A 71,329-nucleotide genomic window follows, 5' to 3' on the forward strand; every position below is an offset into this window, starting at 1 on the left:
AAAATTGAAATGTATTGTCTCTCAATTCTGGAGGCTAGAAGACCAAGATCAAGGTGTCAGTAGGGATGGTCCCTTCTGAAGGTCATAAGGGAAGGATCTGTTCCAGGCCTATCTTCTTGGCTTATATATGGCCCTGTGTCTTCACATGGTCTTCCTTCTGTGTATTTCTGTGTCCTAATCTCTTCTTCTTGTAAGGACTCAAGTCAGATTGCATCATGACCCACCCTAACAACCCCATTTTAATTTAATCACCTCTTGTAAGACTGTATCTCTAAATACAGTCACATTCTGAGGTACCAGGGGTAGGGACCTCAACGTATGAATATTAGGGGGATATGCTTCAGCATATTACAGAAGCATTGGTTGAAAATATGATTCCTTGGGCACCTGGGTGGCTTGTCGGTTAAGCACTGACTTCAGATCAGGTCATGATCTCAGGGTTCACGAGTTCAAGCCCCGTGTCAGGCTCTGTGCTGACAGCTCAGAGCCTGGAGCCTGCTTCAGATTCTGTGTCTCCCTCTCTCTCTGCCACTTTCCCACTCCCTCTCTCTCTCTCTGTGTCAATAAAAAATTTTTTTTAAACTTAAAAAAAAGAAAATAAGATTCCTATGCTTCATCCCTAGTGGAAGACAAGTCATTTCTCTTTCTCTCCCCCTTCCTCCCATGTCCCACACCTCTAAAAACAACACTGGCTTCAGGAATCCCTGCTTCTTGTTCTCATATCTCCCAGCTCAACTGAGGCCTTTGAGGACCCTCAGGAAGCTAGGGTCATCCCACCCTTCCTTGATGGTGGGTGCACACTTGGGTGATGTGTGGCATGTGGCATAGTGGCTTGTGAAGACAGGCTTCTACCCTCAGGTGTTAAAGTTGGCCCAGTCTGTGTGTTTCTGAGGGCTGTAATTATCCCAAAACCAAGTGTAAGGCATACTTCCAGCAGCAGAAAACACACCCATGATTCTGGCTCAGCAGCAACACAGTAAATATACATTGTCTATCATGCCCTGAAGTTGACAAGCTCATGTAACTCACACAAAACAATCAGGATTCATTGTTCACAGCAATAAGCATGCCAGCCAAAAATAGCAGAGAATGAGGACAATGTCCAGGGGCATGCATAAGGATGGCGTTTCTTCTGCCACACTGTGCATCCTTGAGCCACAGTTACTGGTGGGGTGGTGCCATATGGAACACCCCAGCTTTACCAACAAGATCCAGCATGGAGACTGCAAATCTCAATCCAATGGGACCCAAGATATTCTGTGCCCTTGTAGTGCTCCTCTTATACCACATTTAGCATTAGATGCACTGGGGCTCTTGTTCCCAGAGACATTTGGTCACATGACCCCTTTATACTCTCTGAAAAACCTAGGAGCTTTCCAAAGGCCAGCTCCAATCTTTTCTCCCCCATAAAGCTTTGGGCAAAATCCAATGCCATCTCCTCTGAACTCCCCAGACCTTGGCATAGAGATTCCTGGTTTTCACCACTCTCTTTGATCACTTAGTACAGAATTTATTCACACTAGGAAATTCCATTTGTTCTGAGAAATGGCCCCCTGGGCTGAGGCAGTTCTAACAGCCCAGGAAATTAGATTGCATCCACTCTCCCTTTAGCTCTACTTCCTGGTTTCCCAGAGCTGCTGTCCTGGTAGTCCTACTTTCCAAATCCTACTTTCTCCTGTACTGGAAAGCATATGTGTGCACCTCCTCCGCCACCCAGCCACCAGGCTGCTAAAGGGCTTCACCCCTGGGGTATGAAGAGAAAGGAGACAGGGCTATAAGAGCCTCTCTGGCAACAAGAGAAGAGAATAAGGAAGGAAAAACATGTGAACACAGCTTTGTGACAGCCATACACATAAGCAGAGAACTGGAGGAGGAGTGGGCATACTGGGAGAGAAGGAGACAATCACAAAAGTGAAAGCAGGGCAAAGGCCCACTGTGATGGAACCCATCATGCTGCTGAAGGCTACTCAGCTATTTACTTGGACTTTTTACATAGAAGCTGTGTTCACAGAACTCTTGCCTGATCCTGGCATGGGTCTTCTTCATCCCTCATTATTCAGGTAGAAATTTGGGGAGATGATATCTCAGTCTCAGAGTGCAGGCCTCTTCTGAAAAAGGGCTAAATATCCCTGTAGGACCCACCCTGGCCACACCAGTCTCAATAAGCAGGAGTTGAGCTCTTTCTAGTAGCCATGAAAGCAGCTGCTATGATGCTGTCCCATTCAAACAGCTGTTTCACAGACGGGCTTGATGTTATCCCCCAGCAGCCTGGGGTGGGATTGCAGAGCTCCCCTGATCCTTCTTTTGCCTTATTTATATGCACATTTGTCTCCTTCACTTAACTGACAGTGCCTCTATGCCAGCAATGGCCTCTGGTTCCTGTTTCTATCAAATTCACCCCACAGTCCACACCCTAGAACCTGACACTGAGTAGCTGATGGCTTAGTGTTTGCAAGGGAGCTTAGTAACCCAAGAAACCTATAAATATGAAGTATGAAGTCACAGCTGCAAATATGGGTCAAGAGGTCAGTAATTCTGGGACAAGCAGCCTCGCCCCTGGGACACATCTAGGGCTGTAGCTATGGCTGGGACTGATGTGAAACTGTATGTTTCTTAATATAAAGTAAAGAAGGCTTGTTTCCTCCACCCATGAGGGATGTGCAGCACCTGGTAAGAAAGCACTGGACTCTCCAAAATGCTCCAACACTGACACTGACTTTGCAAGGCCTTTATTTTCTCCATCTTCCTTACCCCTCCTCCATCTTTGCATATTTTGATTTTCGTGGTTTTACCAGCAATTTATGTTCATAAAAGAATATGTGAAACATTCCAAATAAGAGAAAGAAGTAGAAAATGTCATCCACATTCCACCCACCCAAAGATAGCCACAGTTAAGATTTTGAAGTGTTTTCTTCCAATATTTCCTCTAATCTTTCTAAGCAGTGAAGGCTTCTGTGTGTTTGCCTTATTTCTACTGCTTAGTGACAACTGACAACCAGGTGAGTAAGAGGGAGCAGAATGAGGAAATGTAAATGTTAGGAGAGTGGCATTTGAGCCCCCACTAAGCTACTAACACGCTCTATGGTATTGCACATGTCTTGACCTTCCCTGGGCTTCAGTTTTCCCATCTTTATAATGGAAAATTGGATTAGGTGAGTTCAGAAGTTTCTTCCAACTTAAAATTCTTTGAATCCATTAAGGAGTAGGTAAGCCTTCAGGGAGAAATTATTGTTTGAGCTGTGATTTGAAAATGGAAACTTCTGTTAGTACATTTAGAAGACAGAAGTCTAGGTGGAAGAAAATGCAGTTGCAAAAACAGAAAGGTTGGAGAACAAAAGTTGCACTTGGGAGATAGCTCCCAGATGGTTGAGTATGTGAGAAGTGTAGTGGTAGATACAACTGAGGCCAGACACTAAATACCTAGAATTCCTTCAGTAGAAGGCTGAGTCCAAGATGGGTTCCAAGCACTGGGTGTCTATAAGCCTGCAGAGTGGACAATGGCTATAGGGAGATGAGCAGGGTACAAAGTCAGCTTTTGCCTGTCCAGGTGTGAGATCTCAGGGTAGGTCTGGTCTTGCTAGCCAAGCTGAGATGGAGACCAATGGAATCAAGGAGGTCTGAGGCCAGGAGACTAAGAACTCCATCAGCTGCAAGCATGGCACAAATCCGAGGGTAAAGGACTCAAAGAAGCTATAATGAAAAAGAAAGAGCAGAAATCCCAACAAGAAAACAACTCAAAAGCAAAAGTAAAAACTATAAAATGAGTGAAATGATGACCCAAACACAGAGTTGATATTATCCTGCCATCTCCACCAGACTTATTCTCCCAAGTCACACATTAATTTGGGATAAGCTGGCAGATGGGGGTGAAGATGTTGAGTGAAACAGTCAAACTTCCTAGGAAATAAGATGTTTGGAGACAAGGGCCTGGGTGTTCATTCACCGGGTAACAAGCATCCCCAAGAGTCTGCTTAGCAGCCAGTCTTTTCCAAAGGGCACCAACCAAAATGCTGACCCTCTCTATCAAGACTTAAATGTACAAGATGGGCATATCAGAAACAGCTGACCATTGTCCGGGACTTTGTCCCAGTTTAAGTATACTTTGAGGGAATAGCTGTGCTTAGGACCTCATGGTCCATACACTTTGGCTTTGCACAAACGTCATTAACTGGAGATATATAATTGTGTATACACACACACACACACACACACACACACACACAGCCTTTGTTTCCATTTACCCATAGTACTTCATTATCACAAAATATAATAAGAGAATTTCAGGGTTGGAATGGAATTTGAAAATCACTTAGTCCAGAAACATTATAACTTACTTAAACAGGCAAATATAAATATTATTAGACTTGAAGTTTCTAAAAAGAGACACACGTTTCTAAATGCAAGTGGGCAAAGAAAGCTAGGTCCCCACTCACCAACCTCCCACTATTATCCACCAAACGAATGATATAGCCAGGCTTGAAGAGAGCATCCCACAGGGTTGCCTCTGGTAGGCTAGAGGCCTTCCAGAAGTTTTTCATCAATTTATATACCCAAGAAACCAGCTAACATGTGGTCTCAGTTTAGCTGAACAAGCATTCGATGGTTGGTCCAATAACTTGGGGGATAACTTTGGCAATCCCAAGAGCCCTTTTCACCTAGTAGGTGTTAGCCATTGTTCCCTGCTTCCTTGCCTTTCCTCTTGTCTAATGGTCATAGAAAAGAAGAAGAAACACTGTAGCTCATCATAAATCTGTCATGTAATTTTCTTTTAAAGGCCATCTCCCCTCTCAGCTAGCTTCTGAAACTTTAAACATGTCTCCTATTTAAGGAGAACTTTGGTCTTCCAGAACCAGCTGTGTCTATTTCCCATGCCTGTGAAAGGCAGAACCTGATTGAACCCATGACCCATCCACTGCCCAGTTTGTTTTGCCTCAACTAATCCCAAGAAATACGTTACATCCTCTGAACCTTTATTGGCCATTCTCTCTTCCTTTTTCAACAGGAGATTTGGGGTCTTTTAGGAAAATCCTGCAAACCCCAGCATGAACTGGTGTACATAAGGAGCCCAGAGTAGGCCCTGGTGTTGGTGGTATAGTAAGAATGGAGGGCTGGGTGTGGCCCTGCTTACTGTGTTCAGTACGGGGATCCTGCTAGTTCTGGAAGGTACTCAACCCTGTCCTTAGCTCAACACCCTGCCCAGCCCCTTTGTCTGCTTGTGTGTTCTTTTCCTTCTTTTTAAATGCTCACAGAATGCTGCAGAACTATGGAATAGCATGAGCTTTTCATGGTGATCATAAAGGCACCTCCTTTATCACCACTCTTCATTATCTTTCTGGCCACTATAAAGCCAGCCCTGTCAATGTGGACTACGAGTCTCCCCTTGCCTCTATCGAGAACTCTCACCATGCTTGCAGCTTGGCTGCAGATTAAATATCTATCATGCTGATAAATGGCTTCTGCAGCAGGAGCAGAAATGCCAAGTCACCTTAGAGCAGTCAGTGGCTGGTGATCCAACCAGAGCAACCCTGTACAGGAAGCACAGAACCTGAGAAATCAGTTTTATATTTGTGGCATTGTGCCCAATCTCACCTGTAGCTTATCAGTCCTACAGGTCAGCTCATATGGAAGGATGCCAGGGAAGTTGTTGATGCCCTGGCTAGCAAGTGACTCTAGGAAAGCAAACATGCACAATTCCTCCTTTGTTATTCCAAGACAAAATTGGAGTCCCTGACCCAAAGGCACAGACTGGGCTTGCAGCCTGGGCTTGCAAGGCATTGGGTTATGGATGCAAAGCATGAGGTAATGAGCTTTGGCTGCCTCTACCCCAGACCATTGGAAGGAAGCATCTGGGATCCCTGCAGGGAGGGAGACTGATGAGCAGGTTCCACATTTGTGCATTCCTACAGTGTCCCTGGTAACCAAATCCACTTGTACATCACAGTAGATGAATTTGTCAGTTACATTCTGAGGAGTACAGAAGCTCATGCTGCAGCTCGACAGCTCTGTCCCCGGGGGCCCACCATGACTCTCCTGCTTCATAAGGGGCTCCAGGCTGTCTCCAAAATTCTTGCTGCTAGGAAAGAGAAGGGATAAATTCAAAGTTCTGAAGTCCCTGGGGTCTCATTCTTTTCCATACTAATTGGCAAGTTCATCTCCAAGGCTTTTGCGTCATTGCTAGCTGGACATTCTCATCCTTGGTGAGTCACACCTCCTCAAAGGAGGGTTCCCTGATGTCTCTGCTGCCTGTGGTGGCAACAAATTCTTCTGAGGTTCCGGCAACAAGCAAGAGGAAAATGTTACAAACATCAGTGCCAGTGATGCTAAGGTCACGGCTCAATCCCAGGAAAAGTGTTGTGCATGGCTCCTGTGGGGCTTTATGCACCATATCAGGGTGGGCCTGCCCTCCTGCCAACAAGTGGCCTCCATCTCCACAGGGGGCTGATAGTAGAGGGACAGTGTGAAGGCTTCTCTGCCCCCAGCACAGTTCTCACTGATACGTGACTCAGGGGTTTTCTTGCTAGCCTAGAATCCCTTTGTTGACAGGGTCTAAATCTTCTTTGGTTCTCAGGAAAGAGTTGCTAAATGAATGAATGATGAACAAATGAATGACTTAGAGTGTAAGAAAAAGATTTCTCAGGCTTTGAGTCTTTTGGTAGCCAACTACTTCCTCTAATTTGCAGCCTAATGGTTTATGTTAGGATTTCCTTCTAGGGCTTACAGGGGGCAAGCCTGCACTCTACTCCACAGGATAGACTTTTTTTTTTTTTAATTTTTTTTTTCAACGTTTATTTACTTTTGGGACAGAGAGAGACAGAGCATGAATGGGGGAGGGGCAGAGAGAGAGGGAGACACAGAATCGGAAACAGGCTCCAGGCTCTGAACCATCAGCCCAGAACCTGACGCGGGGCTCGAACTCACGGACCGCGAGATCGTGACCTGGCTGAAGTCGGACGCTTAACCGACTGCGCCACCCAGGCGCCCCCAGGATAGACTTTTAAATACCTTAAGGGGATGGCTATGTTCTCCCAGGAATCTGCTCCTCCCCATCCTGAATAGTTCTTCTACTTTTTTCTACTCTTTGTCTTAGTAGTTTTCTTTTTCACACCAGATTGTCCCCAACTCCATTCTATTCTGGGGCCCAGAAGTATGCTCAAAAGTCTGGACATAGTCTGCTCAACAAGGAGTCACTACTTCCCCTTCCTTAAACAGTGCAACAAACTACTATGGCAGCTTTTTCTCCAGCCACATCACACTCTGAACCCCTGTCGAGCTTTGTGGTCAACCAAACTAATTATTTTTCCTCTGAATTCCTTGAGAGCCTGAGATCTTTTTTTTTTTTTTTAATTTTTTTTTCAACGTTTATTTATTTTTTTTGGGACAGAGAGAGACAGAGCATGAACGGGGTAGGGGCAGAGAGAGAGGGAGACACAGAATCGGAAACAGGCTCCAGGCTCTGAGCCATCAGCCCAGAGCCCGATGCGGGGCTCGAACTCACGGACCGCGAGATCGTGACCTGGCTGAAGTTGGACGCTTAACCGACTGCGCCACCCAGGCGCCCCATAGAGCCTGAGATCTTTAATCAAGGTTACAAAATTTATTTTTTAAAATATGATGGCTTTCTATGTGACTCTTTAAAACATCATCTTGTTGAGTTGGGCCAAGATGCTACAACAATGACTACTTTTTTTCTCTCCAAGCCTTATATAAATCTGGTAAATTTGGCAAATGAGCCTTTTATGTCTTTAGATTTTGGACTGACCAAGGTTAAGAACAGAGTTCTGGGACATGTCACATTTGACCTGTGTTCAGTGTTAAACCCCAGCTCTCAATGAACACTCCTATGGTGCATTTGTTCAGGTGGTTACAAATCAACTTATTGGCATTAACATTCAAATCATATTTCTGAGAAAGTCATGAGAATCTTGATTGGGTGGTTTAAAACACTGATATTCCTAGAATGTCACAAGTGAATCACAACTGGGACACTGGGTGATCACTTGTCCCTTTTTTTTATTGGAAATGTAAGACAGAAGCCCAGAAAGGGGAAGAGTTTGCCCAAATCTACCAGTGTAGCAGAACACAATGAAGCTCTGTCCCCATGCAGTCCAGACCTTGTCCTCCATACCTTGCTGCAGGTCTCCATCACCAAAATATTTGAAGTTTCCTTCTAACTGACATTGAAAATAAAAACAGAGACATGCCACCCTGTATCCCTTTCTTCGGTACAGCAGTGAAAATTCAGAAAGTATCATTCTTTTTTTTTTTTTCCATTTTGCACTGAATGCCACCAGCTCTCACATACCCAGTGTCAAGGCAAATCCCTAGATGCTACAGCAGTGGCTCTTCTCCCCTGCCCTGAAGACACAGGCTAGGATGGCTTACATAATGACCAGTGTTAAGTGTAATCCATAAAAGCCCTAAGATGTTAAGGTTGGGGCTAGACCATGAGGCAGGTTGGGAACAAAACACTCAGCAGGGTACCTAGACATCCATCGGTTATTTTGAGCTCTTCTCTGAGGGTGAGAAGTCTCTGTACCTACTTTCATGCATAGTTTTTACAGATTGGGACTGAAAGGAAGAAAAGCAATGGATATAATTTTTTTTCTAATAAACTTCTTAAACAACCAATAAACTTGTTTTTTTACTTGGTTTCCCTTGATATTTGGTGGTGTTCTTTTTTATTTTAAACTTTACTTCCAACTCTAGAGCTTATATACATCTCTTTCACTGGAAGGAAGAAGTCATTTATCAGAAGCTGAGCAAGCCAGCTCACTAGTTATACACATTTGTGCTTCCTGCTGGGCCTCTGGCTCTTTCTCACTGGTATCATCTCTCTCTGGCTCCTAGGCTATCGTAGTTATTGATTGTGTCTCTATCTAGCTGTCTGCCTCTGTCTTTTCTCATTCTCTCTCTCTCTCTCTCTCTCTCTCTGGCTTTCTCTCAGATAGTGTCTCTTTGTTTCTTTCTCTTTCTCTGTCTCTTTCTCATTATGTCTCTCTTCTCTCTTGCCTTAGGTCTATCTCCCAGGTGGTAAAATCTGGAAGTTATAGTAATCCTTCCCAGAAGAACCAACAGTTTCCTTCCAACTTGTAGCTGTGGCCCTTGTCCCTAGTTGTCTAACTTTGAAAAATGACTGTTAATGGAACATCTGATATTGAAGATTTAGCACACGCTATTCTCAAAGCAAAAACAAAACAAAAAAAGCATTCCTAGACTTGAGAAAATGTAATGTAAGAAAGAAAGAGAACTTCTGGGACTCCCTGGGGCTTAACCTGGCTTGCAAAAATGCACCCTCGGCATTTGGAGGTGGCTTGTAGTGAGAGATGGCTGGAACCAGATGGAAGAGGCAGAGCCTTAATTTGGGGCTATTCTTCCCCATGTCACACCCCTTCCATGGATCCCCATTGCCCTCCAGACAAAAAAGAAGCTCTTTAGCCTGGGGCACACGGCCTGCTTTGCCATGTCCCTGCCATCATCTCCATCTTCACTTCTCAACATGCCCCACATATACCTTCTTATTCAGCCATTCCAAGATTTCCACCTTTCTCTCAAACCACCCTCCATTTCCATGGCTTTATGCCATTGATCATGCTGTTTTCTTACCTAGAATTCCTTTTCCTCCTTCTACATGACCTGACAATCTCCTGTAATTTTTTTTAAAAACCTACTCATCTTCCATGCCCAAATCAAAAGTTGTCTCAATGATTCAACCGTTTAACAATTTATTGAGTATCTACTATGTACTAGGTACTCTTCTAACTACTGGAAGCACAATTTTGAACAAGTCAGGTAAAGTCTCTGCCCTTATAAATCTTTTATCTTTAGTTAAAGAGATAGACATTAATCAGATAAGCACACCAATGAAGATATAACAAATCTGGGTTAATGGCTACGAAAGAAGGGTCCAGGATGCAATAAGAACACGTAAGAACTTGATCTACTATAGGAGATTGGAGAAGTCTTCTTTGCAGAGGCTGTGCATGAACTCAGGCATAACTAGGAGGAATTAACTATATTTCAGCCAAAGAGATAAATATATTCAAACTCCTTGAGGTTGGATGCTTATCTGTTTCAGGTAGAGTCAGGGAATCAGGGTATCCAGAACATAGTGGAAGATGAAGAGAAAGGCAAAATATGAGGTCAGAGAGGTAAGCAGAAGCAAGATTAGGCAGGGTTTGTAGGCCAGGGGAAAGAGTTTGTATTTTAATCTTCATGAAATGGAAAGTTCTGAACAGAAGTTACAAGCTTTGTAAAGATCCTTCTGGCTGCTGTGAGGAGAGTAGACTTTGAGAAAGTAGACAAGAACAAAGGCAGGGAAACCATTTAGGAGACTATTGAAGTCATCCAGGCAAGGGATGGTGCTGGCTGAGAAAAGATATATTTAAGAATTAGAGTCAAGGGGTGCCTGGGTGGCTCAGTCAGTTAAGTGTCCGACTTTGGCTCAGGTCATGATCTTGTGGTCCATGAGTCTGAGCCCCATGTCAGGCTCTGTGCTGACAGCTCAGAGCCTGAACCTGCTTCGATTCTGTGTCTCCCTCTCTCTCTGACCCTCCCCCAGTTGCACTCTGTCTCTGTCTTTCACAAATAAACATCAAAAAATTTAAAAAAAAGAATTAGAGTCTACATAATGTAAAATACATTGGGAAGTGAAAGGGGTATGGATGGTAGAGACATTTATTGAGTGGAAATACAAAGATAAGAGAAACAACTTGAAGAAGGTCTTAAATTTTGCTTTAAACCAATTAGAATGGAACATGGTAATATTAACTAACAGTTTTTCAGGGCATTACAGGGCCTTCTGTGTTCCAGGCCCCTTTCCCTACATTTTACATGTATTGCCTCACTCCTCCTCAAACCCTATAAAGTAGATGATGATGATGATGATGATGATGATTTTCATTTTTAAATGAGGTAACTGAGTCCTAGAGATTAAATAATTTCACAGCTAGTCAGTGAAAGAGCAAAGATTTAAACCAGGCAGTTGGGCCCATGGGTCTAGGTCAGCTGCTGCTCATATTGTTTACAGCTTTATAATGACCAGTAGATGATTAGAGCTATGGGTCAGGTGCTTAAAGGATAGGTATGGGCTGGAGCTGGAGGTTTAGCAGTCACAAGCACAGAGGTTATCACTGAAGTTGTAGCAGGTGAATGAGCTGGCCTACAGAGAGGTGACCATGACACCTTGCCCTCAGCTTCCCAGTAGTTTTCCCTTGGTCTGCCCTAAAAGACCTTTAAAGCTGTTACTCTACAGTGAAACTTACCTGAAAGCTCTTCCACCCTCTGGACAACAACCTCTCATGTGCTGCCCGAGAAGTTAGGTCTCTGGTTTGGGAACTCCACTTTGAAGACCACAAGGAACCCTTTTGACCCAGGCCAGGTGTTTGCCAAATCAATGTGTGCTTTATTTAGCACATACAGTGCAGAATGAGAAGGCCTAGGCCCTTTAAAAATGAAAAAGAGTGGACAAGTGCTTTAGCTACATTGGTCTTTGGGTTCTGAAAGAAAACTATACAATCTGCCACCTTCACAGAGAGTGGGTAACTGGGAGCCAAGAGAAGCATATGGCAAACTGAGCTCTCAGTTGGTGAACCAAGACGAAAGGGCCTGACCCCAGGGAAGCCTCACAGGCTGGAGTAGAGGCACAACAAATTTTGGTGACCAAGAACAGAGGCACAGTGGCCTAGAACCTCCAGGCTGGAAATGATTTCTAAATGAATGATCCTCTGAACCTATATTATGCAAAGTGTGGTCCACAGGTGAATGCTTGCTGATGAGATGGGTACAACAATAAGAGCAGATAGATACTGCTTTAGCAACTTAGTATGGCTGCAACACAGAAGTGATTTTGTATTTTACAAAAGTATCAGTTGTGAAAAAATGAAGATTGAAAAACTAGTCCTTCCATCCTAAGTAGTGTGAGAAGCACTACTCTGCATTTCTTGTTCCCTACCTGGGGGTAGGGACTGTCATCTGTGTTTTTAACCCATTCCCAAGGTGATTCCCAAATCATCTTGGAAACCAGTGGACCAATAGTGTAGAATGATCTACATTCCAAACACATGTATAACATCCATCTTCCTGTGGCCATGCAATCATTCCTTGCACACCTCCAGGGCAAGTGACTCTGACCTTGAAAAAGTGAACCTGATGAACCTGGAGTGCTGGCTGGCAGCTGGGCCTCTACAAGACTCCACTAAGACAATGTTTATGGTCATAAGGTGCCTGGAACAAGTTTTTATGTTGATCTGCTGCTCAGACTGGGTCCCTGTTTGGACTCTTAGCCCCTCTTCAAGATGTGTCAGGAACCCTTGCTGTGTATGCCATCTCTGTCTACAGGGCCTACTGCTGGCTTCCTCACTGCAGTTACTGGTGCCACTATGTTCTTTTCTCCCTGTCCTGATCCATGTTCCCTGCTTGCCTGCTGGAGTGTAAGAGAGCTTGATTTGTTAAGACCTATTCAATTGCTTCTATGTCCCCCTCATCTAACTCCACAACTACTTTTACTATCTCCCAAACCATCCTCTGCATCGATTGTACCCTCCCAACTATATCTGATGACCTCCCTTGAAATGCCTATTGATCTTAAACTTTTGCCTCTTCAAAGCAATTCTGGCCATGCTGTCCCTTTTAACTTGTTCATCTGAGTGGAGACTGGTGACGTTAAGTATTTGTGCTTTGGAGCAGGAGTTGTCTATTTTGTTTGAGCACTGTGTGTTAGCATAGTGTGGTGACAAGAGCCAAGAACAGGGGCTCAGGAAGCATGGATTTATCTCCCACCACTCTAACTAACTCACTGTGCATCTCTGGGAAACCCTACCTCTTTCTGAGCCTCAGCATCCTCATCCACAAAATGCAGCTGCCTTCCTCACAGGCTTCAACACTGAAAGAATAGAGGCCTTGAAATAGGCAAGTCAGTTTGCATAGGAGAAAAGCAAAGACGAAGGCTTATCCTACCAGATATTAAGATGTAATACAAAGTTACAGCAATTTAAAAAATAACAATAGGTACTGGTGTAGGAAACTACAAATCAATAAGCAAAGGAAGGGTTTTTGAATAAATAGTGCTGAAAAAACTGGTTAGATCCCCACCCACACCACATATAAAAAATTATTTCTGATGTATTAAAAACCTAAATATGAAAGGTAAAAACATAAAACTATTGGCAGAAAATGTAGGAGAAATCCTTTTGGCTTTCAGGAGGTCAGGATCAGACCTAAAATAAAACCTTCAAGCCATATGAATTGATAAATCCAACTAATAAAAATTGAGAATTTCTGTTTACAAAATGATAACATTGAGAAAAAAGAGAAATGGCTGGAGAGGTTAATACATTTGTGATGTTTAAAACCAAACCAAGAAGGGATCATTCAACAAGAAGATAAGATTAAAAAAAAAAAAAACAGATAAAGTATTTGAGTAGGCAATTTACATAATGGCCAATAAACATGTGAAAAGACAAGCTCACTAGTAATCATGGACATGCAAATTGAAACAATAAGATTTCACTTGGCTCCCATCAGTCTGGCAAGTATTAGAAAGTTGAATAATAAGAACTGTCAGCAAGAACAAGGTAAAATTGGAGCTTCCATGCCCTCCTGGTAGAGTGTAAACTGCTTTACTGTTTTGAAGAGTGAACTAGAGGGGCTTAGTAACATCATGTACACTGTACTTTATGATCCACCAATCCCACATCTGGGTGCCTATCCCAAAGTAGGTCCCATCAGGACATGTTCAAGGATACCCATTGTGACACTTCATGGAACTGGAGATGAGCCACTTTCCATCCCCAAGAGAATGGATAGATTAAATGGAAAACTAAGCAGCACTTTGAACTAGTTGTATGTGCAACATGGACTGATCTCAAAATTATAGTGCTGATTTTATTTTAAAATAAGAAACAGGACAAGATTTATAGCACAATAACATTTATGCAAAATTTTTTTACAATTTGTATAATGTATTTTACAAGAACACATGCATATTCAGAGACTAATCTCAAATGCATTAGAGTGGGTGTCCATGGAAGGGGGAAAAGATGTGATGTGCAGATCTAGAATGAAGGGGGAAAAACAAAACCATGTACACCCTGTCCATGATTCTCATAGCCAGGCCTGAAATGAATGGTGGATTTAATTCAACTCTCTGCACCTGAGGTCTACAAATAAGTTTTAATTAGTCTTTTAAAAGGAAAAGAAAGGGAGAGGGGGAATGGGAGTAACTGCTTACTGGGTATGAGGTTTCCTTTTGGGGTGATAAAAACGTCCTATAATTAGAAAGAAGTAATAGTTACACAACATTGTGAATGTACTAAATGCTATTGAATTGTGCACTTTAAAATGATTAAATGATGAATTTTGTGTTATGTAAATTTTATCTCAATACAAACAAAAAGGAAAAGAAAGGAAGAGAAGGAAAGAGGAGCTGGCCATTCAGGGCTCCTTGGAATGCAGCTTGCTCTGTGGTGTCTCCTCACCACAACCCTGTCTCCTGCCCATGGGCAAGGTTCTCCAATGTAGCACAAGGACCTCTTGGGCCTGGGTCTGGCCCTGTGCAATAATGGAATCGATGGCAATGAGCTGGGCTGCCTATGCCTCCCTTGATAAGCTAATCTTGGCCCTGGTTACCTCACAGCCCCATGGTGAAGATCTAGTAAGCTGATGTATAGGAAAGAACTCAGCACCTGAGAAAGCACTATGCTGGTGTGAAGGATTGTTGGGGATATTTATGACCAAGCCAAATTGCACACAAGGCAATTTTCTCTCCCTTATTCCTTCCTGATATGGCAGCCAATTTTCATTTCAGACTTGGGACTTTGAGGGGGCAATATCACAACCATCCCCTCTTTCCCAGGGCTTGCCAAAAATTTGATCATCCTCCTGATGTCAAAACAACTGAGAGGTGTGCAGTGCAGGGAGGTGTGTTGGGGTCAGAGTTCAGAGACCATCAGTCATACACAGGATGTCTTCTCAAGCAAAGGTTGCTTTGTCCCAGAGTCCCAGGCCTACAGCATATGTTTGTACAGGATCTAGTCCATGCATCACACTCATGTCCAGGGGCCTTATCTTCACCTTGGAGATGTCTTCAGAGCAGCCAGCTCTGGCAGAGATGGGACACTTTCATGCTGCAAGACAAGCTAGTAGGAGGCATCAAGACATTTCCTTTCTGTAGAGGAGGTTTTGGCAGCTCTTTCTTTGCTTAGAGACCCATTCAGTTACCCCACTGGTACTACTAGATCTCAGGATGCTTAGGAAGGCAGATTTCCCTATGGCCTTGGTATTCAAGTTCAGCACCTTTGGTAGGAAAAGGTTAAGGCTGGAGCTAGTAATGCTAACATTCCAACACACGTGTCTTTTGTTCCATTACAAGCCAGGTCACCACGAACAGCCCACATGTACCTTCCTATCTAAGGAAGACCTTGGCATGCACTCCTCTTTCAGTACAGAGACTAATCACAGCTCCCCTCCTCTCCATCTATGTTGCTGGCCAGCAGAGAAACAGCATTAAAACAAAGATCTGAATGTGTATCTCCCCTGCTTTCAAACATTGCAAATGGACAACCTAACAAAGCAAATGCCTCCACCTGTCTTTCAAGTATCTCCATTATAAGGCTCCAGGTAGCCTTTCCTGCTTTATCTATTGTCTTCTCCTACACCTACCCCTTTAGCTAAAACATTATACTGTTCTTATGAACACCAGGGTTTTTTTTTTCCTACCTTAGATTTTGCACATGTTGTTTTCCTTACTAGAAATGCCTGTCCTACCCTTCTGCCTTGAAAACTCCTACTCATCTTTCCCAACTCTCCCAGGCATGGTTAGTCACTGCTTCTCCTGGGCTTTCCAGAAAATATTCATTAAGCTTCTGCTGTGTGCCAAGCACAGTGTCAGGCCTTAGAGGGTAGCAAAGGGATCAAGACATACCTAGTCTTACACTCACAGAGCTGGCAGCCTAGTAAGTAGAATAAGATGGAGGGGGTGGTGAGAGGGAGATTGAACAAATAAACAGATAAAGACAATATGAGTGAGCAGTGTGGGCCAGAAAATAAAAAGGTGAGGTGGTGTGACAAAGATTGGTTGAATGGCCACTTTAGACTGGGTGGCCAAACATGGTGACATTTAGGCTGAGGACTGAATGTGAAGAAGGAGCCAGTAATGTTAGAGACTGGGGGACAGAGGATGTAGGAAGTAGAAACAGCAAGTAATTAACCAAAAATTCAGAGCCTCTGCCATCACTGAAACAATGAATAAACACACACTGCCTTGGGAGAGGTGTCCTACTTCCCAGCTAGCCATAGGGATGGAAGGAAAACAGCTTGCCAAAGGCAACCACCTCCCTTGAGCAGTTCTGAGGTTTGTTCCCAGTAGATTGGCCTTTAATTCTCATCAACTTATTGTTGGGCAAGAGCTCGGAGTGCCATATCCCTGGACCAACCCCATCAGGAAACACCTTGATATAGCAGGCCAAGGCGTGTGGAGCCAAAAGACCTGACTCTTCGACTTATTCACTGCACATCTGTAGCCAATCACTTAAACTCCTTGTGCCATGGCTATTGTATGTGCAAAATGGGCAAACCCAGCTTGTTGAGTTAATGAGAGGTTTAAATGGAACCACATGTGTATGGAGCAAAATAAGCCAATATCACCATAATTGAATGGCCATTTAGTCTAGTCCTCTGCTTAATATAGGGACCCTGAGGCCTGATGTCACCCTAGCTTTGCTTCTGGCTCCAGTTCTTGGACTACATGAATGTAGGGGCCTAGTTGGCCTTCAGTGTCTTCTGAGACAGTGTTTGTGCAGCCACCCTACCCATGCTCCCTTGGGGACTCTAAGAGTCCCCAGAATGCCATTGTTGCTGTCCTCTGGCAGGTCTTGGTGCTATGACAGAATTGCACCTTGTAGGTGAGCTATGTCTTCAGGAGTTCCCCTGGACCTCATGGGCTGTCTCTGTGAAGAGTAGAATCCTCATTTGGCTGGGAATATGACTAGGGAGGACTGATGGCTTTTCCTGCTCTGATGAAGAGCCTATGATCAGATTGTACTGTTGTCCTGTGACCTTCAGGAACCCCCTTCCCCCACACTGCCTCTTTAATCATGAGCAGCCCCAAAGGCTTCCCAAGGAGGTTCCCCTGGCTGCTCCACAACAGGCTAGGAGCAGAGGGACAGATCAGCAAAATGGGCAGGGGAAGAGAGTGAGGCAAGCTGGAAATGAAGGGCCAGGACTTGGGCCTTGGGATTGAGAGACATAGGCAGAGGCAATGAGCAGCTAAAGGTTCAGATTATGGGCAAGGATGGCCAAACCCTATAGGAAGAGGCTAGGATGGAGAGCCATCCAACCATGAAGAGGACCGTTTGTTCCAAGAGGAAGACAAAAGGGTCGTTGTACAGGAGATCTGCCTGGTGCTCAGCCCATGAACTTGCTCCCTCACAGATGGCTCATTGCTGGGGGTACCCATCAGAAGCAATTCCCACTGATGGAACACTGACTAAAGATAGTACACAGCTCACTAAAGTGCAGGAGCCTTCACAGACCCATTTCATCATTGTCCAGGTGGCCATCAGCAGCCCCATTTGGCATGTTAGCTCAGATGTGGGACTCTGCCCCAGCATGCCTGTCTCCCAAGGCTTGCTCTTTTTCTGACTCTTTGCGGCCTGAGGCAGGGCTTAGGATGGCTGGGGGAGTGGGGCTGGTATTGGGAGTTGGGGTACAGGCCCTTGGGCTCAGCACAAAGTCCACTGAGGCCCAATCCTCACCAGGTCCAGAGATTGGGATGCAGGGAGGAGTGGAGGGGCAGGACAGGTTAGGGCTCAGAGAAATGGGCAGGGGAGAGGCTAAGAAGGAAAGGAGGAGGGGAAGGGGCTGGAGACACAGCTTGAGGAAGAGAAGGGAGATGAAAATAACTTGGTTCAGGGAAGAGCTGTGAGAAGCAAGGGCTGAACGGTGGGACAAGGGCCACCTAGAGAAGACACAGAGAGGAGAGGGCAGGGAGGGGTAGGAAAGGAGGGCAGAGACATATTGAAAGGACAGCAGATGAGGGAAAGGATGCTGAGGAGAGAGAGGAGGGAGGGAGAAGAAAATGGTGAAAAGGATGAGGAGAAGTGAAAAGGCAAGCAGAACAGAGTAATGGAGTGAGGGAGGGAGAGAGAGGGGAAGAGACAGGAGGTGGGGAAAGAGGAGGAGAAAGAAAAATAAGAAGGGAAAGAAAGGCAAAGAAAGGGAGCTACTGAGGGAGAAAAAGGAGGAGTGGACAAAGAAAGAGAATGAGGAGGCAGGGAGGGCATCGGGAAAGCAGAGAAGAAATGTTAGAGGAAGGAAGGAAGGAAGGTGAGAGAAGAGAAAACAGCAAGGAAAGAGCCAAAGACAGGCAACCAAAAAAGGCTTGAAGGCAGGGGAGGACCGTTTCAGATGGCACTTGTGACCTGGATGAGAGGAATGACCAGCCAAGCCTGTGAAGATTCATTTCAAAGGGGGTATGACATTGGTCTGCTGGCCAGTCTCCCAGGAGACACTTCAGCATTCAAGCCAGCACACCTGCATGACCCATTGATTCTTTCCACTCCATGAGAGACACTTATGCCAGCCCACCACTAGGTAAGCCCACTACTCAGCAGAGCTGAGCACTAAGCTCTGAGTGTTGCGTGCTGGCCTAGCTGGAGAAGTAGCTAAGCTTTTCCAGCTGTCATTACTCTGTGGCCATGACTCACCAGGATAGGGGCCCAGAAGTCTCCCTGCCTCTCTCCCTTCCTCCTTACCTATTTTCCTTCCTTCCATCCATCTTTCTTTCTCCACTCAGAGTTGGTCACAGCTTTACCTCACCTCCAAGTTCTTCAACTACCCTAATGAGGTAGGTGGTGGTCTGGATTCAGCCCCAGGTCCAGGTTGAAGCCCACAGTGAAAGCCAGGCAAAACCCAGGTGCTTGTGCAGCAATGCCTCACAGCTGGCTGCTAGCTAGTGTCTCCACTCCTTTGTGTAGGAAGGGAAAATCTGCTTCCAGATCAAAGTTGTGGCTTTGCAGGGCCACTAGTCCAAAGTACTAGGCATCCCCAAATGTAAGGTGGCATTACAGATCTAGTTATAGTCACTGGCTATGAAAAATATGCTCTTAAAATAACAGGCAAAATGAGCTAATATAGGATTTTCATGCCATTCACAAATGATTCAATACACTACAAGATTTGAAAATAGACAAAAATCAAGTTCCAGCCAGCTCCAACTCAAAATCCTCAAATGTCACCAGTTAGTGCTTACTCCATCTGGCTGCAATGTTATCTCTGCACTTGGATAAACAACCCACCAGAAACCTGAGTTTGGGGCCCATGGTGACTCAGCTGGGGGCTTCTGTTACTTTAGACGAAGTTCAGGAGTAGCTTCCAGGTCACTTGCCCACAGTGGCCAGTGCTTTGAACCACTCACACGATGGGATCTATCTGAAGGTGTCCCGTAGCAGGCACAATTAACTCTTAGCACATTTGGACACAGTCATTGGCTCACCTTACATTGTCTTTGGGCCAAAGAAAACTATTTTCTGTTCCACAAGATCAGAACAAAAAGGAAAGAGCCAGATTGTGTCTGCAAAATGAGCGGCATTTCTGGGACTCTTTTCAGGCAGATTTCCTCTTTCCCACACTCTGTTTCCCCACCTATTCCCTGACCCACATCTGCACAGAACTGATATATTTCCTGAAACCACTGCTATGCTATGGACATAGTGGACACACACTTGTTTCCTGAAAGGCTATACTTTTATTCCATAGGTATAGTAGGAAACACAGACAAATCCACACATGTTAAAAAATAAATACACTGGTTTCCTTATTCTTTCAAGAAACATTTTTTGGCATCTTCTCTGTGCCAGGCACTGAACAGGAACAAGGAGATCACGCCACAAGAGGTAACTTGATCAAGCAGGGCCAAGGGGATCTCTGGAGACCCCCAAATCAGGGTTGCTTTGGGAAAGGCCAAATTTAACTTGAAACCTAGGGAACTGGTCTCAGCCCTTGCAAAGGCTGGAAGGCCAAGGAAGGAAAGAGACAAGGGCCATGGCTTCTAGGCTCCACCCACATAAAGAGACAGTGTTCCTAGGCCCATGTGTCACTCCCCAAATTGTTTCAGTGTTTAGAGGGAGGGTTCCTTCCCAGCCTGTCTTTCCAAGCACATTGCATATCCAAGTGCTCAGTGATGAAATCGATCTGCAGAGGTGACTCACAGGCAGACAGCCAGCGCAGTCACAGAGCCCTGTCTGCATTCCCAATTTGCCTGCTCAGGTTGTCGCCTTGTTAATGTTATTTACCAGGCTCAATTCCCCCAATGCCTGTCCACAGCCTCTGCTAGAGCCCTCCAGGCACTGTCCCTGTACGCCTGTCGCATCTTGTCAATGCCTTCCTGAATTCAACAAGTCTGGGCAGCCTGTCTCCAGACTTGCCTGCTCATTCAGGGGGTGGGGAGGGGGCCAGGATCCAAGAAGGTGGCCTGCTGGCTGCAGCCCCATTACCTCTCAGAGCAGGTCCCACGGGGAAATGTCCCAGAGCTACACCTCTCCTGTCTTTCCTTGGGCAAGAAAGAGAAGGGGTTGCCAAAAATGGCTCTGCAGCGTGCCACTGTGCTCTTGGCAGATGTGGTCAGGGTCCCAGTCAGTGACAGGAGGGTGTGAAGGGATGGGATGGAATCCTATGCAGAAGGGATGGGCTGACTGGCAGGGGCGGGGGGCGGGGGGGTGGGTGCGGTGTTGGCGCTTCAAGAACTTCCTCCTACCATGCCTTGTGCCGTGGCTGCACTTCTTATCTCGCCCGGGGGGGGCCCTCTCTTCTCTCTCCTCTTCTCTCCCAGGGGTCTTGGGGTGCCCCAGTTCCCTGTAGTCCAGGTCCTGCAAAAGGGTTCCTGTGACATGCAGAGTGGGCAAGGGCTTGGAAAACTGGGTGTTAATCTCCACTTACTGCAGGAGAGCGCTCCCGCCGTGTTCTCCGGCCAGAAGTGGAACAGCAGCTGGACGAGTGATCTTGAACCTGAGGCAGCCTGGCCAGACAGCTCATTTCAGACTCTCGTCCAGGCTGCTGTTCACCTCCACTGTCCGCCTGTTCAGCCCACGTCGCTTGGCCTCCAAGACCTGGGTCACAAAGGTTTCTCCCCGCTCCAGCACTGGACAGTCTTGACCACTTTAGAGCCAGAGTTCTTGAAAAAGCCAGAACAGAAGGGTCTCCAGAGACCTTCCTAATTGTACAGATAAGAAAATAGGCTACAAATTCATGAGGCAATACTAGGAACTTCTGTTTACTATCATCTCACCACTTCTCCCACCCAACACCAGCCCTGAAGCCTTTCTAGCCACCCACCTTGCCCTTTTAGACTGAAAAAGAGAGGCAGGCTGTGCCTCAGGACTCAGACCCTCAAGAGCCAGAGGATCAACCTATGGATCTGAGGGATACCCATTCCTCCAGCTGGCCTCTGATTCCATCACTCCGGGAAAACGTTGGAAGGACTGGGATGTGGCACAAGTCCAGATTGGATAACTGAGTTGGCATTTAAATAACCTAACAACAAATTGCCCAATTTAATTTTCTTACTCAATCCAATAAAGGAGAAACAAGAAAATGTATCTAATTAAATACATTGATCCATAGAAACTGGCAACTCTGAAGGTCTGCCTGGAAGTTAGCAGTTACATAAACGAGTGATGCAAGGGTATGAGTTAAGAAACTCATCCCTTCCCTTCCTCAGAAAGGCTTCAAAGGGTCCTGGAAAACTCTTTCTTTAAAATAAGTGAGAAACTGAGCCTAAAAGGGAAAGGAACTCATTCAAGTTCAGCCAGTGAGGCCAAGTTAATTCCAGGGTCTGTGGAACTCAAGAGAGCATCGGGTTCATGTTCCACTTCAGCCAGAGACTGGGGTCCTTGACCTTGGTCTTCAGGTTATTTGCCCAATTGGATCCTTGGACCTGGCACATCATCTTGCTTGCCTAGACATCTCTGCATCCTTCAAGACAACATGAGGTTTTCAGGTATATATCTGTATATGGATAGCAAATTAGCAGCTTGCTCCGACTCCCTTAGAGCACCACCCTGTTTGAGTCCTGTAAGTACAAGTAGGTTAAAAGTTCTGGGAAAGAGCAGAGCATCACCATGCCTGGTGGAACCAAGAAATATTGGTTTGATTGGAAATAAAGATAATGCCTTATTTCCCAACTCTCCCACTGTGCTATGCCGCAGGTTTCCAACAGTAGAAATTTCCAAGTGTCTAGTAAATAGGGGTGGAGCAACCTACCTTACATTCCTGGGATCCCAGGCCAGTACCCCTATCAGAGCCTATACAGGCGTTGCCCTGGGTCCAGCCACAGCACTGAGCCCCTTTGGACCTGTGCTTGCCAAGCCTTTTAGCTAGAAATTCATCTTCATCACCATCCCAAATGGTGCCAAATATTGCTGGCTTGGTGCCAGGTTTTAAATCAGGGCTGGACTGTCCTTCCAGGGAAATGTCTGTCTTGGAGAAAAGCAAAATCACTTAGTAGTTGGCAGCTCAGTCCATTCCAGGGGGAAGGTGACCTGCTACAGAACCCATAGTCAGTATAGCAAGCCATTCCTCCTGCTGGAAACAGATCGCATCCCATGCCTTCCTACCCCAGCTCTCTGTTCAGTTTGAGGAGCTCTCCCTTCAGTAGGACCCTCTAGGGAGGGCCCTCTATGGTCCCCACCCATACTTGTAGCCCCAAGTAGCCTTGACTGTGGGGAGGGCACTGTGAATCCCACACAGACCTCTCCCCAAGAAGCAAGGAGAAAAAAAGACACAAACACAGATGAGCATGGGGGACAAGTATGATAAACCTGCTTGTAAGCATCAAAGGAAACTTCAGGGAAATGTAGCTTTATGGCTAACTTTGAAAGATGAGGATGTTGCAGACAGAAATTTGAGGGAAGAAGTAGGTATAAGCTGAGTTCCCTATGTGACAACCCTGGGTGGGTTATGGAATGCCAAAGACTCTTGTGTGGCCACAGCACACCTAGAGCATATGAGGATACGAAGAGAGAGAGAGATGAAGCTTAGAAGATGTGATATAATCCATTAGAGAGAGGGAATGGAGGCAGCCCTTCAAGGAGTTCCCAGCATTCAGCATTTAAAGAGCACTGTAACTTGCTAGTGTCTGCTCTAGGTGCTGGCAATACAATGGGGAAGAGCAATCATGTCTGCTTCAGGGTGTTGACAGTGAAATGGGGGAAACAATAAATAAACAAGAAAACAAATAAGCAAGAGGATTACAGAGTAATAAATACTTTAAAGAAAGTCAAACAGGACAATGAGACTGAGTGTGACACAGGAGGTGCAGGCTGTTTTTATGTGCATCTGTGTGAGGGCCCCTTCAGAAGCCTGAAGACAAAGAAACAGTCTAGAGGAAGAGGGATCAAGGCAGATGTACAATAAGTGCAAGGCCACAAGCTTGGTGAGCATGTGTTAAGAATTAAAAGACCAGAAGGCCTGGGGCAGAGAGAAGCAGGGGGAGAGAAAGAGCAGGAAAGGTAAGAGATATAGCCTGGGCCTATAACAGACAGGGCCTGGAGACCACAGTCATGAGTTTGGATTCTATTATAGGAATAATGGGAAGTCACTGGGAAGTTTTAAGCAGGTAAGTGGAGAGGATTTTAGGGAGACAAGGTAGAAGCAAGGACACTAGTCTGAAGACAACTGCAGGTATCTGGAAGAGAACTTATGGTGGTCTGGCCCACAGTGGGACCAGTGGAGGTGGGAGAGGTGTGTGGATTCTGACTTTACATTGAAAGTTAAGCAGAGACTATTTCCTGACTGGTTGGATATAGTGGATGAAGGAAAGAGGTAAATCCAGGATGGGTTAAAGTGTTTTGGCCTGAGCAACTGAAAGGGTGGATAAACCATTACTGACATGGGGAGGATTGGATGCAGCTGGTTTGGGAGAAAAACAATCAAAAGGTAAATTATGATGGTGTTGATTTTGAAATGTCTTAGTGGCATCTGGTAGGCATTTGGATATTCACCATTATCTGGTCACTACCTTCATGTGCTATTGGAACAGTTATTCATATAATCATTTTCTTTAAATCAACCTTAAATCAGCTCACTTTTTCCTTTAGCTCCATGCTAAGCAATAATATTCATAACATCAAGGGATTTTTTAATTAATTAATTAATTTTTAAATTTACATCCAAGTTAGCATATAGTACAACAATTATTTCAGGAGTAGATTCCAGTGATTCATCTGCTATGCTCATCCCAGCAAGTATCCTCCTTAATGTGCCTTACCCGTTTAGCCCATCCCCATACTCATGATCCCTCCAGCAACCCTCAGTTTATTCTCTATATTTAAGAGTCTTTTATATTTTGTCCCCTTCCCTGTTTATATTATTTTTGCTTCCCTTCCCTTATGTTCATCTGTTTTGTGTCTTAAATTCCTCATATGAGTGAAGTCATACAATATTTGTCTTTTTCTGATGAATTTTGCTTAGCATAATACCCTCCAATTCCATCCACATAGTTGCAAATGGCAAGATTTCATTCTTTTTGATTGCTGAGTAATACTCCATTTTGTGTGTGTGTGTGTGTGTGTGTGTGTGTGTGTGTGTGTACCACATCTTCTTTATCCATTCATCTGTTGATGGGCATTTGGGGTCTTTCCATACTTTAGCTATTGTTGATAGTGCTGCTATAAACATTGGGGTGCAATAACATCAAGGGTTTTACAGACCTACTGGTGTTTTTTGCTCAATACACATTAAAATCAATAATTACAAACATAGTTCCCAGATTCCCTTGAAGTTCAACCCTGACATTTCCTTCATACCCAACCCTCAGCAGAATCTGGGCACCTAGCATACACAGACTTGAATTGAGCCATTGGCTTTGACACCCAGGAGCCTCTGAGGGCATTTGAAGGGATTGCAGTGAGGCATTCAGAGAGGAAGACCTGGTCCGACAGCACAGTGAAGCCCTGAGGGTAGATACCTAACTGCCTCAGTGAGCCCTGCTCTGCCCTCTGCTAGATGGGGGGGGGGGGGGGGCGGGGGGGGTTCATTGAGCAGAGCCCACCACCCTTTTCTTAGGTCCATGCGCCCTCTGGTGGCTGGGTTTTCTGGCTCTGTGCACTGGGGGCTTCTGAGCTCCTGTTTTCAGGCTACTCAGTAGGGGACCCTCTACTTCCGCCTCCTTTCAAGGAAGGAGGAAGAGGTCAGATTAGCTTTAGGCTCAAGACTAAGGAACAGATATGTGCTGCTGAGGCTGAGACTCAGGCTGGGCTGAGTTGGGAGCAGCAGTCTGCAAGCCAGGCTGAAACCACCAAAGGTCAGACCAAGAGGGGAAGGAGAGTGATGGGTGGGAGCAGGGACTTTTGTTTTCTACAGAAGGTCACCAATGCAAAGAAAAGCACATTGGTGGCTATATACAAATAGGACAATTTACCTTAAGTGGGTATTTTCAGAGGAAAATAAAAAACATTCCAATATAAATATTTTAAAATTAAGAGCAGGGAACATCAAACTGTGCTGAATAAATACAACACATAATGGAAAATGTACTTCAGTTCTTATATTACACCCAGGTATGGGAGAGAAGTGGGGGTGGTAGCCAGAAATGGCCAGGAAAGAGTCAGGCTTTTGCAGAAAGCAACCAAGGAGGGGACTGGGACGGGGCACAGACACAGACACTGTCTGTCTAGGCTGACATCCAGATACTCACACAGGTGTGTGTTTGCACACACATGTGTGCACGTACACACACACACACACACACACACACACACATACACCCAGAGCTGCATGGCACACACATACACACACATACACCCTGAGCTGCATGGATATTCTTTCTGTCACTCTTTCATCTTTTTCTCAATGAGCAAAGTGTGTTTAGATGAGAAGAGACCAATTGCTAAACAGACCCTCACAGTCCAGTATGCAAGAAAGTCTCACATAGAAGGCTGTGGTAAGCCTGCGAACTGAGTATCAGAGGAAGAAAAATCAGAAGAGTGATCCAGGCAAAGGGAACAGCATGAGAAAAGTCCTAGAAGCCTAAGAGAATGTAGACATTCAAGGAACCACAAAAGCTCATGGGTGATTCAATTCAAAGATGTCTGGGGAGAGGGTGGGAACAGAGCCCTGAATCCTGCATCTCAACACAGTGGGTTCCCCACATGACCCACATGAGTCAGCTGCTTTGCACTGGGGAAAACCAGGTCCAAGATTCAATGTCTGCCAGGTTGATGATGTGAAATCAGGCACCCGTGGGGGCTGGACAGAAGGTAAACCACATTCTAGGGAGAAAGACTGCAGATTTCTTACTATAACCAAGGAAAAATTTTTCAATGCAGTCTTCCCCCTTATTCTGGGCCCAGTGCCATTCTAGGGCAACAAAACTAATACCACTCTGGCTTCCAGCATGTAGGGAAACTTAGCTCCTTCATGTAGCCTTATCTATAAGCATCTGGGCAAGCAACTGGTTGGCTCCCCAAGGACTCCACTTCCTGGGGGCTCAGTCTGTCTTGAAGTGAAGGGGCTTAGTTAGAGCTTTTCTTTCAGCCCAGCACCCAAAGGGGAAGCATACACAGAATGCTGTTCAATCATGAATGCCGCCTCCCTACTGCTCCCACTCTCAAGGACCAAGTCTAAGCATGGGTAAGATGGGTTATAGATCCCTCCAAGTGAGTCTGCCCCTGGTTAATATTTGTTACTATAAGGTAGGGAAGAGGCCAAGAAAGTACATTAAATGTAAAATAATTCTGGCTAGAAGAACGAATTCCAGTGAAAATCAATGATGACACCTACATCCAGGCAAATTGGACTACATCAAAATTAAACACTTCTGTGTATAAAAATGTACAATCAACAGTTAAAAAGCAACCTATGGAATGGGGGGAAGAATTGCAAATCATATATCTGATATCAGTTAACATCACGAGTATATAAAGAACTCCTACAACTCAACATTTAAAAAAACAAACAACATGACTGAAAAATTTGCAAAAGACTAAATAGACATTTCTCCAAAAAAGATAAACAAATGGCTAACAAACACATGAAGAGATGCTCAACATCACTATTTACAAGGGAAATGAATATATGACCACAATGAGATACCACCCCACACCCATCAGTATGGCTACTGTTAAAAAAAAAAAAAAACAGGAAACAAGTATTCGTGAGGATGTAAAGAAGTTAAAATCCTTGTGTGCTGTTACTGGGAATGTAAAATGGTGCAGTTTCTATGGGAGACAGTATGATGGGCCCTCAAAAAATTACAAAAATAGGATTACTATATGATGCAGCAATTCTACTTCTGGTTATAGTCTCAAAAGAAATTAAAAAAAGAAATTGGGCAGACATTTGTGTACTCATGTGCATAGCAGCATTATTCACAGTAGCCAAAAGATGGAAACAACCCAAGTGTCCATTGATAGATGAATGGAAAAACAAAATTTGCTCTATCTATACAATGGAGTATTATTCAGCCTAAAAAAGGAAGGAAATTCTGACACATGCTACAACATAGATGAACTTTAAGGACATTATGCTAAATGAAATAAGCCTGTCACTAAAGGATAGATACTGTATAGTTCTGCTTGTATGAGGTATCTAAAGTAATCAAGTAATAGAAACAGAAATTAAAATGATGGTTGCCAAGGGCTAGCAGGGAGAGACTATGGGAAGTTTTGTTTAATGAGGAGAAAGTTTCAGTTTGGGAAGCTGAAACATTCTGGAAATTTGTTTCACAACAATGTGAATGTACTTAACACTATAAAATTGTACACTTAAAAATAGTTAAGATGGTAAATTTGATATGTATTGTACCGTGATTAGTAGATAGAGAAATAGAGACATAGAGAGATGACAAATAGGCAGAAAGATAGGTAGGTAGATGATAGAGATAAGTGTGTGCACAAAGGCATCTAAATCTGCATCTAGAGCTTCTTGCTCACTAATTAGCACTTGTCCTTTGGATTCCTGGTCAAGTGGTACCCACTCAAATATCTGCTTCTCCAGAAGATCCTCCACGAATCACCAGACGTAGTGTTTCTGTCAAGACCTGGATACTGGCAAATGGAAACTTAAGAGTTTCAGTGTGTTCACTTACTGCCCCAGTAATTAAACATTTTCTGAAAGCCTGACCTGGGCGAGGCATGTCCCCAAGGCTGAAGACAGAGCAGTGAAGGACAGTGTCTTGGCCCTGCCCTCAAAGAGCCCACAGTCTGGAAGGGAAACCAGAAAACCAACCATACAGCAAATAGCCAGGACACAGACTAGCAAGTGCTGTGGGAGCCTAGAGAGGGGATGATTGACTGCATATGTGGGAGCTTTCTCTGAGAAGGTGGTGCCTGAGCTGAGTCCTGAAGGACAAGTCGGGCTTAGATAGACAGCAGAAGACAGCAGAGAGAGTGTTCCAGGCAGGGTGAGTCCTGGATAAGAGGAAAAAAGAGGGGATAAAAGGAAAGAATGTGAATAGCAGAGTTGAGCAATAACCACTAGTTTAAATTAATTTATTAACTTATAAGCGCCTCTACTGCAGATATGAACTTGAAGAGCCTCCCACACACTGCCAGCCTCAGGGCCTCTTCAGTAATGTTCTGTATAGAGGGGTGATGGCCAGAGCTCCCACCCACCTCCTTCTCCAGGTGGCATTTCCTTGCTCCTCACTCCCTGCCTTGGAATGGACCAGAAACAAGGAGAATAATCATCTCCCTGGTCCAGAGAACCCTGCAGAGACCTTACTCCTGGATGGCAACATTAAAATGGATGGACAGACTAGGACTTGGAGTGCCTGATGGAGTGGCACCCCTAAGAGAACACTCTTCTACCTGCCCCCCTCCTTTCCTTGCCTTGGGATACAGACACTGGGTACCTGTGCTGTCTGTAGTCATTTCTTGAACTACATACATGTGCAGGAAAATGGGGATATTCACAACACATATTAGAAAAGCAAGGGCCAGAACCAAATGGGAAGTGGCTATGTGCAAAGGACCTGGGAGAGAGGGCAGTTTCACATTAGGGTAAACACTGTCCTGCAGATTTGCTTCTTCAGAACAGATCATTGCCCAGGCTTCCAGCCCTAGGACAGACCCCTTGAAGACAGTTCAGATGCTCCTCTCTTTCTTCCTCAGACTTGGACAAGCTAAAGCTCCTGGAAACTGAGCCAACATGGTCTACTTTGGGCATAATCTTGGCTATTAGCTGGACCTGGAGGAGGGCTCCTAGATGATTGAGCCAAAAACCTAGGACAGAGAGGCTTTGGGGAGAATTCAAGAGGGTAATGCATACAAATATGGACACCTACACAGCTCTTCTAGTTCCTGGGGTTAAGGACAAGGCTGGTAAGGCAGTTGGGCCCAAGACCTTATGGCTTATCAACAGCAGCTGGCTCAGGGCTGTTCATCCCATCTGACAGGTAATCATGGTAATCATCTTCATTGTTCTGCTTCATCTTGGTTTCCAGAATGGTGATGCGCTGCTTAAGTTTCTGCTGGGCTCCTGTGTACTCAGCCAGCAGGCGGCCAAAGCGAGTGTGCAAGGTCTCCATGTTTGTCTCCAGCTGATCTAGTTTCTCCTGCACGTCTACCTCCATGCTGGCTGCCACCTCATTCTCATCTAGCAGTCCCTCCTTTATCAAGATCTCCCGGCCCCTCTCCTCCAAGACCTTCTTGGCATCAGGGTACTCAGTCACAGCTTCCATAAGATCATCCTTGGATAAGCAAAAGAGATCTGAGTAACCAAGGCTGCGGATATTGGCTGTGCGTCGATTGCCCATTTTGCTGCCCTTAATGTTAAGGATACTGATCTCTCCAAAGCAACTCCCGGCTGAGAGCAGGGCATATTGAGTAACACCATCATCAGCCACTACTGCCAACTTGCCCTCCTTGATTATGTACATCTCCTTGCCAATATCACCCTTGCGGCAAATATAATCCCCAGGGCTGAAGACCTGAGGACGAAGCTTCAATACCAGCTCCACCAGCAGGCCAGCCTCACAATCCTGGAAGATGCGCACTTTTTTGAGGGTGGATAGATGGACATTGATGGCTATCTCAGCCCTCAGCTTTGCTGGCAAGTTCTTGAGAACTTCCCGCTCATCCACACTCTTCTTATTGGTCCACAGGTAGTCAAACCACTTAATGACCTTGGCTTCCATCTCCTTACTGACCTTTCTGAACTGCATGTAATGTTTGACAGCATCAATCTTGGCCTGGAATTCAGCCCGAGTGGCATTCATGTTGGAGATCATAGAGCCCACATTCCCCACAATGGTGGCAAAGATGAGGACACCAATCAGGAAGTCAAAAATGACAAATAAGTACTCCTCATCCTTTACAGGAGGTGGTGTCTCCCCAATGGTGGTGAGTGTCAGTGTAGACCAGTAAAGGCAGTAGATGTATTCCCTAGCCAGGTAACCATACTCAGGGTCAGTGATATTGGGATAAACCCAAGTGTCAACTCCAAAGCCAATGGACTTGGAGATGGCATAGTAGATGCAGGCATTCCAGTGGATGATGACCAAGATGTAAAGGACCAAGTTGCTGATTCGGAAGATGTTGGGGTAGCTGGTGCGTGTCTCAGTGCGGTCAAAGAATTCAAACATGCGGGCAAAGTGTAGCAGGCGGTTAAAACGCAGCTCAGGGCTGTGGATGCCCACAGCAAAATAGATCAGATCCGTGGGAATGATAGAAGCTACATCCAGCTTGAACTGTAGGGTGTGGATATAGTTGTCCCGCAACTTCTTTCGATCTTTGACCAGCAGCCCCTGCTCCAGAAAGCCTAGTAGAGATGCAAACCAGTATATCAGCTCTGCTCTCAAGCCTGTCCTTCCTAATTGGTTAATGTTCAGCAAGGGAGAAACTGCGCATTCAACCCTCATTCCTAAATAGAGGTATAGGAAATTCACATAGCAAAGCTAGCATGAAGGACCCCAAGAGATGATCCCAAGGTCTAAACCTCACTAGGCACATGGGGACTGTAAGATTCAAAGAGGAGCAGACACCAACCCGAGTCCCAGCCAGGCAGTTGAGTCTAACACTGTGTCAAGAGAGCTTCCTGAAAATGTGGACTCAGGATTTTGGACCTATGGGTCATGCTCCTGCCTGTGCATCACAGTTATTCACTTACCTGTGCGCAGTCGGATGAAGAGGTCCGCAATGTACACCGCATCTGAGAAGTAGTCCAGCACTAGCCACACTAGGTAATAGGTTTTCTGTAGGTCACTGAAGCAGGCTCTGTAGGAAGATAGGACTGGACTTCACCCTCAAAGCCAGTCAAGGATCCCTGGAGGTCTCAAACTGAGTGCCCACTGACTGAAGGTCTTGGGATGGCTACCAGGATGCTGATGATTCACAGTCAGTCTGGTGTCATGCAGAAACTTAATGACAAGCAACTTTTACTCCAACTCTTATTATTGCATAGATATCCCTAAATAAACATCTACACTGACCATTACTTGTCTATCTCATCCACTGAACCATGAATGCCAAGAAGACAGAGACTACCTCTGAGTCATTACTGCATGCCCCATGCTCTAGCCCAGAGCACCAGGATTTGACAAGTGTGAGTTAAATGAAAAATGAGTCATTGGAAGTATGAATTATAATACACAGCTGAATAGCCTCCATGCCCATCTTTTCAACATACACCTACTGAGAGCCCAATACAGAGCACTGGCCAATCCATGTCAGAGAGAAGATAGTAGTTGGGCTTAGCCTAAAGGTAGTGGTAATGAAGAAAGGTTGGAGGATGCAGGACAGTTTTAGGAGGAATTAACAAGACTTGGTGACTGAATGGGTAGAGACCTAGGATATGGACATAATAGGAGATAGAACCCAGGATGATGGCCCAATGATTGTATTAGTCAAAGGGAAAAGCAGTTAATTCTAACTACTTGGTCGCATTTCACATAAAAGCCCAACCCCCTCCTCTGCTGCACAAAGCCTACAGAATAGTCCTGTGACTGCCTCATGCTCACTTGGAGTCCTCCAGCCACACTAGGCCATCCTGAGACAAGGTTTTGATACTTGTTCCTCCTTCCCAGAAAGTTTCTTTCACCAACCTCATGTCTCTTGGGCATTTGTTTTGTTCATATTTGCTGCCAGTGTCTCCCACTAGCCTGAGAGCTCCAAGACAGCAGTGACCTGATGGATGTTCAGTCAAATCCTTGCTGAATGAATAACTGAAGTGGGGGATGGGGTGGAATGGGAAAGCTACCTGTAGAGAGTGGCTTTGGAACTGAAATTGTGAGAAGAATCTCCATAGGCTAAAAATAGGGAGAGGGAATTTTCTCTTGAGGCAAGAACATGTTATTATCCAAGAGTAGAGAATGCTAGGGCTGGGGTTTGTCCAGAAGGTAGAGCTAGTGAGAAGGCCAGGTCCAGAGGGCCTTGAAGGCTACATTGAGGGCTTGAACTTCATCCTGTCAGCAATGAGGGACAATTGAAGGGTTTGTGAGGAATGACTGACAATCAAATCCCAGTTTATACAAAGCATACTAGTTGCAAGTGTGAAGGATGCATTAGAGGGGACAAGAGTGACTGAAAGAAATGGGTGCAAAGCTGTTGTACTTGTCCCAGGGAGAAAGGAGGGTGGCCTTACCAAGGACAGTGTTGGTGTGGATGGAGAAGTAGGAACAGATTATGGATACCAGGAAAAGGATAGAGATGAAGCTTTAGTAGCATATTAAACTGGAAGGTGGGAGGGGGCATTGAGGGTTAATAGGGCAGAGGGAGGTGCCATTGGCAAGCAGAAAATTCAGAAAGAAGGCTGAGCTGGAATGAGCTCTGCATCCATAGCTGAGACTGGTATTCTCTCAAACCCAAAGCCTGTGCCCTGGGCTTCTTTGGCCACCCCCTCCCAGATCCCTCCCTGCTCACCTGGCCACCAGCAGGCACCAATTGTAGAGGACAAGCATAGCAATGACAAATAGCCAGCGGTAGTACCAGTCCCCAGCTGGGTCCAAGACAAATAGTTCAAATTTCTTCCTGAGGAGACAGACAGAGGCCAGGCTTGGGGACTAGGTCCCCAGTGTGGCAGCACCCCAGCTCCCAGAGGCTAGGGGTCCCTTAAAAAGTAACACTTATGAGGATGTACAGAGTAAGGACTGAGTTGGCTCAGGGCCTCATTTTCAGAAAGCCACGACTTGGTACTGGGCATCTGAGTAGAGGTCACATAGATAAGAGTCACCCTTCTTCCTATTTTAACCCCGCATAGGCCCATTGGCTCCAATGACTTATGGAGACTCCTTGCTCAGAGGGCAAGGCAAGGGGCAGTGTCTTTATTGGGGTTGGCCTCAGGACCTAGGGAGGGATTTCCACAGGATGGTAATGAGGGCTCAGGGATCCCTCCTGGGAAGAAAGAGGAACTCCAAGCAAGTGAGTGCCATGTGCTTCCTGCCCACCCCACTCTCCTTGTTTGGTCTCTGGCCTCCAGCTCCCAAATCACTTTCCCAGAAGCTACGTCCCGTCTTGGCAAAAGCTCTTTTCCTCCACTGGCCAGAATTGTGGAATGCCGGCTTGGCCAGACATCCCCAGTTGCCTACTCATTCCTCAAAGAATAGACCCTCTGGTTCCACCTCTCTGCCCTCCCTACTCCTTCCTGTGCAGTTGTTCCAGGCCTTCCTTAGCCAGTTAGCCCCCAGTATGGCCTCTCCAAAGGCCCACCTCTGTACCTACATTGGCACTGGTGTGGTCATACTCTCAGCAGCACTCCCCAGTTTCACCCTTCTCTGCATTTACTGACTGCTGAAACTGAGAGGGGCTGGTACATATTTAGGTGCCCTTGCTATTTGCCTCATTAGCAGCAAGAGGACATATGAAAAAGGGCAGCTAAGGGAAGAAAAGCCACCAGGGGCTCCCATGGCAATTGGCCCCTGGAAGTTGGAAAGTTTGTGAACAAGGAAAATGGAAATGTACTGGAGTTAAAACCATAGCAGGTCTCCTCTGCCAACTCCTTTACCTGTCATGGCAGGGTTTGGTATAGACCCCAGTCTGTCCCTGGTGATGGCATAAGAAAGGTCACCAAACCCTACAATTGCATGCTTGGGAGTCCCTCCAGTCCCAAAAGCTGGAAAACTATACTTGGTGCCCTCGCTCTCGCCATCCTTGTTGCCTTTGCCATCGTCTTGCTGTGTTGTCACGGTCTGGAGCTCAGGCCCACGGAAACGTTCCAGGAATGAGTCAGGTCGAGGTTCCTCCTCACGGAAATTCTTGTTGGCCCACTCTCTGATGATCCCCACCAAGCGGACAATCCTAGAGATGACAGGGAGCATGAGCCAGAGAGGAGAATCATACTGTTCAGAAAGGACCCGGGCCCAAGAGCTCACTATCTGTTGAGGGAGATGGAGAGGAGACCCTGGAAACAGGCCAGTCTATGATGTCCCCCATCCTAAGAGTTGGGAAGGGGGCCAGCACTGAGGGCAGAGAGGAGTTCAGGTATGTCTCTGAATGCAGCCTGAGGGGTAAGGGATAGCTCTGAGAAGACTCCCTGTAGGAGGTGCCATGTCAGTTGCTTATGAAGAACAAATAGGTGGTTTCGAGCAAGATAAAGATTGTGCTAATGGAGGACAGGCCAGGAGGAAGATTGGCCTAAGTTTCTGGATTTCCCTATGGAGCCTTATGACTCTGGGCTGCAGATCTCAAGGTCCTCTACTTAGACCCTTTTGCTGGAAAAGATCCCCCCCCTTCTCTCAATTAGGAGACAGACAATTCTAAAGGGAATGATCCACTGACCACTTCTAGCTTGCTCACAGGAGCCTCCTCAGAAGAAAACTGCTTCCTAGGGATCTTGGCAGAAAGGCTCAGTTGGAGTGAGACAAAGAGACTCATGGTAACCACTCTGATAGGCCCCATGGGCAAGAACAGGTAGCAGGAGGGCAGTGGTGGAACCCACCTGCGGAAGCCACCCCTCCCCCGCTGGGGGGCATCCATCTCTGCCAGCCTCTGCAGTTCTGAGGAGGTGTCATCATCGGCTGTAGATTGTGGCCTGTAGAGGAAGGAGCAGAGTTGACCAAGGTTTCTCTGGGCATACTTTGTCTCCTATTATACTTTTATCTCCTGGAAGGTGCTTAGAAATCCCATGGTCCCTTTAGAGGGTAACTTTAAGCCAAAGATTGTTTGCTCTGTGGCAGTAAGGCAAAGCTGGGAGAAAGGAAAAGCCTCCAGGTCATCTCCGAAACCATCCAATCCAATAGATTCACCTGCTGTTTGTCCTGTTGTCATCTTTGCCATTGGCCTTGATGGCAGGAGGTGCATGGAAGTTGTGGTTATTGGCTGGGGAACTCTTCACACCATTGGATTTTTCTGTCATCCTCCATGTATGACTGATATCCTCACCTGCTAGAGAGATGGCCAAGAGGAAGCTCACAGACAATCTTAGATACCATATAAAGTAGAAGAGTTGCAGGTGAGCAGTGAGAACAGAACCAGTGCTCACCTGGCAAACCTCAGCATTCCTGGGTACTGCTATGGCAATGCAGGACAGGGGGATCCAGCACTGCCTAAGTACCAGGCTCTAAACACCAAAAGGTGATGGTTCTGTCCCCACCATGCCCGGTAATTTAAAAGGAAACAGGAGTAAATTGCAAAATGTGTTTATTTTTCTTTTACTGCAGTGAATTTTTTGATAAATTGACTATCAATGCTAAAATGGAACAAAACAGCGGCGCCTGAGTGGCCCAGTCAGTTAAGCATCCAACCCTTGATTTTGGCTTAAGTCGTGATGTCACAGTTCGTGATATTGAGCCCCATGTCTGGCTCAGTGCTGACAGCATGGAGCCTGTTTGGGATTCTCTTTCCTTCTCTCTCTCTCTCTCTCTCTCTCTCTCTCTCTCTCTCCTCTTCCCCTTTCTCTCTCTCAAAATAAAATAAAATAAAATAAACAAAAAAATAGATAAAAACTGTCTAAGACATCTTCTGGTGCTTTGGCTTTGCAGATGTCTTGCGCATGCTTACACTGCTGAGCACCTCCAAACCAGCCACTGCCCCAAAACTCCTGCCCCATGGAACGAGATGTATCTCCTTGGCCCAAAAGAGCTGCTACCTCCCCTGGCTCTCTGACTCTCCTGACCCAAGACCACGTTAAAACTCATGCTCCTCAGGTGGGAGTCCATTTTTCATTGACTCTTTCAACCAGGGGTACTGTCTCTGGGGATCCTCCTTTCAGCTCCAGTTATATTCTTTCTAGCACACATTCCAAGTAATGTCGCACAAGCTGAGAAACAAAGAGGAGCTCTGTGTGTCGAGCAGGGAATGAAGAGGAGAGAAGGGAGAGCTCCCATAGGCCCCATGAGCTCCATGGGCTCCATAGGCAGTGGTACCAGGCAGGACTCTCTCCTTTGGGCTACAGGGAGCCCTGGAAGAGCTGAGAAGTAGCATAGGTAGAGCAGCATTATATTCTAGAAATATCCTCTGGCTGCTAGGTAGAGACTGGATTAAATGGGGAACAAGATTGAAGGCAAGGTGGTAGGGAGAAAGCTGAAGAAGATGGTGCCAATAGAGCCTGAGGTGAGTAGAGTGTAAAACTACTCAGGAGGGAGAAAAGGCAGGACTCAGAGATGGATGGGAGAGCAAGTGGGTGGAATCACACAAAAAGAGAATACAGAGTGAGGGACCAGTTCAGAGCTCTGGAGAACCCTAACATTTAAGATATGAGTAGAGGAGGAGGTGTCCACAAAATAGACTAAGAACAAGGAGCCTGAGAGGGAAAATCCAGAAGAGAGACAGGAGATTGTACTCTGCAGTATTTCCTGGCATGGGGTCAGGGGGGTTGGGGCAAGAGAGACTCAGGGCAGCTCTTCTCTGCTCAGGCTGGTCGGCATGCCCCACCAGATTTTGATCATAAATGGTCAGCACACTCCCCAGGTTACCTATGGCCCCTACTGTTGAAACCCTGCCACTCCCCACCTTTTCATCTCTCCCTCCCCATCCACCTGTTCCAGCGTCTGAAGCCGTCACCATGGTGAAGGCAGGTACATCAAGCTCCGTGGTGAGTGGTAATAACAAGCAGCCTCAAAGCTGCTCCCCTGGTGCTCTCTGTGGGACTACTGCACTGGGATGCTAATGAGGGCACCTGAGGAATAGGAAGCAGCATCTCTGAGTCCCTGCTTGGACCCTAGAGGCAGCAGACCATGGAGACAGAAAGTTCCAGGCAATGCAAACAAAGTTGATGCCATTCACACTGATCAGAGTGGGCCTCGGTAGAGCACTGTTTAGTGAATGAACAGCAGGGGTACAGGTGGGGCAGTAAAGGGCAAATCCATTGCAAGGATGGAAAGTACACTGGTGTGAGGGGGCTAGACCCAGAGTGGAGAGTGAGCAGAGGAGGTCAAGCCAGCCCAGGGAGGCTGCAAACACCAAGCAGAGGACTAAGGACAGCCTCTCACTGATAAACATCTAGTGCAGGTGCTGCCTGTCACATTTGGACCTCTTCCTCACTTACTAATCATCCCTAATAGCAGTGGCTCTCAGCCCACAAAAAGGACAGCTCTGGGGGCACATAAAATTTATGCCCTCTCTAAGGTCCTAGCACCAAGACAGATTCCTGTCCCATGATTTCTATTCCTTCTCTGCTGGGAACAGACCCTTCCTTCAGTCTGGTTGCCCAGCAGCTGCCCTGCCACACACACTTTTATTCATCAGAACCACCCTTTCAGGCTGCTTGGCAGGGAACAAAGGCAGGCAGCAATCCCCTTACCCTGTAGGCAGCTAGGCCACTGGTTCTCATCCTCATACTCTCCAAAAATTTCATCTAGTCCTAAGGCTTCATTTACCATCATGTCCCAAAGCAAGATCAGAACCCAGGCATCTCTCCAAAGCTACCCACCCATATCACCAGCTGCCTGGTAGAAATCTCCTTTGAGGCACATTAAATGCAACATAGCTGAAACTAAACTTGACACCTTTGCCTACAAATTGGTTTCTCCAGGTCACCCATCTCATAAAGGGGCCTGCCTTCTACCCAGTCATCCAAACCAGAAACTTGGATGTCAACCATAACTCCTTGTTTCCTTCCATCATCACATCAAGAGAGTCTCTATCCTCAGTCAAATGAACCCCCAAAGTGTCAACAATCTGTCCATCCACTGTCTTCCATTCCCAAGGCACTGGCCTGGTCTCAAGTCTTCACTATTGCTCTCTAGACCTGCTGCATCAGACTCTGACTGGCCCAATCCTCACCAGGCTCTGGACTGGAGGGAAGACATGGACACTATCAGGGTTTGCTGGGAGTTAAAGCTCTCCAAGGGGATGAGAGCATAGAAGGAAGTGGAGGGGAGTTCTGAGGACCTGTAAAGGTGAAAGGTGACCCAAGGAGCTGAAAGAGTGGGAGTGACTGAGGACAAGCCCCAAAGAAGGGAGATTTTCAGGAAGGGAGGAGGCTTCAGGAGCCCACCCTTGCATCAGGAAGAGCAGGATTGCCTGTGGGGCCTGTCTTTGTCTACTGCCTCAAGCAAGAGCAGCCTCCAACCTTCCGCCTCCCTCTCCTCTGGCAGTCATTAGATTATTCTCTGTATTTATAGGTTTGATTCTACTTTTTGTTTGTTGGTGGGGAGATGGGAAAAACAGGTGAAAGGGAGTGGAAAATACAGGCTTCCACTTATGGAATTAATACATAACAAGGATAAATAAAGGTACAGTGTGGAGAATATAGTCAATGATATTGTAATCGTGTTGCAAGGTGACATATTGTAGCTACACTTGTGGTGAGCACAGCATGACAGAGAAGTTGATTCACTATGTTGTACACCTGAAACTAATGCGACATTATGTGTCAACTATACTTAAATTTTCTAAGAAAAAAAAAAAGAGCAGCCTCTGGGAGTGGTGGTAAAAAACAGCATGTTTTGCAGGGTTTCATAAGTAAGTAGTAGGAGGTGAGAAAGAAAAGATATGAATATAGCTAACTCTTTCCAGAAGCTTGACTGAGAGAGAAAGGAGAGAGATAGAGGTTCTCTGTGTTGCTCCTGTTATTCTTTTACTAAAAGGAGATTTTAAAAAAAGCAGGTATAAAGTTTTTGAAGAACAATTCAACAGATAATGAAAGTATCTGTGCATGTGACCAATTCCATTTAAGGCTGGAGCTCATGAAAGATGGATATAATGGGTGGCTCCAGGTACCAGAGGAGTAAGGGGAGACTTATGAAGAACATAGAGGGAGGGGCCAATAATGAATAGACTAGGAAGGAAGGAGGTGACAGACAGACAGGTTAGATGGGGATGGGGATATTGTGAGAAACACCCGAAGGGGCTCAGTCATGTGAGAATTCTTACATTCTCAGTGAAATGAAAGAGGTTTCATCTTCAGAGGCATCAGGCAACAGTAGATGCAGACTGGAGACCAGAAGGTTTGCAATGGCTGCTGCAGGGTTACACAGGGGAAACTGAGTAAGTGTGAGGGCAGGACTAGGCTGGGCAAGAAAGCACACCATGTAACTGGCAAAGGGAAGAGAAATGGGTAGGGTCCTAGATGGAAAGTGGGACACCCAAGGAAGAAAGCTTTCAGAGTAACACAATGATTCTGTAAAAAGGCTGATGTCAATCATGATATACTTCTGGACCTCTTTTCTCTTCACCTACAAGTTGAGCAACCAACCCAAAACTTTTATAGAAAAACAAGATCCAAGGAGTTTCTTGGATCCTGGTTGAAAGCATTCTGAGGACAATTCCTTCAGAGATGCTAAAGCCAGGGACAGAAGGGACAAAGTAGTCATACAGCCAAGACAAAAAGGCAGATTAGCTTCCCGTTCGTGGCTCATTCAAATGCTCACTGCTGCCTGGTACTCTTTTATTCACTCACCTATCCCATGCATATTTCCATGGCACCTATTGTGCATCAGGTCTGTGATAAGTGCTGAGGTTAAAGAGAGTTTGGCCAAGTCTCTGAAAATGTTGTTCCCAGAATAAAAGGGAAGAGAGGAGCACAAGTCATCCTCAGAGTCACTTCTCAATTCATGTCTATTCTGTTTGTCAACAACATTTGACACATCTTATCTACTCTCTCTTTCTTAAAATAAGGGGTTCTACTCTCTTTGTTCTCCTCCCTCACTGGCGACTTCTTACAGTGTCCTATAAAAGCATCTTCCTCTTTCCTAACTTTAAAGTTTGGAGTTTCCTGAACTCAGTCTCTGGATGGATCCCTTATCTGTTCTTTCATTTCCTCAGTCAGGGTTGTGGCTTTAAACACATCTGTATTCCGATGACTTGAAAATTTATAACACCAGCCCAGCCTCTCACCTGAACTCCAGTTTGCCTCCCTGACATTAGGGAACAACGGTCAATGACCACTAAGAGTCAGGAAGAAAATTATCCCTACACTTGCGCCAGATTACTTTTGTGAGAGGTCCCAGACTGTGTCACAGAGGCAGGAAAACCAGATGGAGCCTTATAGATTCCTTGGATTGAGAAGACAGACGAGAATATCCAAGGAATTCAAGGCAGTTAGAGTTTGCAGAACAGAGTACTGGAGAAAAGAGAACTGCAAAGAGACACAATTCTGGAGATGTGCAGAGACCCTTTCAAGTATTCACCTGACCATTTATTAACACACACCTATGATGAAGGAAGTTATCTATGGCTGGGGAAATAATGATTCCAAAAAATTAGAGGTAATAGCTCCCAACCCTAACACAGGGCTTAGAATAGTGTCTGATGCCACCAACTAGACTAGAAAACCTAATGATTAATGGGGTATTGGGTAGAGTATCCAGAAGGGTCCTGATACTGTAATGGAGAATAATTCATTCCTAGACTGAACCCTGTTCTGGTCCCACTGAAAAAGTCTGAAAAGCAAAACTCAAAAGGATCAAACCCTTTCCAAATAACTTCATCCCAGAGCAAGACCCAAAAATATTTTTAAGAATTAAAAAAAAAGTATCCAGCATCCAACAAGGTAAAATTCACAATGTGTGGCATCCACTTAAAAATTACCAAGCATACAGATAATGTCTCCATAATGATGAGGAAATTATCTACCAATTAAAATAAATCCAGAACTGATACAAGTGTAAAATTACCAGACAAGGGTATTAAAATACTTAAAGTAACTATATTCCATATGTTGAAAAAGTTAGGTAAGAGTATGGAATATATGAAAAGACCCAGATCAAACTTCTAAAGATGAAAACTACAAATTCTGAAATGAAAAGTACATTAGATAGAACTAATTGCCAATCAGATGTTGCAAAGAGATTAGTAAACTTGAAGACAACAAGTTTCATGTTGTTTAGTGTATTTTGTCTAACATAATAAAATTATCTAAAATGAGGGATGCCTGGGTGGCTCAGTCAGTTAAGCATCCAATTTTGGCTCAGGTCATGATGTCACAGCTCATGAGTTCAAGCCCCACGTCAAGCTCTGTGCTGATAGCTCAGCTGATAGCTGAGCCTGCTTCAGATTCTGTGTGTCTCTCTCTCTTTGCCCTCCTCTGCTGGTCTCTGTCTCTGTCTCTCTCTTTCTCTCATTTACTCTCTCTCTCTCTTTCTCAAAATAATAAATAAACATTAAAAAATTTAAAAAAATCAACTGTCCAAAATGAAGCACAAAGAGAAAAGAGAAACAGGAAAAGAAAGAGCAAAACATCAATGAGCCATAGGACAACTTCAAGTGGCTTAATATAGGTGTTGGTGAAGTTCCTAAAGGAGAGAGAGAAAAAAATATATATTTGAAGAAATAATGGCCATTTTTTTCAATTTTGAGAAAAACTATAAGCCCACAGATACAAAAATCTCAATGACCTAAGCACAAGAAAAATCAAGAAAATGATACCAAGGCACATTATAATCAAATTCTGCAAATCCATTGATAATGGAAAAATCTTTAAAGTAACCAGAGAAATAAGACACATTATGTACAGTCACAAAAGTAAAACTGAAATCAAATGTCCAATAATAAAGGTAGGACCTGATAGTAATAAAGGCAAAATCTGTCTCTCAGGCTTTCCTTCCAACTTCCAACTGGACATCATTCTCTGGCTCCCCTTGGACGACAGCAGTTCACCTCATCCCAAATCACACTGAATTCACCATCACCATCAGCCTTTCAAAAGACATTTGTGACCAACTGAGACTTCAAGCCTTCAGCTTCTGGCCTTCAGTGTGGCTTGGTACTCAAGCTTCTTCCTGAAGAGCATGTCCAGGCTCAGTCTCCCTGTGCACAGCTTCTCACCAAGTTTTCAAAGTCCTAGGGTGAAATCCACACTATGCCACCCTTCTTGTCAACACCGTCCTGCACTAGAATGTGCACTGCCTGAGGGCAGGCATCAGTATCTGCATTGTTAGGCACTGCATCCCCACATAGCACTGAAGCTGGCTCCTGGAAAGCACTGATATACACATTGATGAATGAAAGTAAGGAAGAGATGGAGAGAGGGGTAAGAAAACATAAACCTTAGTGCAGTTCTGAGGAATCTCAGAAGACTCAACTCAGAAGAGGAAACTGCTAGTAGAGAGACTCACTCCAGTGCCGCTTCCTGGAAATCTCATGAGTCCCTCCAGGTGACCAAGTATCCCAACTTCTTTTACAGTCCAGGCCATCTTGGCCTCAGATTCAAGTTAATACCAGCCAGAGTTTTTATTCTATGATTAGGAAGGGAATTCTTCCATGACTGACAGCCTAGAAAGGTGGGCTCCAAGTCTCAAGCCAGAAGCTAGTGCCTCAGATATTCAATCCTAGCCATTACAGCAGAGAAGGTCCTAGGCTGCAGGCAAAGGATGGTACCAAGAGGTGAGTCATGCACACCATGGGTGGCTGGGAGGTAAGGGCAAGCAAGCAGGAAAGCAGGGAGGTAGGCAGGCAGGCAGACAGTGACAAGAAGAACCAAGAAGAAGCTAGAACCTGGGGGTACAGAGGCAGCTTCTCACTCATTCAGTAGCTATCATGTGCTGAGTATTTGACCTGAGTTAATTCACTTAATCCTCACAATCTGATGAGTCTGATAGTATTATTATTCCCACTTCACAGATTAAAACCTAAGCAATCTGGCTCCAAAAGCACACTCAGCCACAGGGCGAGCCTGAAAGGTGAACAGAATCAAGAAATCGGGCATGACTACCAAGAGGAGAGTTAGGTCATAGCTGCACCAGGCACTGCAGGCTCTTGTAGAGCTGAAATTGCAGTGACTCCTTGTACCCCAGGCTTTGAGGGACATCTGAAAGGGGCCCAGCTATGGCAAAGGAGAATTAGCAGGAGCTGAGAGTGGGCAACCCCAAGCTGGAGGTGGAGTAAGTACCTGGAAGGCAGTAAATCCTTGATGTTTCCACTTTTGGTTATCATCAGCCACCCTGAGGTCAGGCTCTAGCATAGCTTCTTTAAGAAACAGGTGCTTAAGAACTATTTGTTGAATGAACAAAATCTCCAGAGAGACAGGGCTTTGTACAAGAGGTCTAGTAGGCCAGCACAGTTGACCATTCCTTTGGCAATGGGCTGCAGCCTCTAGTGTAGACACCATGACATCAGAAACTTGCCATGGTTTGGCTTCTTTTGCCAAAACAGAATTCATTTCCTTACAAACTTGGGGTTAGGGCATTATTTCTGACATCAGCCACACTCAGTCCATACCCCAGGGGAGGGAGGCTCTTCCTAGGACAGGCTAGGACCCTAGAGATAGTAGTTCATATCCCCAATACCTGTTGTCCCCACTGAGAAGCCCCTTCTGTGCTCCACATCCCCAGGTGCCCATTGGCCATCTCTATCTCCTGGGGGCAGTCATTGGGCCTTGGACTCAACATGTCCCAATCTGACATGACCTTCTGACCCCAGCCCCAACTCTTATCTCCCCAGTGCCTTATCTTGAGAAAGCCACATCTCCCCCCACAGGTGCTTAGTCCAGAAAGCTAGGAATCATCCTTGGTATGCCCCACTCCATCTGTAAATCCTGTTGGTTCTACTGGCGAAACCTTCCTTCAGTACCTTCTTTCTTGTCTAGCCTGACTGCTGTTGCCTTAGGCCTGGCCTCAACCCTTGTCACAGCCTTCTGACTCTTTGCTTCTTTGCCTCCAAACCCACAGCCCTACCTCGTCTCTACCTTCCACACTACAAGAGTGAGTTCAGTAAGTCTATACCAGGGTCTGTCTGTCACTTCTGCATCCAAAACCCATGGAATGGGCAGATGCCCTCACCTTAGAAATAAACTTTTTCAGAGCAGGGACTTGTCTATTGTGTTTAGTCATTAATCTCAAAAGCCTAGCCCAATGATAAGCACATATGTATTTGGGAACTGAATGAACGAACAAATGAATGAATGAATGAATGAATTTCCTGAACTTGCACTTTCCCAAATCTATATCTTGTTTTATTTTCACTTTTACCCACTTTATTTGTATCATAAACTTGTCATTTCCTTACATGCTTATTGTCTATCCCTCACAAGATAGTTACATCGACATGAATAAGTACATGGTGTGTTAGTACTTATTGAATGGGTATATGAATCATCTACATGACAAATTCCAAACTCTGCATTTGGGCATTCAAATCTCTTCTGGATTTCACCAGACCTATCTTTGCAACCTCATCTCTTATGGAACCATCTCATGTTGGAGCCTGGTGGGGTGTGGCCAGGTCTGGTCCTAGAAGTTTTGAGGCCACCATGGCACCTAAGGGCCAACCAAGTATACACCCTGTCAGCCACAGTTGGGGTTCAACTCAAAGCACATGTATCCAGTCCAAGCACTTAATGTCACTCCCTTTAGGTAAGGCAGCCATCACCCTGGAGGCTTTACCTCACAAGTGGTACTAAGGGCTCTTCTCATGCTCTTTCAACAGCAGGGACAGGACACTGGCAGGAAATCTAGAGACTAGGCCACCTCAACAGTAGATGCCTCTTATGCCACAGGCCAACATGGATGGAGGTGACACTTCCTGGCCTGGGGTCAAGCTGAGATAAAGGGCAAGCTCAGCTGAGGGGCCAAAATGGAGAGCCTGTCCCTGCCCTAGGCCTGGGTGTGGAATCTTTCCTCAGTCAGAAGCTTCAAAAACTTGATTGCAGATGTAATCAAATGGTAGAAGGGCTGGCTCCCAAAGCCTGAGAGGCCTGTAGTGGTAACTCTTCCTCAAGGCTCTTCTGAAGAAGCCAGAGTGAACTCAAAGGGCTGAAAGCAAAGACTGAAATCCCAGTAGGAGTTCTGAAAGAAGCACTACATAACCCCCACCCCTACCTCCATTGTTCCTCATATACAGAGAGCCATGGAGCTCCAAGTGTCACACTCCCCATGCTCTGAGGCTGGGATACACAGAAATGCCCTGGGCTAGGCAGACAGTGGAGGCAGGTGTAGGAGGTAAGACCCACAAGATTCTCCTTCTCTCCCACCAAACTCTGTCTGGCCAAGTAGCCCCTCAGCCCCTCTACTTCAAGCCTCCTCAAACCACTCTCTTCCACTCTCCTAGAAGAGAACAAAGACTTAGCAGCCTTGCACCAAGCTTAAGATAGAACTCTGTGTCTACATACTCCTAGAGCCCCCAGGATTTCATTCAGCTGCTATGACAAGGGACAATGGTTCCCCACACAGCCACTTTCCCTCAGCTTCCTGGGAAGACCAATCACATGAAATACCATGTCAAGACAGGCTCTAGGACCTGTACACTTTCATGGGCTCCTGCCCCTACCACATGGAGACCACCAGCCCTGGCCACAAGATGGTGTCAGCCCTTGATCAGTGGCTGCCTCAACCCAATGCCTGTCCCTTTCCTTACCAATCAGATGGTTTCAGAGGCAGGCTGTCCCCTGGCCACAGTCAGCATCCATTGGTCCGTCTGTGAAGCCTCCAATCAGAGATAAGACCTTGGGGAATCATCAGCACTTGACGCCAGCAGTGACCTCCTAGTGCTCCTAGTCCCAAGCCTGTGGGGTCCCTTAATCCCCACCCAGCTGGGAGCCCCCCAGTCAGAGAGCTTCCCCACTCTCCCTGACACCAACAGGAGAGGCTGGCAGTGGCCCAGAGGAGCTCATGCCCACAGCTGCAGCAAGCTCAAGACCCTGGCTCAGAGTGGCACTTGCCCACCGGAGAAGCTGCTGGGCCTGCTGGCTGGATGTGTGACCTTGTCACTGTGGGCCTTCTACACCTCAGGCTATAAGCAGGTAAGGGCTGAATGCTGTGTTGCCTGGTTGTGGGAGCTGCTTGTCTGCCCAGACCTAGGAGCCAGCCCCTCCCAAGCTCCCTGAGGAGCCCTCGCTTACATGGAGCATGCATCACTCAGGGCTTTGCGTCTGGGGACTCAAAGTTGCCAGCTCACTGCCCCCATGCAGCTGCCTCCTGGTCTTGGTCACAGTCATGGCCAGACTACCTCACTAGATGGCAAACCAAGGAGAAACCTGGGAAACAAAAGAGATTCTTGGGGTGGGACAAGGTTGGAGAGGAACCCATTACTTCTTCTCCAGCTCTGTCTGAACTTGGACTCTAAGAGGGGCCATGGTTGGGGAAGTGAAAGAAGTCAAGGACCCTTGGGTGGCAAGTCATTAGCTCCTTTGCAAGAGACCGGGATTTCAGCCTGCTACCAGGTACAACAGAGCCCCCTCCATGCACCTCACATCTCTCTCTCCACATGCCCACCTTCCTCTGCCAGGCTTCCCCAGCTGCTGGGAAGCCAACCTGAGACAAAACTAGAATATTGAGTTTCAGCCTTTGCCAGGGATGATAGGGGTTTAGGGACGAGTCCAGTGGGGCAAACATGACCAGAGGCTTACAGTTTTCCTTACCTGTACACACAGCTGGGGAATTACCTCATCCCTGAGCGGGTTGCATGGGGTGGCTTACATGAGATTGTGTGCACAAGGCCCAGGACACAAACAAGTACGTGTATCTGCATGTGACAGTGACAGTTTGCAAGGATGCACACCAAGCTGAACATGGGAGTTAGTTCTATAGAGGGGCTTAACATTGTGAGATATAGGGATTTGTTAGCTAAACCTATAATGTTTGTTGTTTTCAGAAAGATATCATCAAGCAGGACTTGTGTAATTATTTTTTAAATGTAATGTGCTGACACATAGTAGGTGAACCAAAGAAAGTAGTGCTCAGAATTGACTTACTTTTACGCCAAAGTATTTTCCACAGGGGGCATGTCCTAAAGACCAGACTTGTATGACTAAGGCAAGGCCAGCCCTCCTTTCAGGAGGCAATCAGGTCAGAATTGCTCTCCAGGGACCCTGGTCAGAGGCCATCCTACCAGACCTTTACTTCTACTAAATGCCAGGGATGCAGAAGGCAATGGAAGCAGTGCCTTCCTTCTAGCAGCTCCTGATCCAGTGTGGGCATCAGCTATGTACTCCTCTAATGCAAAGCCTGGGCAGCCCATAGGAAGTTTCATAGAGGAACAATAAACAGCACACTCCAGAAGAACCCCTTCCACTACATCCAAGTATAAATGAGTCTCTCTGCTCCTCCACTTGCCCAAGAAGTTCAAACCTTCTTGGGAGATGGGTTGGGCTAATGCTGGAGTGCTTGGGCAAGGCCAGAGCAGCTTGGCAGGGAAACAGCATCAAGGAAGCAGATGCTCCCAATGGATTATAGTCAGAGGGCCTAGTAGGAGGTGCCAACCCCTGTAATAGGGCCCATAACAGAACTCTGCAGAAGGACCCACTGCCTGTCTCCCAGGCTGCCATGGAGAATAGCATAGGGAAGCTTTGGCTCCATTTCCGCTCTGGAGGGCTCCATAGATGGAGTGGGCAGGCAAGGCTGGTAGCCAAGTAGTCACACTGCAAGGCAAAATATGGAGGCCAGCCAGGGCCTAGGCAAGTTCTCCACCTTAGCTTACCTAGCCTGAGAAGCATTTCTCCAGGGGGCTGCCACACTGTTTGTTTGCAACTTAGCTAAATTGCTCCCAAGAGTAAACCTTTGTTTCACAACATATTTTCAGCCAGACTTCTTTTGCAAACATGTCCATGTCTGCTCACACACACATGCAGACCCATGTCCCAAAGGCTTGCCCCAGCCTACAGAACCCTTCTCTTCCTCTGAGCCTTTTGGCATGGCCAGCTGGAACAGAAGAAATGGGTGGCTTTCAAAGAGCCACTCAAGGGGAGACCTCATGGCATCCTTAACTCCAGGCCTCTACACTCTGCTTGGCTGGTCTTCCATGCCTTCAAAGGCAGTGGGAACTTTGGCCTTCTCGCTGTTCCCCTTAATAAGTCCCTATACTTTGGGGCCTGGTCTGCCTGAGGCTGTGGGGAGGGAACGGGTGGCCTGAAAAGAAGTCCTCCAGCCTTACTCTTAGCCTTCAGATGATTCTTGTGCTCTAGGGCCCATTTGGAGGAGGCACAGAGGCTTCAGCTTCTCCCCAGGCCTCTTGGATTTCCCAACTAGAAGCATTTGTCTCTAGAGCAGCAGCCCTCTCCCCATTTCACCGAGGGACTTCCTCTGGCACCCCATTACCCTCTCTACTTTGAGACCAAAGAGGGAAGCCCCCAACTGTTTCTTCATTAAGTGTTCTTGTCTCCGCTTTCAGCAGGGCCCAGGCCCCAGTGACCATATGTATGGTATCCCTCAGGGCTGACAGGAGGTTCCTGAGACTCAAGAGTAGAAGAATACCCTCATTTTATGGGGACCACTGAGCACCAGAGATGGGTGGGGCAGGGGCGAAGTAAGCTCATGACTCAAGTCTCTCTCTTTTATTCCCTCCTTCTTTCCATCCCTCTCCCACTATCTCTCATCCTCCTTCTCCTCTCTCTGTCTCTCTCTCTCTCTGTCTGCCCCCCCACCCCCTTTTCTCTCTCACACACATATAGTCATGTTTATTTTATGTCTAATGACTAACATACTCTCTTACTTTTGTAGATGGAGAAGCCTTGACAGATTTGGAAGATTGGGGAAAGTCCAGTTAGCCACCAAAGCCGATGAGTAGCTTCTGGGTCCCTGCCCCCCAAAACATCCCTTGGTCCCAGGAAAAGGGGCAAAAGCTCTTCCCAAGGCCTCCTGGAGCTGAGCACAACTACCTTTATATTCACCCAGGTCAAGTCCTACTACCCTACCAGCAATCCACTTTGAGGTGAGCTTCATGGGGTCATGGACATGGGGGAGAGAGGTTCAAGATTCCTCCATGTGGCCTTGCATCCAGCCTCTAGAGTTGAGTTGGGGCCTTGTCCCCATCAAGTCTATATGAGACAGGCAGAGTCCTAGTCTGGGACACAGGAGAACCCATTCTAGCCCTAACCCTGTCTCAGTATTGTTGGATGACCCAGGACCATGTTCTCCCTCTGCAGGACTCAATTTCCTCCTGGGAAAATAGAAAAGTTTCTGGTCCCTTCCAGGAGATTTCCTCTGATTGAGTGCCTACAATTCCTGACCCATACAAGCTGCTACAGAACTTCTTCCCCACAAGCACTCACTGGCATAAATCCAACAGGAAGGACTTTGCCAATCCCTGTCCCTAAGCAGGCTCTCTACCTGGGCAGGGAGCCTTGGGGAGGAGGGGGAGGAAGGAACCAGGACTTATTGGGTGTGGCATCATCCCAGTCCCTGCAACAGTGACTTTGTTCAGAGTTGCTGTCCTCACATAAATCTTGGATGTAAGAAGTTCAGACACCAGAGTTTGCTGCTATCAGTGAACTTTTATTGAGCATGTTCTCTATGCAGAGTCCCATACACAATGTGGGAGAAAACTGGGAAGACACAGACAGCCAAGTCACTGCCACAGAGGATGGAACAGAAGGGACTCTTAGGGCAAAGAGGCAAGGTTTAGCTCTGAGATGGTCACCATGGAGCCATGATGGACAAGCAGGAAGCACCTGCCACTGTGGGGGCCACATGCCACCCTCCTCACCTTCCAAAGTGGCTGTGCCTCAGCCCATTCAGACCTCTACCTCCCAGCAGCCAGGGCCTCCCCAGGCCAGGGGTATAACCAGAGTGGAAAATGGCACTGATGCTGCTAAGAGCTGCTGGGAGATGGAAGGAGGATGGGCAAGGGTGGCCCAGGGAGAAAAGGGAAGAAGAGGAAGGAGAAGAAGTCTCAGGAAGCAGGAAGCATCACTGGCGCATCCACAGCCACAGGTTGACGACACAGGCTGACACCAGCATGGTGAAGAACAGAGTTTCCCTGTGGCGCCAGGTGGCACCTTGTTCCTCCAGCGCTTGCAGCCGGCAGGTGATCACTTGCAGCTGCAGAGACCAGGAGGCTAATGAATGACAAGCCAATGGCTTCTGGAGAAGCCCTTGGCTCACTACTAGGGAAAGTATGAACTTAGTACAGAAAGGGGATTTGATGTCCTTTGGTAGGCCAAAGTGCCTCTGGGTGAGAAGCAGACAGAACAACTGAAACCAGGGGGCTGGGTTGGGCCCATGGGATAGATGTCCAGGCTGTTTGTGTTCATAGGACCAGCCACTTTGCCCACTCATTGGGTGTTCACCCAGTTGTCTAGAAGAAGCCAGCCTATCCCAACTGTGCTGGGGGATGTGAGGAAGGGCATTTCATTCTTGGGGCAGGCTGGCATGAGGGCATCAGCAGCACCAGACTGAGGACTCCAAGATGGGTGACACTCAGGGGCCGGAGACAGCCACCAAGGTAGATGCCCCTCCGGGTCCAGGGCTGCTGTGTTCTCTTCTTGAGAAGACAACTCTTTTCCCAGACCTCTTATCACCATTCTCTGTGCACAGACTTATAGCCTTTTCTGTTACCTCTTGGTCCTCCTTTTGGCTTCCACTTTTCCCTTCCACATATCAGGAAGAGAGGCAGGGCTGAAGCTGCCATGAAGGTGGGTCACTAGAGGCCTGAGGCCTGGGAGGAAAGGAAGGGGAGCATGACCTCAACTCTGCTGCTAGAGGCTAAGATGACTTCAAAGAGGGTGGTGTCATTGCTGTCGAGCCCCACCTGCCCCAAGATACCATGAGCATAGGAGATGCTCACCTGCCTTCTCATAACTTCCATCTCTAGTTCATTTAGCTCTTCCAGGCCAATCTCTGCCACCATATCTGCCTCTGGGTTGCTGGGAAACAAGAAAAGATAGAGGGTCAGAGCTACTGGTGGTCCCAGGCCAGGCCTGGCAGGGAGCACAGGAAGGCCATGAGGGCAAGCAGGTAAAGGCAGGGTCTCTTGTAGACAATGACTCAGTCATCCTTGAGTCCTTCCCTTCCCTGGTAAGAAGGTCCTGGGGCCTCAGGGCTGGGAACCAGCCCAGCCAAGCCTCAGGTTGCTTGGAGTCCCTGAATGGGCAAGAGGCCAGGAGGCTCAGGGGCTATGGTAAGGAGGCAACAGAGCCTCAACATTCTAAGCATGGCCAGCTGCTCACAATACCCTCCTCGTCAGTCTGCTTGCCAGTCCATCTGGCCCACTGTGGTTCCTGCCCAAAGAGCACCAGCTTTCTTTCTGCAGGGTCCCTGGGATCTTTCTTACCGCTCATAATGGAATCTCCTTCTTTGGAAGCCACCAGGATACTCCCGGGGGTTGGCATCACCATGGTCTGGTTCTTTCAACACTCTGGGTATTGACACCTGGGGCCCCTAAAGAAAAGGAATGGTCAGCAAAGGTAGCCTACTCAGTCCCAGCTGAGCAGCTGCTCCACACTGCCCAGGACCAATAGTGTACCCATCAGGAGTCACGTGCTACCTGTTCCTCTGAAATCACAGGCTGGCAGCTTCAGACCACTAGAGGAGCCTGGGAATCCCACAAGTTGGCTATTTGTCACCACTCCAACCTACCATGTTCCTCAGTAGTTTCTGACCATCCAGGCTGTGGGGAAGGAAGAATAGTGACAGGGATCCCCATCCTCTGCCAGCACTGTCACATACAGACATCAGATGAGTCCAAGATGAGAATGGAAAACCTCAATTTTAGAGCCAAGGAAATTGAGGCCTGTTAAGTGACTGCACTTCTTCCTAAGGATACACAGTAAGTGTCTGAGCTCAAGATAGAACCCTAGCCACTGGGAAACAATAGCCTCTTTCTGTGTGTGCATGACCATTCCAGGGGCTTTCATTTTTATCCATCTGTTAACCACTCCCTGGAGTGGATGTCTCTGGCCAAGAGTTCTTCACTTAGTAGCAATGTGCCTCAGTGGTCCTGTTAGGAAATGGCAAGTTAGGAGGCATGGAATATGAAGCACTGAGCTCCTGGCCGAATTAACTAATTAATGCCTGAAGCCTAGCTGCTGGGATTCTCACAGAGGCTGCAAAGCCTCCTGCTTGCTCATTACAAAAGATGAGCTAGCAAAAAAAAAAAATGCTAGCAGTCGTGTGAGAGGCAACAGGTGGTGAGAGAGCTCAGCAAAGCTGCAGCATTCAGAAGGTGTTGAGAGCAAACCAAGGGAAGTGGGCCTATGGCTCAGAAGCAAATGGGGAGCAGTAGATCACTGAATTCCCCTTCTGCCAGTGGCCAGAGAGGACCCAGATGTGGAGGCTGCAGGGACACTGGGGTGGTCTCAAGGACCCATCGGGGGATGGAAGGGACAGGGGCCTTGGCTGAAGGTCTGTAAATGGAACAGCCATCCAGCCCTCTCACCCAACCTGGCTGTCAGCCAGGCAGTTCCCCCCAAGCCCAAACTTGAGCTAAATGAATGGGGGAGAGGGGTGGTTGTGCCACAAAACAGAGCCCTCTCCATTCTGGCATTTACAGGTGCCCTTTGTACAGTCCATGTTGCTAAAGTAGAACTTAATGTCTCTCCGTTCTCACCAACACAGAGTTCTGTGTTGGCTGTATTTGCCTCACTCTTTTTTTTTTATGGTTCTATTTGCCTCACTCTTAATGAGAAATAGACAACCAAGTCTTGCCTATCACCTGAGAAATATCTGCAGCCCTCCTATGTTCTTAAGAACAACAGTAAACTGCAAGTGGCCTCCATACTCCATTTTTTATAATAATGCAAAATTTGTCGTTCTCAGAAGTGCACACAGATATTGGCATGTCTTTTTCTGTGTGAACCGTACTTGACAGTAATACTACTATTTGATTTTCCTCTTCATCTTCTTCTTGAGATACCTCAAAAATAGCATAAAAGTGACAGTATTGTCAAGAAAATCCCAAGACTATAAAAAGGAATTTGATTGAGAGTTTCTCCTAGAATAATTTCCACACCATCCCCTTGATTTTCCTACAGATTGGGATCAGAAGGACAAAAAGTTTTTTTGAGAGATTTGTAGGTACATAAGGATGAAAAACTGGTGGCTGGGATTTGTTTGTTTGAGATAACATAGTTTGTTTTTAACACATAAATATACAGGAATTAATGTGACAACATCTGCAGGTCGATGATAGCCTATTGTGGGTTGCTCATCATAAGGCCTAACTGTTCAAAAACAGTTGTCTTGTTGCTTTTTTGTTTTTAATTATGGAAACTCCCCATTTAGAATTATATGCATTATAAAATATAACATTTTATATCAATTTGAATTTCAACAAGTCATAGCTTCCCTCTACTATTGCAAAAAGTGTTTTTATTTTCATGTAATTTTCAAGGCACACTACTTTTCACCCCCAAAACAGAAGAACAGTATTATTAACTTTTTTATCTTTTCATGTTGTGGTTCTCTCAGAAGTGGGCACAGTTCCATTCATTTTTGTTTGTTTTGCTCAAAAGTAAATAATAAATAGAATTGATAAATCTTAATTCTAAATGTCTAATTTCTAAATTCAATATGATTTTTTTTAAAGTACTCCTGCGGTCCTAATAGGTAACTATAATTACTCCAGAGTTTATACCCCGCCTCAACTGCCCTCCCATGCCCACCCCATTCTGCCTCAGTCTCAGGGGCATGGGTGGCTTGCTGGAGCCTGACCTGATGGAACAACTTGATGTGGCTTCTACCTTTGGACAAAAGAAGCCAATTCAATATTTCTGGCTTATTTTCATTCCCAGGAGGTCTCTGGGAGCTCTTTTTCTCTTTATTCTTTGGCAGTAGAATCATTTGGGCATTTTATTTTAACTCATTCCCTAGAACAGGGAGGCCTCCCTCCTCTCCAATCTTGTTGCCTTACCCCCACTAACCTCTGCAACACTGTAACAACCATGGTAAGCTGGTTAACAGAATCCACTACAGAACTATCAGACTCAAGTGATTCCCTAGAATCATCAAGTCATCCTCCTCTCCAAAATCGCTGCCTTTTTCCAGTCCCCTTTACAATATGGCCACCATTTTTTTTTCTAGAACATTCCCTCACCCAGAGTGAATGTAGCTTAAAGGATTAGCTACAGAACAATGGGACTCAGGTGACTTCCAAGAATATTGAGTCTCCCTCCCTCTCTAACCTGGTTGCCTTTTCCCAGTAATCTTTGCAACAGTATAAAAAACATTTTAGTAAAACTTTCCCTCACCCACAGTGAAAGTAGCTTTAAAGGACTGGCTACAGAACTTGAGACTCACATGATTCCCTCCAACAGTCAAGTTCCCCTACTCTCTAGCTTGGTTGTCTTTTCCCAGTAACTTTTGCAACAGTATAGCAACCACATTTCTAAAACTTTCCCTCACCCACCAGTGAACATAACTTCAAGGACTGGCTACAGAATGAGATATTCCCTAGAACATTCAGGTCTCCCTCTTCTCCAAACAGACTGCTTTTTCCCAGTATCTTTTGTGACAATATAGCTGCCTTTTTTTTCTAGAACATGCCTTAACTCACGTTAAATGTAGCTTAAAGGATTGGCCACAAAATAGTCGTATCAAGTTGACTGGATTTCCTAAAAGCCAGGGAGCATAGGAACCCACTTGCCTTACTTTGTCCCACTCGTGAGTTATGTTTTATATATATATATATAGTATTATAAATATAAATAATATATAAATATATAGCATTATAAATATAAATAATATATAAATATATATTTAATATAATAGATTCTATAAAATATATATTTATATAGAGAAATGTATAAAATACCTATAGAAATTTATTTATTTATTTATTTATAGAGGAAAGTTTCATTTCACACACACTAGAGTTTTGCAGAGTAAAGTATACATGTAGTCCCCAAGTAATATGTGATTCAGGTGTTCTGCACTCCCAAGTTTGAACTCCCAGCCTACCAAAGGATGGCCCTGACCTCTCGCTGGACCTCCCTAACCTTCATTGCCCGAATGGCACACAGGAGTTTCCTCCCCTCTCCCCAAGTCAACATCTGGCTCTACTCAACCTACCATTGTCAGGCTGCAGCCCCTACAGCCAGTACTCCCAACCCCAACCCAGTCAATGCATGCCAAGGCCTCCATACAGTACCATTTTCTTGGCCCGGGTGGCAGTCTTATTCCAAACTGGTTGGCCTGAACCAGAGTCAGCAGCCTTTGAATCCAATTGTTGTCGCCAATGAGAGGCACCCAAGGGCTGGGATCCATGCTCTTTCATTTCTAGGGAGAAGAACAGAGGTCCCAGGAACACCCATAGAGGCTGTACCAAGGCTTCCTGGGCACAAGACACACCAGAAAGAGGACAGGGTCCCCAAACTTCTTAGGAATCATTCAACACTCATTCACTGCTATCTACTGGCAGATCTCAGGCCCCAGTCTGTTCATCTGTTCAAAAGTTTAGCAAGTATTTACTGAGGGCCAAGCTCTGGACTAGGTTACTGGAGGGAAAGCAATGACCAAGAGACAGGATTACAACAATCAACTGACTGTGTGTGCACAGGGGGAGTGAGGGGGCAAAACAGAAAATAATCTGTCAGTGTAGATTCAGATGAGGGATACATTCTCCCAAAATGATAAAAACAGAGCAACATGACAGAAGGTAGGGGCTACTTCTAGAAAAGTGAGAAACAACATTGAAGCAGAGACCTGAAAAAGAAAAAAAAAGATCCCAGCCATGGAAAATCTAGGGAGAGTATCCCAGGCACAGAGAACAGAAAGCACAAAGCCTATGAGGAAGAGCCAACCTTGGCGTGTTATAAGGACAAGAATAAATGCAGTTTGCAGTGGGTCACCATGCCACAGTATGAAATATGTTGAGGTGGCGACCTTGATCAGTTCTTATAGATCACAGAAAGGAGTATGGATTTCACTGTAAATGAGGAGAGGCATTGAAGGTTTAGGAGAGAGAATTGATCTGATTAATCGTATAAATTGAGCCCTCCGGATGCTTTGTCATAGACACAGTGGTAGCTTGGACCACACATATTGGTACCATCCTACTCTCTCATGAGCTGCAAAATGCTCACATCATCAATTCCTTTCCCCCAGCTTCCCTGTCAGTCAAACCACAAATACATGTATATGCACACCAAGGCACAGACACACACACAGCCACACATACATGCAAACACATACATGCATATATATGAATCTGCCCAGCTATACACACACCTTCCCCACCACGAAGGCACAGGTGCAGACACCCAAGGAAAGGGAAATTTCACGGGCTCCTCACCTGCTATCACTAGGTGCTCTTGGCTTTGCACACAGCTTCCAGGAACCAGCTCTTCAGCCATGGATGCTTCCATCTCTTCCTTGATTCTATAGGGGCCTCCTGCCATTGCAGACAGTTTTTTACTTTTAAACTATGGCCAAGGATACACAGGAAGCAGGGCACAGCAGAGGCACTTGGAAAATCAACTCTTCAAGAGGTAGGAGCTCAATTCAGATATATCTGGGCATGGGGGTGGAGTCAGACTCCCTCACTGGGCTCAGGCCTTGCACCCAGCACATTCTGTTCTTGTTGTATCTTGTTGGCTGGGTCCACAGCCTTCTCCCCTGCTACTCTGTAAGCAACATGGGAGAAGAGATAAGTGTCAGAAGCTTTGCCTATGAGAACTACCCTGGCTCTCAGGTCACCTGATTTGGCCCCATTGAAAGGCCACCATCCATCATTTCTAAAGAGAGGCAGGTACTGGCACAGGAGCTCAGAGCCAGTCAGTAGCCAAAGCATGGTTATATCCCAAGCCTCGCATGACTTCTGCAAGCCCAGCTCTGGCTAGTAATCCAGGCCACAACACCCTTCAATAGGCATCCTCTGCAGGGCACATCCTGTCTCCCACAGTCTGGAGTTCCCAGGCAAGGGAGATGGTCTTTTGATGCCCTCAGTCAGCCTGAGCAGGAACCATGAGAACCAAGGGAGGGAAGGCAGGAAAGAAGGGAGCTGCTTGCAGCCAGTGGAGGCCTTACCATCCCCAGGCCCTGGAGTCCCTGGTCTAAGTCCAAATTCTCCCTCAGTTTTCCTACTGATTAGACCACTGTGAAGGTCAAGTTTACTTGTTTACTTGGGTAGTCTATAGTTCTCAGTTATTCCATCAACCACTAGTCTAGTTGTTGCTGTGAAGGTATTTTGTAGTTGTGGTTAACATCTATATTCTGTGAACTTTAAGTAAAGGATGTTACTAATCCTGGATAATGTGAATGGGCCTCATCTAATCAGTTGAAAAGCCTGAAGAGTAAATACTGAGGTTTCCCAGAGGAGAAGAAATTTTGCTCAAGTCTGTAGCATCAGGAAACAAAAGCAAACATAAGCTACTGGGACTACATCAAAATAAAAAGCTTTGGCACAGTGAAGGAGACCATCAGCAAAACAGAAAGGCAAAAACAGAATGGGAGAAAATATTTGCAAATGATGTATCTGAGAAGGGGTGAATATCCAAAATATATAAAGAACTTATACAATTTAACACTTAAAAAATCCAATTAAAAAAGGGGCAGAGGACTTGAATAGACATTTTTCCAAAGAAGACATACAGATGGCTAACAGACACATAAAAAGATGCTCAACATCACTGATAATCAGGGAAATGTAAATCAAAACCAAGAGGAGATACCATCTCACACCTGTCAGAATGGCTAGAACTAAAAAGACAAGAAATAGCAAGTGTTGGTGAGGATGTGGAGAAAAAGAAACCCTCATGCACTGTTGCTGGGAATGTAAATTGGTAAATGTAAACAGAATTGAGTTTCCTCAACAAAGTTAAAAATAGAAATACCATATGATCCAATAATTCCATCCTGGGTACTTACCCAGAGAAAATGAAACCAAACAACAAAAAAAAAAGAAAATGAAAATGCTAATTTGAAAATATATGTGCACCCCTATGTTTATTGCAACATTGTTTAAAATAACCAAATTATGGAAGCAACTTAAGTGTCTACCAATAGGAATATTGGATATTGAATAGAGAAGATGTGGCTTACAGGCTTCCAGTTATGGAATGAGTAAGTCATGGGAATAAAAGGCACGGCATGAAGAATATCGTCAGCAGTACTGTAATAGCATTGTGTGGTGACAGATGGTAGCTACATTTCTGCTGATAATAGCATAAAGTATAAACTTGTTGAATCACTATATTGTACATCTGAAACTAATGTAACATTGTGTGTCAACTATACTCTAATTGAAAAAAAAGTTTTTTAAAAAGACTAAGCCATCTCTCCCTACCTAAGATTCTGCTGTGCGGGCCTGCCCTGAAAATTTTGGCCTTGCTAGTTCCACAATGGCAGGAGCCAATTCCTTAAAATTAATCTCTATATACATACACATATGCATATGCATATACATACACATACATACATAACCTATTGGTTCCTTTTCTCTGGAGAACCCTTACTGATACAACCACAAAAGGTGAACCTTGGCTCTTGCAAGTAGCCCTAGAGTCCCTGTCAAAGAGGAGGCTATTTGTAAAAAGAACTGAGCACAGCTGGGGCCAGGTGGAAGGAAGAGGAGGAAGCAGGGGGGAGAAAGAGGAAGGGAGGAAGAAAAGGGTAAGAGAGAAAAGGGAGGGGCCGGAACTTGCTTGGAAAGGGTGGCATGGTCTGGGCTGCCTGTCCCCCTCCCTGGCCCCATCTGTCCAGCCCTGGGACTAAGCTCTCTGGAGCAGAGCTGACATGGGTCCTTCCTGCATTCCTGAAGGCCCTGAGGAAGCCCTTCCCAGATGAGTGGAGCAGCTGCAATGAAATCTGAACTTTCTGGAAGGCCACCTTAGGAGCAGAGAAGTGTGCTCTGTGGGACTCAGGAGCCTGGGAAGCAGGAACCATGAGCTTCTGCCTGGCCAGTGTTGCCAGACTGAGAAAACACAAATGTAGAATTCCAATTGAATCTGAATTTCAAATAAATAAACAAATAATTTTTAGTGTAAGTACACTCTGTGCAACATTTGAGACAAACTTACAGTAAAAATTTATTCGTGGCTTATCTGGCATTCACATTTGACTGGGTATCTTTTATTTTATATCTGGCAAACCTATGCCCTGCCCGTCCTCACCATGATCTCAAGATTTGACCTTGAGCAAGTCTTCCTTTTCTTTGGGCCTCAGTCTCCCCATTGGACAATAGAGTTAATCCCCTCCTTACAGAGTGGCTGGACTGTGAGAACACTAACAAAACCTTGCACTATTGGCCTCAGGTCAGATTAGTCTCTGAGTGCCAACTGGCCTTGACCAGTTGGGGCTTCTTGAGAACTAAGGCACTGGTCCCAGGTGTGTGCAGAGGCACTGCCTCTTGGTGGCAAAGGAACCCACCACCTAAAGTCATGCAAATAGTGTGGGCAGAATTCTTTCCCAATCCCTGTACTTCTATTGCCACCCAGAAACCTTGACATCTCACCATCTTAGTATGCCTACCTCTCTTGGAATGGGCACCACAGATGGCTAGGCAGTGGGGGTAATAATTTGTTGTGTCTTTGGACTTGTCCCTTAGCATAACTTTCTAGCATGCTAACCTTTTCCATCCAACATCATCATTTCCTTCTGAAATTGCCTCAAACTCTGAGTCTAAACACTCTGAAAAGTCCCCACTGTCTAGTGTGCCAACCTTGGGAGTCTGAAGGCCTAGAGCATCCGTAGAGTACATTCCAAGCCTTATCGGAGCCAGGGAGATGGCTCATGGCTCGTGTAGCTGGTGGGTCACAGAGACCTAGAGTGTAGTGAAAGGGTCCCAGAGAAGAAGACCAGAGAGCCCAAAGCTCTATCCACCTCGGAAATTAGACAGATGCCTTTGGAAAGGGGAAGGACGGGTCTAGAGAATATCTGGCTAAGACGTGTATATATGTTTGCAGTGTTTTAAACAAATGAGATCATACATTTGAGGTATATGCAGTTCTGCAGTTTTTTTTTTTGTTAAGTACATGACACATAGTAGGAAAGCCCTTATAAAAGCTTAAAAGAAAAACATACAGAAATGTGTAACCATACATGTACACATTTACATGAAGGAAAGTCCAGGGGATTCTTGTCTATCACTCTTTCTCTCTCTTTTTTTAAGGGTTTCATGGAATTTTTCCTCATTTTTATTGAGAAATATGCAATTTGCTTAAGTGCATAGTGTGCCTTGGAGCTCGCCCCTGTCAGAACAAATCTCCCTCACGTCTCTTAAACACAGCTTTTGCTGCACAGCTGAACCCCTGCTTATTGACCTGCTCATGGACATTTTGGGTGTCTAGAGCTTTTCACTTCATCTTTATACACAATAAACAGTGATCATTCCTGGACATGCCACTTTGCAGACATGTGTAAATCTTTTTTGTAGAGCAGGTGCCTAGAAGTAGAATTGTGGGCTTCTAGGGTATGCATGTTGACAATGTTTACTAATATCAACCAATATTGTCAAGGCCCATCCTATGAGACTGCACCAAGTAGGACCTCAGTACAGAGAAGAAAGTTCCGGTTTCTTCATGGCCTTGTCAACACAAGATATTATGAAACTTTCTAAAATGCATCATTATGATGGGTAGAAAATGATATCTATCTCATTGTTGCTTTAATTTATATTGCTTTAATTATGAATAAACTGGAGCAATTTCTCATATGTTTATTGATCTTCTGTATTTCTTTCCTGTCTGCTGGAGGGCTTGGATCTTTATTAAAATAAGAGCTGCTTTATTAACAAAATGGATGGGGATGAAATCTCCCCCTCCCTTCAAGCTAAGCATCTCCAAAGAAAACATATCACAGTTTTCCCTAAAGGTGATCATGAGCACAGAGCCTCCACTGGAAGCCAAACAAATTCAGTTAATTGCATCCAAGTTTGTGCTGAAATATAGAGGGCATCCAGCCCCCCGCCCCCAACACACACACACACAGAGCAGGTGTCTAACTCAGGCCTGTCTGCCCTTGTCTTGTGTCTGTCTCTGTGCCTGCCTCACCACCTGCCCCCACCAGTGCGTTCCAACCACCGGCCTCTTCCAACAGTTCAGCAAGGTGTGCACATGACAGTTTCCCAAAAAGCGGGGGGTCTGGAAGTCCTGTGTGCTGCCTGCTTCCACCTCCCTTGCAAGCAACAGTGAAGGGTAGCAGGAACCCAGGCCCAGGGTCAGTACACTTGGGAGTGATCTTAGCTCTGACACTGGGGCATCTTAGCAAGTTGTTTCCCATGCTCTGAGTCTCTGTCTCCCACTCTTCCATGGAATATTGGGCTAAAACCCAGTTTTAAACTATGTTTCATGGTTTCAGGGGGGTGTGTTGGGAGTACCTGGGCTTCAAGGCAGACTCTAGCCTCTCTTCACATGGAGCAGCTCTGCTTTTATCACTTTGTTATATTGGGGTTTTATGAAAAAAAAACATTCAAAGCCAATGGGTGCAATGGTCTGCTGCCTCCCAGCTCTGCTCAGAGCTCAGTTTCCAATGGCTATAGTACCAAGTCCAAGCTGACAATCCTGATTTGGGCTGCAAACCCAGATCCTACGCATCTGGGAGCTTCCTCTCCACTTGCTAATGAATGTTACAAAACTGTAAACAATTCTCTTTCCTGCTCCTGGAAGCAGCTGGCACTGATGTCATCCCTGGACCCCCAGGGCCCTCCCCAACCCGAAGGGAAAGGGAAGGGGAACTAGCAGAGCCTTGCAGCTGTTCCTGCATTCCTTAAACAGACTGGAAAGATAGAGAGGCAAACTGCAGGGACTGTAGCTAGCCCAGGGAATAAGGGCCACCTCATAAGCAGAGAGAGGAAAAGAAGTGACAGGAACACGTGGATCAGCTCTTAGGACTCATTCCACCCAGAGGTACATGGCCAGTAGCAGGAGGTTACTGGAAGCACTTTGATTTCCAAATGTGGGCTCCTCTCATTTTGTGTGACTGTCTTGAATCAAGAGTAACTGGGTGCCAGGCCCTGAGACTAGGGACAAATTTCTCACCCTCATGGAGCTCATTCTTAGAAGGCAGATAGAAACAAGCAGACAGGCAGGAAGTCCATGTGTCTGTGGGGATAGTAGCAGGGGCTTATTTTTGTGACAGTCCTGCCCTTAATCTTAACACACTCTGCTTTCTTGGAAGTGTGGTGGGTGCTCCCTCAAGCTCTGCCAACCTAAGAGGAAGAGGCTGACCATTGTCCACAGCACTGACAGCCTCTGCACACCTCCAGGACAGCTCACTACTTCCTGAGAGGACTTGGACTGGGTGGAAATGCTGGCCATGTCCCCCAAACTCTGTCCAGTCTGGAGGGAGCAGCCCCAGCAGAAGTGGGTTAAAGACACTTAAACAGAGCCATATCCCAGGCTGATAAGCCTGCGTCTCAGCAGTTACAGTCCTCTCTGCGGCCCCTGAGGTTTTCCCTGCTGGAGCAAGCTGACTGACCTACCTGTGCACGTGGGACAGAGTAGTACCAAAGAGCAAAAAGACTGGGAAGCTTGCCCCCTGGCTCCTTGTGTTGCCAGCGGCTGTCTCTGCTGCTGCTCCTTCCTTCTCCCTGTCTCTCTGCTGGCTTAAGAATCCCTTGCCCGGAGAGCTGGCAGCAGATTTGGAAACTTGGAGGTGGGGGGATAGTGGTCTGCCAAGCAGTCACCTTTGCCCCATGTACAGGGACCCTTTGGAGGGGTTGGAAAGGACCTCTTTCCAGATCCCCAGAAAAGGGGTCAGACAAGGTGACCTCGCAAAGCTCATGGCCTTGCTTGCAGCCTTTCCTGCAAGGTAACTCCTCAGATTGAAATGCATCTGCTTTCAATTGTTTCCATGTGCAATAACTGAAATGTGATGTGTATATGAAATTCAGGAGGATCAGAAGCCAACGGAAAATGGCCAACAATAATGGAAAGGTGGAAAAATGGTACAAAGTCTCAGACACTGACCAGCTCAAAAGCATAAGCAGCAGCCTCCCCTCCAAGCTAGAGAAAGAGGTGGAGGAGAGGAGAAAACAAAGATGAGAAACATACTCCTGAGAAACTACATGTTTTTTCAGACAAGCAGATACTCCTCCCAGTATCTACCATTTTACAGATGGACAAGCTGAGTTCAATGCAATTGCCACTTAGCAATTCAGTGGCAGGACTTAGATGCAAACCTATGTCTTCAGACTGGTGATCCAGGGTCATTGGTAGAACAGGACAAGGTCCCAGGGAGGAACTGGCACAAGAGAGCCTCAGCAAGCATCCTCTAGCCCCGTCCCACATTGACCTGCCCTTCACTCTCTAAAGACAGAGCCAGCAGGCAGGTCCTCACACAAAGGGCACAGACCACGGAGGATGGGGTGGACCAGAGACCAGGCTCTGCAGTCCAACTGTCCTCTCCCCACAACTCCTTGCAGTTGGAGTCCTAGCTCCTCACTTGGTAGCAATGTGCCTCAGTGTCCTGTCAGGAAAAGGCAAGTTAGGAGACATGGAATATGAAGCACTCAGCTCCTGGCCAAATTAACACTTGAAGCCTAGCTGCTGGGATTCTCACAGAGGCTGCAAAAATAAAAAATAAAAAGCTTGCATTCAACTCCAGATTTATCAGTGATCCATCTATGCATTCTCCAGGGCCTTCAGCTTCTCCCCCTTGCCAGGATGATTCTCTTCAGCACAGAAATATTATCATATCTTTCCCAGCACGGGGACATTGGTTTCATGAGAGCAGAGACCTTGTCAGCCTCACTCACTACTGTCTCCTATGCACTTAGCCCAAAGCTTGACTCATGGCAGGAGCTCATAAAGTATTTGTTTAATTAAAATGACCTGAATATTCAAAAAAAAGTCTTCCCTTTGTGTCTTGTCTCATTCGTGCTACTGTCCTTTCTCAACTCCTTGAAAGTGTTGCCCCCACCAGGCACACTGTCTAGACTCTTTGACCTCCCAGACATTCCTCTTCTCATTCTAGTTTGGCTTTCTCATCCACAACTCAAGTGAAACCTCCTGGCAGCTTGATCCAGTGAACCCCCCTCACTTTTCATTTTAATTCGCTTGTTGGAAGCATTTCACATCATTGTCCTCTCTCTCCTTCTGGAAACATTCTCCCCCCTTGGTTTCCAGACCTGTGCAGCCACACAGTTTTTCCCTGGCCTATCAGGCCTCTCTCCTAGCCCACTGGGTCCACACCCAAGACTTCATTTATCATCTTTTGTAAAAAGCATTTTTATTTACTTTTTAAATTTTTTTAATGTTTATTGATTATTGAGAGAGAGAGGGAGAGAGAGAGAGACAGAGCATGAGTGGGGGAGGAGAAGAGAGAGAGGGAGACACAGAATCTGAAGCAGGCTCCAGGCTCTGAGCTGTCAGCACAGAGCCCAACAGGGGGCTCGAACTCACAAACCTCGAGATCATGACCTGAGCCAAAGTCAGACACTTAACCGACTGAACCACCCAGGCACCCCTGTAAAAGCACATAATGGAATATTACTCAGCCATTAAAAAGAATGAAATTTTGCCATTTGCAATGACATGGATGCACCTAAAGTGTATTATGCTAAGCCAAATAAGTCAATCAGAGAAAGACAAATACCATATGATTTCACTTATATGTGGAATTTAAGAAGCAAAACAAATGAGCAAAAGGGAAAAAGAAAGAGACAAACCAAGAATCAGACTCTTAACTATAGAGAACACACTGACGGTTACCAGAGGGAAGGGGGTGGGGTGATGGGTGACCTAGGTGATGGGGATTGAGGAGGGCACTTGTGATGAGCACTGGGTGTTGTATGGAAGTGTTGAATCACTATATTGTACACCTGAAACTAATATAACACTGTATGTTAACTAACTGGAATTGAAACAAAAACTTTTAAAAACAGATGAAGCACAGTTGCTCACAGACACAATTCACAGCTATGGCAGCTTGATAACTGAGACACCAAGTGCTGCTCCACGTGTGCACTGCCTCTGTAACATGTCACTGCAAAACAAATGTTGAAGGATAACCACTATTATCTCTTTTGGCCTTTTTTTTGTAAAAGCAAAAATCTGCTGATTTCTTTCAGTTAGTGAAAACAAGCAGTAATGTAGGTCTTTCATAAAAGCAAAGTAGTGTAAAGCAAACTATTGAAAAGTGGGGGATACCTGTATTTCTATCTCTTGTATACATCTCGTACTGGTTCTGTGTCTCTGGAGAACCCTGATACAACCTCTTCAATATATAATTCAGTGTTTGAGCAAAAATCTTCTCAGTAGTCTACTTCTGTTTCCTTTGCCACTTTCCTCGGCAATCCCACCAATGCCTCTTGCCTGGATGACTGCATAGCCTCCTGCCTTATCTCTTATATCCTGTCATGACACCTTCAGCCCATTCCCCACATAGCAGGCCAACTGATTGTTTTAAATATAACAGGCTTGGCCATGTCCTCTTGCTCCTCAAAGCAGTCCTCAGTGCCCTCCCATTCTCACTAGGGAGTAAAAACTATAGCTCTGAATATGACCTTGGGACCTCACATGGCTGCCTTCCCTCTGCCTCTCCAACCTCATCTTGCACAAGGATTTCCCCTTATGATACCCTGGCTTCTTCTGTTTCCATGAAAGCTTGATGGTCTTGCTAGACTCTAGGGGTCTTCATATGCCATTCCTGTGCCTGGTTTAATTGTCTTCAGTGCTCTTTGCCTGACTGATTCCTAGTCATCCTTCAAACTTTAGGTTGGGCATGGCTTCCTCAGAAAGGCTTTCTCTGGCAGCCCCTAGTCCCAGCACCCTGGACTTCCCCCAGCAGAAAGTTTGACATGCTTCATTTCTGTGGCTTGTCTAATGCCTCCACAAAACTAGGCCCAGAGCTCCAGAAAGGTAAGACCTAGAATGTTGCTGCACTCCCTACTGGAACCCTATGGCCTTGCTTGAAACAGGGGCACCACCAGCTCGTAGAACATCATGTTCTGCCAGCACCTACCCCAGTATGCCCTTGTCAGTCCCAGAATTCGGGAGTGCTGGGATTGACCAGTCCACCCACTGTGCTGCTATGATTTACTGTAACTAGTCTGATATGAAATGTTACCCAGCCTCTATTTTTATAGCACATAAAGACTAGTGAAACTGAATTCATCATATAGTTTGAGCTCTTCAGAGGAGAGAAGTTGCTGAAAGTCACTGCTATTGTTGCTGCTGGTCTTGTCATTCATAAAAACAACATATTTTGTCTATAAAAAAATCTGAGGGGGAACAAAAATTTTGTCTGTTTTCAGGCTTTGGGTTCTCACATCACTCTCAACAGAGGGACCCCGGGAAAACTGTTCTGAAACCCACTTCTCTCCCAATTCCACTTGCCTTTTTGGCACCTTTGGCAACCGTCCCAGGCCTGTCCATTTGTGGCAGGGAAGAAACTGCTCTGGGGTCTTGTTTGAAACTAACAAGGTGCCCCTGTCTTTGCTAGTACCTAAGAGAAGTAATGATGTTCACCCACAAGCTTTTCCAGAGTGTGTGTGATGTGCTCAGGATTGGAATAAAGAACAATAAAGACTCCCTCTGCTACAAGTGGAATGTTATAGGCTGAATTGTGTCTCCCACCCCCTCCAAATTCATATGTTGAAGTCCTCACTGCCAGTACCTCAGCATATGATTATACTGGGGGATGGGATCTTTAGAGAGGTAATTTAGGTTAAATGAGATCAAAAGAATGGGACCTAATCTAATCTGACTGGTGTCCTTACACCCAGAGTAGATAAAGACACCAACACACACCTAAGGAAGAGCATGTGATGACACAGGCAGAAAAGGATGGTCTAGAAGCCAAAGGGAAAGGCCTTAGAAACCAACCTTGCCAACACCTGGATCTCAGACTTCCACCTTCTAGAACTGTAAGAGAATACATCTGTGTCTTTTAAGTCATCCAGTCTGTGGCACTTCATTATGGCAGCCCAAGTAAACTAACACATTTGAAGGTTGGGTTCTGGTTGGAGAATATAATCAATCAACACATTTTATTTCATTGAACACTGACTGTGAGCCACCATGCCAAGTTCTGAGGAAGAACTAGGGAGAAAAAACTTTTACAGGTTCTCTGCCCCGTGTAATTAATAGTTGGGCAGGAGGAGGTGTGGGGATGCTGGAGGGTTGGCGAATCAACAAGAAAACAAAAGCAAACTGACCTCCAAAAGAGACCAGCACTGTCATATGAGTGGCTCAGGGTGGGGCAACCACTGAAGACCTGAGCTCACATGATGATGGCAGCACTTCCTGTCTGTGAGCCATTGGCCAAATGGCATACCTCTCTGTCCTTGCTTCCCTCAGCTATCACAGGTTTGTTGGCAGGACTGTCTCAGTTAATACATGTGCAAGGCCTGGCATACCCTAAGTGCTCAATAAATGCTGATTATTATTAGTTCCAAGCACAAGTCATGGATCTTCCCACTATCCTTTCATCCCTTCACTCTGTGCAGTCTCAGACCAGCTCCTCAAAGGCTTTGGCAGTAGTTCGGGATTGGGGTTTAGGGAAAGAATGACAGGATTCCAAGCCACACCCAGGAGCACAGTATCTGCACCCACCTGCCCCGCCCCCCCCCCCCCCGCCCTGTTCCCTACTATCACTCCTTTAAATTCCTGCCCCTGACTTACCCTCACCATCCACAAGCAATCACAGTGTCTTGCCCCTAGAACCTGTGATCTTGTGGTATAGCAGGTAAACAAGAGAGGGAGACCCAATCCCTTGGATGGTGTCCCAGCAGGACTTTGGAAGCCAGGGGTCTCTCTCACATACTGGCTTCCTTACATGGGCTACCTTGAGACTTTTAAGTCACTGCCTAGAATTTTTGTTTCTGACAAAAAGAACCTAAAGTTCAAAACCCATGTTCAGAATGTGATCCCATGTGTGTACTGAAGTCTGCTTGAAGAGTATTCATTTAACTTCTCAGCATCCCTAGAATGTTGACATTACTCAACAAGCCAGTCTGGGATAAGAATGGAACCCAACACCTCTGGTTGCCATTTCTGGCATTCAGGCTACATATTCAATCCTCACAGGAGGTCTTAAGTTTCACTGTCATTTTCTCAACACTTCCATGGCTTTTCCTATTAAAGGGTGGATTATTTTCATTCCTGGGGATTGGCCCAACTTGCACTGGTGATATCCCATGGCCATATCTCATCCCACACCAATGCTGGGACTGTTTGTAGCTAAGACTATGCTTCCACCAAGGGGAAGCTAAGGCATCATTGCCCTCTGAATAGTCTGAGTCTTGCCATCCTCAGAATTCAAGAAGCTGAACCAAGGTGAAGCCTGAGTATTAAGTCCTACCTTCACAGGATACAGGGAAAATTCTCTCTCTCACCCCTCCCCCAACTCTGAAACCAAGCCAGGAATCCTTCTAGCAAGAGACACCTCTGTGAGTAACCAGGGATCAGGTGACAGGGAAGTTGCTAACTTGATTTGTGACAGACTTTACTAACCTCATCCCAGGGGGATGGGTCAGGATATCATCTTACAAACATGAGGACAAACTTTAGGACCCAGGATCCCTCTACTTCCTGCTTCTAAACTGGTTTGGGCTGTTTCCTTATCTACAGTCTGACTTTTGGAAAAAACAAGTTTTTTCCAAAACAAAGTTGATGGCCCACAACCATCAACACCTCCTGCAAGTTTGGGAGTCAGCAGGGATCCAAGACCGATGAGGACAGGACACAAGTGAATGCCAGGTGCTCTTTATTATTATTAATTATCTTTTTGTACAGAAAGAGACAAAATTTAACAGCTAAACTCAACAATTATAAAAAGAGAGAGAGAGAGAGAGTGAATTAGAAGCAAGTGTGTTTGTTGCTCCCAGGCTCCAGTGAAATCCTGACATAGTACTGAATGTACAGATTTTCCAGCTGACATGGGTCAACACATGAATACAAGCACAGTTTAAAGTGGTATCAAAATTAATCCATTTCACAGTAATCATGTCTATAAGCTGAGTTGCACAGATCAGGGTTTCCATTGTCACAAATTCACAATCACAGAGTGAAATAGCAGGTGTGTTCAGGCCTGGGAAAGTGGCATCCGGAAGGAGAGACAGATCGGGAGGCAAAAGCAGCTGTGGGATTTGTTCCAATCTTGAGTATCTGTGTTAATGCTCAGGCTGGGGGCGGGAGAAGGGCAGGCACTGTTCAACGGTCAGATGTCTCAGTACAGTGGAACAACTGTTGAGGCAATGAGTCCGAGGGGGTGTGCTATTTGGATATCTTTGTCAGAAAAATTCCTGCTAGAGAGAGACTCACTGCCCACAGCCTGTGAAAGGAAAAGCTCCGTATGTTTAGTATTTGGGGGCAAATGATGAGAGTGGCCAGCCTGTTAGCGAAACATCTGCTTTACAGAATATTCAGCAAGATACCCAGTTATATTACTTTACATTGCAAGCTAGTTCACAAACTATGTTATTCATAAGGTAAATAAAGGAGGAGAATGAAAAGCTGCAGCACCCAACATTCCCACAATGGAGAGAGACCAAGAGATCATCCTATGTGGAAAGAGCCTCACACACAAGAATCACTGAACCCCAAAGCTGAAGGCACGGTGAAGGGATCCCTGATATCTTGAGCTTTTTATTTGAAAAATGTGCTCATTTTAACTAGATCCCTCTTACATATATGACCCTGAAAATTGACTAAAGGGAAGAATATTTCAAAAATTTCTACAGCGCAGGAATCACAGATACCATGAATTATCTTAAGTTGTGATTTTCTATAAATTCTGAATTAGTGGGCTTCAAATTAATAGGCTTTTACCATAGTTGCAGGCAGTCTGATTACAGTACTTTGAAATTAGCTAATTATACTGATTAGTATGAACAGAGTTCAGTGGGGAGAATGTGCTTGTTTCTGAATCACACACTGAAAAGGTTTACTGCCCAGCTCTCCGTCTCAGCCTTAAACATGAGAGCAAGACAGCACACAGGCACACTCCTCAAAACACAGAGCATAGGTGAATAAGAGAGCCTCTCTCTCTCCCTGTCCCCTCCTCCCGTCCCTCCAGACAAAAGAACAATCTAGAGGCAGTGTTGTTTTTTCCTTCTTCTCACGGGATGCCATTTTCTTGTCAAAAGATTAACCCGCAGCCAGAAAGGAACCATCTGGCTCCAACTCCTTAACAAAAAGACACTTTCCTGTCTTGAATTCCTCATATTCAGGCTACTAGAAAGACAACATCCAACCCTTTGGGCAGATTCCTGTTTTCCCAAGCACCCTAAGGAATTCACACTAATGGCAGTGGGAATCACCAGCACAAAAGGAGGTCACTGGCCTCCAAGTCAGCCTGCTGGGTGTTACTGGGCACCTGTGCGCCTCACTCTTTCCCTTGTGCTTTCATTTTGAAAACCCCAGGTGATGGGGAGCAGCGCTGGAGGGACATGTTTGTGATTCTTGTTTTAAAAAGTCTTAAAAAGTTTTTGTTTGAAAACAAGCGACAGTCATATTTCAAGGAATTTTTTAAGCCTTTTCTCTTTTTTCTTAATGAAAAACATCTAAATAACTAGCCCCACCATTCTGAAAGTCAAGAGTCACATATTTTTTCACACAAAAAAATAAAATTAAAAAATAAAATGGTCCAGGAGTGCTTGGATCTTCTTCATCTGTTGATAACAACAGAATAGGAGCCGAGGCAGAGGACACTGTGCCAAAAGGACATGTGAGACGGGGTCCCACAGGGCAGAGGCCCATAGGATGGAGCTGCTTAGTCTTCTCACAAAACTTTTTATGAAGTGGGGACAGAAGGTGGTGACTTTGCGGGGCTTGGACAGCTAATACCAGCTCTCCTCCCTCAGGGCCCTGTCAAAAGGCTGTCCAGCCCCAGGAGGTGACATTCCTCCCTTCAGACCGGAACCCTCCTGGTACAAACATAGCCACACACCAGCTATTGTTTCAGATAAGCATATGAGAAAAGGCAACGTGCACACGTGTGCAGGCAGGCACACACACACACACACACACACACATGTCCAAAAACAACAAAAATGTGGCTACTACAGATTTAGCATTGTATCAAACCAACGTCCATACAAAGACAGAGTTTGAGAAGATATATACAGGGCATTCGTAAAAGCCAAATGTGCACCGCGAGGAGTTATGACCATTGTATACTGTACAGTCTTTTTTCTACAATGTACCGCAAAAAACAAAAACAAAAACAAAAACAAAAAACATCCCAGAGACCACGGTGGCAAGCCCACCTGGAAGAATGCTGCCAAGCACCTGAACAGAACACAGGACCCTAGGAGCTGCCTGTGAGCTCTCCCTGTAGGCCCTCACTCAGCGCCTGAAGGACATAACACATGCTGTCCTCCACCAGGCCAGGTTCCTGCTTCCTGCTCCCTCCCATCTCCACCCAGCTTGGCAGGGAAGGGCTCAACAGATGCCAAAGGCAGCAGGCATTCCTTGACATACTCTCTTTGGCTCTGGT

At 45.9% G+C, this 71,329-nt stretch overlaps 2 protein-coding genes across 2 annotated transcripts; both read right to left on the reverse strand.

Annotated features, from left to right (window-relative positions):
* Positions 1 to 29,335: 29,335 nt before the first annotated feature.
* Positions 29,336 to 35,280, reverse strand: CNGA2 (cyclic nucleotide gated channel subunit alpha 2). The gene is made up of 6 exons (XM_047097775.1): positions 35,171 to 35,280; positions 34,864 to 34,956; positions 34,053 to 34,223; positions 32,850 to 32,957; positions 31,099 to 31,205; positions 29,336 to 30,750 (listed from the first exon to the last, which is right to left on the reverse strand). Exons 1-6 carry the CDS (start codon positions 35,278 to 35,280, stop codon positions 29,336 to 29,338), a joined length of 2,004 nt encoding a protein of 667 aa, XP_046953731.1.
* A 14,644-nt stretch (positions 35,281 to 49,924) lies between these two features.
* On the reverse strand, positions 49,925 to 56,349 carry FATE1 (fetal and adult testis expressed 1). The gene is made up of 5 exons (XM_047097776.1): positions 56,244 to 56,349; positions 55,101 to 55,228; positions 51,288 to 51,394; positions 50,802 to 50,880; positions 49,925 to 50,056 (listed from the first exon to the last, which is right to left on the reverse strand). The coding sequence occupies exons 1-5, from the start codon at positions 56,347 to 56,349 to the stop codon at positions 49,925 to 49,927; spliced, it is 552 nt and encodes a 183-aa protein (XP_046953732.1).
* Between the last annotated feature and the right edge of the window lie 14,980 nt (positions 56,350 to 71,329).

Source organism: Lynx rufus, unplaced genomic scaffold, assembly GCF_022079265.1.
Source record: "Lynx rufus isolate CCGP_SWC_20201006 ecotype Redwood Valley unplaced genomic scaffold, mLynRuf1.p SCAF_40, whole genome shotgun sequence".
In the NCBI taxonomy this organism is placed as follows: Eukaryota; Metazoa; Chordata; class Mammalia; order Carnivora; family Felidae; genus Lynx; species Lynx rufus.

What these genes read in the sequence shown, in the direction of transcription:
- FATE1 (XM_047097776.1), bottom strand. Translation starts at nt 56,349, where the DNA reads ATGGCAGGAGGCCCCTATAGAATCAAGGAAGAGATGGAAGCATCCATG. An exon ending in AGAGCACCTAGTGATAGCAG is followed by an intron (nt 55,229 to 56,243) that starts GTGAGGAGCCCG and finishes TCTTCTCCCTAG; the next exon opens with AAATGAAAGAGCATGGATCC. An exon ending in CCACCCGGGCCAAGAAAATG is followed by an intron (nt 51,395 to 55,100) that starts GTACTGTATGGA and finishes CCTTTTCTTTAG; the next exon opens with GGGCCCCAGGTGTCAATACC.
- CNGA2 (XM_047097775.1), bottom strand. Translation starts at nt 35,280, where the DNA reads ATGACAGAAAAATCCAATGGTGTGAAGAGTTCCCCAGCCAATAACCAC. An exon ending in GGGAGGGGTGGCTTCCGCAG is followed by an intron (nt 34,224 to 34,863) that starts GTGGGTTCCACC and finishes TGTCATCTCTAG; the next exon opens with GATTGTCCGCTTGGTGGGGA. An exon ending in GGCGAGAGCGAGGGCACCAA is followed by an intron (nt 32,958 to 34,052) that starts GTATAGTTTTCC and finishes CTGTCTCCTCAG; the next exon opens with GAAGAAATTTGAACTATTTG.